The 66,352-nt window shown below is 42.4% G+C and overlaps 1 long non-coding RNA gene across 1 annotated transcript; it reads right to left on the bottom strand.

Annotated features, from left to right (window-relative positions):
• Positions 1–21,296: 21,296 nt before the first annotated feature.
• Positions 21,297–64,294, bottom strand: LOC147378129 (uncharacterized). Its single transcript, XR_015151358.1, has 4 exons — positions 64,127–64,294; positions 63,329–63,526; positions 38,666–38,801; positions 21,297–23,961 (listed from the first exon to the last, which is right to left on the bottom strand). It is a non-coding gene; the product is annotated as an uncharacterized LOC147378129 (long non-coding RNA).
• Between the last annotated feature and the right edge of the window lie 2,058 nt (positions 64,295–66,352).

Below are 66,352 nucleotides of genomic sequence, written 5' to 3'. Positions count from 1 at the left end.
CAAGATAAAGTACCCTGTGGGCCCCTTCTATGGCTAAGAGGCAAACACACTTCCATCCTGGGAAGGGTCATTTAGTCCACAGCCGTTGTTCATCAGATATTGTCTTCTAAGGGTGACAGGTGGAGATGTTAGGACAAAATGATGGTGAGCATCCAGGCCCCAGCGTCCAGGCAGTGAAACACCTTCAATAATTCACAGATGTCCACTGAGTTTATACTAGGTGGCAGGCACAATGCCAGAGACTTAGAGGTGATCAAATTCCTGCCCTTGCTCCAAAGGACACCCAGCACCACAGGAAATGTGTCAAATCGGCTCATGTTATGAAGTGCACACAGTGGAAGGCTGTCAAAAGGAAGAAACTCACAAACATAGAAAACAAATTTATGGTTACCAAAGGGGAAAGGGGGGTGGGATAAATTAACATAAACTAGTATTACTATATATAAAATAGATAAGCAATAAGAACCTATTGTGTAGCACAGGGAACTATGTTCAATATATGATAATAAGCTATGAAGGAAAAGAATCTGAAAAATTGGTATGTATGTAACTGAATCACTGCTGTATACCTGAAACTAACAAAACATTGTAAGCCAACTATACTTTAGTTATTAAAAAGAGGTGTGTGGGAGGTCAGGGGAGGATTCTTGAAGGAGGACTCCTGAACCTTGTTCAGAAGGAGTCAGCCAGATACAGGCACGAGAAAAGCAGAGAAATAGAGGTTCCAGATACTTCAAGTGTACTGTCCCATTTGGGGGAGCATGAGATGTGTGGAAGTGACCAAGGATAAGGCTGGACTGCCAGGTAATGAGGGGCCTGGCTTGTCATACCCTGGAGCCTGGATGTTGTCCCAAAGGTGGTGGCAAGCCCTTGGAGGGGCTTATGGGAGGAAATAGGGTGCAGATATGGTCAGGTTTACTTTGGTGGCCAATGTTGAAGATGAATTAGAGGTGTATTATGGGGAGAAAGATGACCTAGAAACTGTTGGGGCTTGAATAAGGAGAAGCACCTTATAACAAGTCCCTTGGGTTGAAAGCAAAATCCTGTTCAGACACAACTAGACTCCATCTGGCTCTGCATTGCTTGAGGGATTTCACATGCCCAGAACACTATGGCAGCGGGAGCAAAAGTTCAAAATAGATGTGTTGGGTTTGTGCATGAAGATTCTTCCCCCACCTTTGTCACTAAAATCTGCACAGAATGAACCAAGGTCTTCAGATTCCTAGAGACATATTTGCAGCTCCTCTGGGACAAAAGATATCGGGCTAGAACCCCAGAAGGAAAATAAAAACAAAGGGTTTGGAAGAGATACCTCTTAAAGCCTGTGTATATGACATTGGTGATACCCATGGAAAGCATTCTACCTAGACTTTCAACCCCAAGGAAGTCAGGAATGCCATAATTCAAGTTTTGTTCTTTAGGAAGATATATTGCAAATCTCTCTGCCTTCCAGGTGTGGGGGAAAGTAGTGAGGCTGTATATATGCCTCTTCTCTGTCCAGAGGACTCAGGGTGCCAGAGCCTGGAGGCAGGAGCCAGGATTGGAGTGCTAAGGCATATTTGTGTGGTAGAGGGCAGGGTGGAGACAGGAGGGCAGAGGAGGGAGATGTTTCTCATTTCATTAATTTGCAAAGGCTCAGCTCTGACACCCATCTCAGGTCAGAACACCATCTTGCTCACATAGGACTAGGATACAAAAAAGAGACTGTGCTGGATGTTGAATAAAATGACCGGACATGGTCCAGATAAGGTCACAGAAACCAATAGGGATACTTCTGTCTAATCTTCTAATTTCTCAGGCCATCTTTAAATGGCAATGTCTGCCAGGGACGAGTATGGGGTAGGACTTTGCCAAATGCCCAGTAATGCTCCAATATTGGCATTTATAACCTAGGTGGAGCCTGGCCCCTCTGGAGTTAGAGGGGCCAGGCTCAGAGGGGCCAGGCTCCACCTAGGTTATAAATGCCAATATTGGAGCATTACTGGGCATTTGGCAAAGTCCTACCCCATACTCGTCCCTGGCAGACATTGCCATTTAAAGATGGCACTCTCTTACAAAAGCCTGGCTGGATTTCCCCACACCGAGAGACATGGTCTGACAATGGAAGGGACCCATTGGGTCTTTGAGCTTATTGTCACTAAGTGAAAAAGACAAGTTGGTTCCTGGGAGATGACACGGAGCAGTCATGAGGCTCCCCTCTTGAAGTCTGTATCTCCTCATGAGTAGAAAAGGGATGAAGCATCTTACTGGTCCTTTTTCACAGAACTGTTGAAATGAATTAGAGCATCTCTGGGACACAGAGATGCTCAGGATGAAGAGAAGACCTCTGCCATGGTCTTATCACCCCTTTCAACACCCTGTTGAAATGTACCATCACAAAGATTTCTTTGGTTGCTTTTATGGAGGAATTTTCCCCCACAGACATGTTTAATTAAAAAAACAAAAAAACAAAAAACAGCCAAGCTGAGCTGGAATTCTTGGCAGCTAATGGTATCTACCCCCAAGGGAAGGAGAAGTAAGCTCTCTGACTTGTTTATTCCACCAACCATTAATCCACTTGCCATTAAAAAAATGATTCTAGGAGGAAAAAAATGTGCAATTGCTTTGCTAATCAAAGATATAACACACACACATACACTTACATACATATGTGTATATACATATATATATATATATCACATTTTATCTTATTAATTAAAGCAGAGATTATTGAAAAGAAACTTGTCCAAAGTCATTAAGCTTCCAACGGGCACATGCTGGTGAATGCAGACCTGCCCATCACTTTTCTGGCAGTGCATTTGGCAGTATACCAAGAATCTTGTAAACGTTCACATTCTTTGTCCCAGAAACTCTACCTCTAAAGGCCTGTTCTGAGAAAATATCCTGAAATACAGGTCAAGATTTCAGTTTAAAAAGACCTGTAATAGCTCTATTTACAGTAAGGAAAATAGAGAACAGTTTAAGAGTTTCTCATTAGGGGAATGTTAAGAGAATTACGATGCAGACTTGCAATTAAATATTCTGCAGCAATAAAATGATGTTGCAGAAAATTTTTAAGGTTAGAGAAATGCTCATGATGCAATGTTATATGGAGAAACATTAAAATAAACAATATATACCCAGGACAAATGCAGGCACACTAGAAAGCCAGAGAAAATATGGGGAAGCTCATCTGCACACTATTAATAACAGTAACTGCTCAGAGTTAAGATCACTGAAAGAAATTTCCAAAGGACTCAAGGAAGCTCTTCTGAGATGCCTCCTGCTTTGCAGGGCGGATCTTCAGTGTGTCTTCTTCCCCGTTTGCCCTCAGGGTGGGCCCCTAACCCTGCTGTCTATCTCCTGTCAGAGTCCACATGCAGCATGGCAAGGCCCACACAGTCCCTGGGAGTCTGCATACCAGGCATCTCACTTCATCCCTATGCTCCAAGGACCTCAGCTCCTGAAGCAGAGCTTCTTCACAGACAGAATAGGTAGGAGCCTCTGTTTTCTGATATTTCCCTCCTATCATGTACTTTTCCAAATTGTCTACCCAAAATACATAATCAGGGTTGAAAAGTAGTATAAATTAACTAAACTTTAGCCAAGAAGTCACATTGTCATAAAAACAGAGTATTCCACAGCCCACCCTGCCCACTGAGCCCTGCCTGTGTAAATTCCCCTAGTGAAGACCATCTGCCCAGGACCAATCTTTAGAGCCAAACAAAGAAACACTACATGAGTATCACTCAAACTATAATCAAGGTGACTCAAAAGTGATTTAGACTATGCCCAGCAGCACTGCTTGAAAACCATACCACCCATTGTTGCACGCTACCTGGATGTGTGCTGATAAGATGGAGACAATCAGGGGCCCCATCTGCTAGAAGGCATGAGAGGTCGCACAGCTCAGCTTCTCACTGAACAGGTGGGGGATACAAAGATAGACAGGTCAATAGCTTGTCTGATACAATATAATGCACTGAATATGGGCAATGGCTATTTCTAAGTTTATGATTACTTACTACTTACCAGGTATCTACCACCTATTCACTCACTGAATGCTCACAATGATCCTTTGACTTAGGTGTTACTATTTTCTCTCCATTTTACAGATGAGGAAACTGAGACAGAGACACAAGAGGAAGATCACCCAGATTGCATAGTGTAATGTGGTGGAGTCAATATTGGAACTCAAGCCTCAGACCATGCACTTAGTCATTACACAGTTTTTTAGAAACTGATGACTCTGATGTGGAAGAGCTCCAGTGGGTTTCTGGAAACCTAGGGTGTGTGGGCTTGCAGGAGGATTGCTCTAAGAGTACCCAAAGACACCTCCTATCTGGCATGAGATGAGTGAGCTAATCTGCAACCCAGACCATCCACATAAGTATCCCTATCTGCTGAACTGGTATTTATTCCAACTGATGTTAAGTGCCTTTCCAAGCAAGTGCATTCTCAGAGATACCCTCTAAGGTATCTTTTCCTCTAGAATTTCCCTGCTTCACCAGGGGTATTTGCATGGGAGGAAGCAAATGGAGGTGAGAAAGGTACTGCCTTTCAGAAACATCCTACCTAAATTCAGACACTCAGTTCTCAGAAAAGCGGGAAATCCTGAGAGATGGTGTTGCCCATGAGACAATTCAGAAAGCTTTGTTCATTGGTTTTGGCAAAGCAGAACCTGTGGGGCTCTGAGAAGGCAGAGTGCCACCCGCACAGCATGGTATGAGCATGTGCCTTCCTTCCAAGTCACAGAGCATGTGCAGAGAATCTCCTATGTGCCTGGCCCTGTGTCTATGCTGCAACTACGGAAATGAAGGTCTGCTCTTAAGCTGGTCACAGAGACAGGGACAGTGATAGAAAGGAATCCAAAAGCAACACACTTGCTAAATATAGAGATAGAAGGGACCATGGGAATTCTCCATACATGTCCAGTGGGATGGGGAAGAGAAAAAGAGAAAGAAAAGCAAAGAAAGGGAGAGTAAAAGGAAAAGAGGGGTTGGTCAAGCAGAGCTTCTTGGAGGAGGAGCTCTGCTTGTCAATCTGAAGAGGTAAGTAAGAATTACTAAGTTACCAGTTAATTGAATTAACAAAGCAATTTCCAGGAGAGACGAATGAGCAGACATAAATGGGTCTGATATTCCCAGAGTCCTGGAAAATGTGAGAAGAAAACTCACTAATAGCCTTGAAGGCCACATTAAGAAGGATGGTTTCCACTCTACCACCAATGGGACTCCCTTAAGAATTCTGAGCAGGAAGTGGCTTAATCCAATTTGGGGAAATGGACTAGATGAAAGAATCCCCCTCCCCAGGCCAAAGTGATAGAAATTCCCACCAGTTAATAAATTCTCTAATTGAGAAGAATATACTATCTCTGGAAAAGGAGTTAACACTGTGCAAATACCTTCCCTGGGTATATCACTTTATCTCCTTGAGTAATTTGTTAACTGCTGCTGCTGCTGCTAAGTTGCTTCAGTCGTGTCCGACTCTGTGCGACCCCATAGACGGCAGCCCACCAGGCTCCTCCGTCCCTGGGATTCTCCAGGCAAGAGCACTGGAGTGGGTTGCCATTTCCTTCTCCAATGTATGAAAGTGAAAAGTGAAAGTGAAGTCACTCAGTCGTGTCCAACTCCTAGCAATCCCATGGACTGCAGCCTACCAGGCTCCTCCATCCATGGGATTCTCAACAACTAATATTTGAACACGCACCAACACAAAACACTTACATACATGAGCTTGCATCCCTATGTACACAGTACAGGAAAGGGTCATTTATTTTATTTTAATACCATTTTCATATAGTTTTAGATAATTTCAGAAGTAATGACTCCAGTTGAGATGGTACAATTTCCCTTTTCAGATGCCTAACTTATTCTAAACATGTGGAAATAGAGATAAAGCACAAAAGGAAGAAAGCAGCCTCAAAAGCAAGAACAACATTTCTGTGGCATCAGAAAAGAATTAGAGATCCAGAGAGACACTAGCCTATTTGCTAGGAAATAGTTTTGGCTGGGTAAGAGAAAGTAAAAGTATTCACCTGGGCAGGCAGACCCAGAGTTCAGAAAACAAGACTTTTGGAGAACACTGGCCTTTTCAGAACCAAGAAGGATGAGCAAAATTAAGTTCACACTTTGACACATCCTAACAAAACCACAGAAAAGTCAGAGAAAAGAGAGATTGCTTCCAAAGGAATGACAACTGGGCTAGTGGTTGACTTCTTAACAGCAGTAAAGGAAGTTAGAAGGCAATGGATTCTCTACAACATGCTGAGCAAAAATCATTCAGGAAGTGACAGAAACAAAAAGATGGAAAGAAAAGTTAAGAGACAGATGATAAGTGGAGGATTGAGTAAGGAGATCCAACATATATGTAATCGGGTTTCTAAAAGGGTAGAAGAGAAATGGAAAGAGGCAATAGGTAGTAGAGAATTTTCCAGAATTCATAAAAGACACTAATCTTCAGAGCATGGGAATATTACAGATCCCCAAGGAGGATAAATACAAAGAACCCACACCTAGACACATCATAGTCAGATTGCCAACAGTGAAGACAAATAGAATATATTAGAAGTAGTGAGAGAAAAAGCATGAATTATATTTAAAAGTATGAACAATTATTTTGGCAGATAACTTATCAACATAAAAAAAAAGAAGGAAACCATTTGAAAAATGAAATAATATTTTCAATGAGAAAGAGAAAACTGTCAACCTGAAATTGTATAATTATCAAAACTATCTATCGTTCAAGAACATAAGGAAAAAAAGACATTTTCAGACAAAAAGGAAACGCTTACTAAATGAAATTCTAAAATTCTAAATACTTCAAGTGGAGGAAGGAATCCCACATGGAAAGTGTAAGATGCAACATGAAATGAGTAAGCAAAAAAGGCGGGAAATATGTAAGTAAATCTAAACGAAAGCTAAATTGATAAAACAATAATAATAATGTCTTGTGAGCTTAGAAACATAGTACAACTGAAATAATGGACATCAACACCACATTTATAAAAGAGAGCTAAAATTAAAATATTCTTGGGTTTTGTATTGTTTAGGAAAATGACAATAATATTAATTAAATTTTGACTTTGATAAGATAAACACACATATAAAATAAAAAAGGTATAAATTATACACTAGAGGCAAAAATGAAATGAGAAAAGTATTCAATCAATTCAAAAGAAAGCAAGAAAAATAAACAGGTAAAATTAGAAAGTACAAAATAGGTTATTAGAAATTGATTCAGTTATGTCAGAAATACAATAAATGTAAATTTATTATATTCTCCATTTAAAAGAAAAGACTGTCAAAATAGAAAAGTAAAATGTTTTTTATAAGATGTTGTATACAAGAAACAAGTCTAAAACATTGACACAGAAAGGATAAAAGTAAAATAGAAAAAAAAGTACGCAGATATTGATTCCCCCAAAAACTACATTAGCACTTATAGATGTGAATGCATCTAAAAATATAGTCTCAAAATATGTAAATCAAAAATAGAGATTTTTGGAGAAAATAGGCCACTACAGGAAAAATAGACACATCCAGGGTTATTTTAGGAAATACTGACACAATTGTTTTGGGATTAGCAAGATCAAATAACTGTAATAATAAACTAGACACAAAAAGATTTGAAAAGCACACTGACCTTGATATAACAGAGATTAGATAGAAGATAAATAGATACTTAAAAAGATAGATAGATAGATGTAATTAGGTAGGTAAGTAGAGGGAGATGATAGATGACAAGATGAACAGATAGTTAAAATAACATTCAACAGTTGAGAAATACATATTTTCTTTAAGTGCACATGGTATATTTACAAAAATCATCCACATATTAAGACAAAAAAAGAGAGAGAGGTCTCAACTACTTTTAAATGATTAGTACCCTGGTATCTTACAAACTATATTCTCTGACCAAAATGTAGTTAAGTTGGAAATCAAGAACAAGCATGTAAATTCAACAACATACTTCTGAATAACACCTGTCAAAGAAGAAATCATAATAGATATTCAGTTCAGTTCAGTTAAGTCGCTTGGCCGTGTCCAACTCTTTGCAACCCCATGAATTACACATAATAGATATTAGAGAACATTAAACCTGAAAGATAATGAAAACCTGCATATCAAAATGTAATGCAATGCTAATTTGATATATAGCTAAAATACTAAATATTAATATTAGGAACAACAAAGTATAATTTAATGAACCAAGCTAAGCACTTACAAGAACAGTAAAATATACTCAAAGAAAGTGGAAAGGAGAGTATACTAAAGACAAAAACAAAAATTAATGAAAAATAAGCACATACAATAGAGAGTATAATAATGTCAAAGACTTCTTTTTTTTTAAAAAGGTCAATTTTAAAGCTTTAGGTAAAAATAATCAAAAACATGAGAAAAAACATGAATAAATAATTTAGGAGTAAAATAGAAAACATAACTTTAAATGTGGCAGATATTAAAAAAGCAATACAAGGATATTATGAGAAACATTATACCAATAAGGTTGAAAACTTACATGCAAAATCATAAAAATATAATTTACCAATATTGAGGAAAAAGGGAAAACAAAATTCTTAGTTGTCCTATAGCTATTAAAGAAATCAGAAACAGTTAAACCTTCCCACAGAGAGACTACCAGAGCTATACCAAGTATCCAAGGGATACACAATCCTAATTTTATTGACTCTTCCAAAGAAAATGAGCCTCTTCATAAAGTAGGTTCATTATATGAAGCTGGTATCACTGAATGCTAGAATCCAACCACAACAGTATAAGAAAATAAAATTACAGACAATCTGTTTTTCATGAATGTAGATGTAAGAAATTTCTAAAAACTTATTAGCAAACTGAATTCATCAAAGCATATGAAAATTATCTATCATGACCACATTGAGTTTATTTGAAGAGTGAGGTTCATATAACATTTTTTAAAAATCAATAAATGAAAGTCATCTGTTAACAGATCAAAGGGAAAATGTCACAGGCTTATCTATAAGATGCAGAAAAGCATTTGATGAAATTTAGCATGTATTTATTATTAAAAAAAAAAAAAAAACTCCTAGCAAGGTAGAAATAGAAGGAAAATTACACAACCTAATAATGAGACCTTCATATATAACAGTGTTTCCTTAAGATTAGGAATAGAGAAAGCCCTACTAGCATCACCTACATTGAACAGCATACTGAAGGCCCCAGCGGACATATAAAAGCCAGGTGGAAAATGCTATGAAGATTGAATAAGAAGAACCAAAACATTGTCTGTCATTTCTTACAGACAGTATGTCCAATAATACAGAAAATGCACAGAATTTACAAGTGAATTATTGCATTAATAAAAGAGTTTAGCAAGATTACTGAATTCAAGGTCAGGGTCTAAAATTGCATTTCTTCATACTAACAACAAATGTTTTAGAAGGTTGCTTTTACAAGTATTATTGAAAATTGTCTTGAGAATGTGAAGTCCATAAGAATAAATCTAAGAGAGGATATAGATGACTTCTATGGATAAAATTAGAACTTAATCAAAAGACATTAAAGAACCTAGGTGATTTATGTCTTTGACACATTTCAATCAAAACACAGAAGCATTTGAGATGTGCATTTGTTTTGTTGTGTTCTGTTGTGGTTGTGTAACTTGATCTGTTTCTAATATTTGCACATACATAAAACGAGCAAGAATAACCAAGATAGTCCTGAAGGAGTAAAATTAGGTGAGAAGACTTAGCTGAGCATTTGATACTAGGAATTAGTTTACATCTCCAGTAATCAGACCATGACATATTGGTGCAAGAGGTGGGAGAAATGACAAATGAAAGGAGAGAGAACCAAGTAACAGACCCATATACACAAGAAACCTAATTTGTGACAGAACTAACACTGCCCTTAATTGAGAAAGGTTGGACTTTTGAGGAAATTTTAAAAATGCATAGTTTTCATGCATCTTGATTTTTATTGGGACTTCTCAATCTTGGTCAGTGGTCCTGGGGTTTCTGAGCCCACAGGAGGGCCCCTGCCATCCGGGAGCGAAGGCAGGCACCGCTCTCTGTGGTAATGGAGAATCTGAGGGAACGACAAGGGTGGTTTTGAAAGCAGTGGAAACTGCAAACTGGCTGTGGCCACTGCCACAGGAGGGACTGTCACCACTCTGGCAAAGAAGCATAGCTGGAAGGTGACCCCAGGAACCAAGGCCCCACAGGAGACAAGGAGGCAGCCCCTTCTCCCCCTCCAGCCTCACAGTCACCCTGGAGTACCCATAATGGACAGATCTTAACAAGGAGCAGCTGGCAAAGCAGAGTCTCAGCCTCAGCATCACAAGATTACCGCCCAGGTGACCTCATCCAGTGTGGAATTCTTCCCCTAGATACTGGGGAACTTGGCTCCCAGCACTCACCACCTCTTTCAGGCTTTGTTTTCTCCAGGCAGGTGGAGGGCCCTGGGGCACCAACCTGCTGGGGGCACATTACCAGGACCCAGAGGTCTGGGTGAAGGGTGCAGTCCTGACATGTGACCAAGAAACAGTGTCTAGTCCCATTTGATGTTGAGATTAGCCCAGTAAACTGAATGAAAGCCTGGACTTTGCTCCATCAAAGGTGGACCAGAAACCGAGCAATCAAAAATACTCATCATTGTCATATACAGTTCCTTCAAGTCCTGTATAATTTGAAGCCCCTGCTGTCATCTTCCCAGAGTGCCACGGGAAAATTAACACAAGGACCCATAACACCACGATTGCTCCTAAGTAGCACTAAGTTAGCAAAGCAAGTAAAAGATATCAATTACAATGGTCAGTGCTGCCAGTTAAAGAACCCAGACCCCAGTTCTCTGGCATTGATCCTCCAGATTCAGGGATAGAAAAAAACATGTCTGTAGAAGCCATAGTAATAGTAATAACAAGAGGGGCAAGCACAAGCTATTATTTAATGTGCTAAGTGTAGCCCTAGCTCCTCAATGAGTACTATCTCTTTAATTCTTACAACAGTCTGAGAGATAAATATAATTAGCCTCACTGGAGAAGTTACAGCTTGGAGACTCAGGGAGTAAATAACAAAGTAAAGTGAATGTCTGTCAGCTGTGTCTTTGCAACCCCATGGACTATATACAGTCCATGGAATTCTCCAGGCCAGAATACTGGAGTGGGTAGCCTTTCCCTTCTCCAGAGGATCTTCCCAACCCAGGGATCGAACCCAGGTCTCCTGCACTGCATGTGGATTCTTTACCAGCTGAGCCACAAGGGAAGCTAACAAAGGAAAGTAAAGAAAAAGTCTTCTCAAGTGGCAAATCTAGTAAGTATAATTCCTGGCATTAGGAAAGGTTATTTTCAGCAATTAGTTCATGGTCAAGGAAATGGCAGGACTGATTCTCCTTAAGGAGTCTAGTTTGCCTGTAGCAGTATTGCAGCCAGCTTGACCGCTGTAACAACCTATCACAGACCAGGGACTCAGATGACATTTATTGCACACAGTTCTGAAGACTGGGAAGTCTGAAATCTGGGTGCCAGCCCAGCTAAGACCTGCTTCCAGGATGGCAGACACCAGCATCCTGCTGTGTCCTCCCAGATGGAGGAACAGCAGGAGAGCTGGAGAGGGTGAGGGCATCCTATAAGGGTGCCCATCCTGTCATGAAGGCCTCACCCTGACGGCCTTGAAGGAATGGTCAGAACGTGTCATCCCAAAGAATGCTCCCTTGGCAGATTGAATGTTTTGAGTTGAAGACATCTGAAAAGTAGCAAATGCAGCCATAGGCTTTCTCTGAATCCTTTTGATCTGTCCAAAAACCAAGCCTCCTCCAAAAGGAACACAATTGTCACAGATCCCCTCCCTGGAAGTTTCATCAACTAGGGAGAGTTGACTTCTTACAGAGGAGGGGGCCAAAGGTTACACTATACCAAGGCAGACTGTGACAAACCATCACACCTCCATCAGTGCTTCCGGGGCCTCGTTCTTCTCCCCTGAAAATCACTTGCTCTCCTCTCAGTGGCTTCCATCCTTTCTCCCCTTCCCCTATTAAAATAGTATATAAACTCTCAAACCACACTGCTCTTTTTTTTTCCTGTGATGCTTGAAGCACATAGTATTAAAAATTAATAAGCTTGCATACCTTTTATGCCTGTTGTAAGTTTATTTTGTAGACCCAGCTCTCAAACCCAGGAGGATAGAAACAAAATCCTTCTTCCCCTATAGCCTCAGTTCAATTCAGTTCAGTCACTCAGTCGTGTCCAACTCTTTGCGACCCCATGAATCGCAGCACCCCAGGCCTCCCTGTCCATCACCAACTCCCGGAGTTCACACAGACTCACGTCCATCAAGTCACTCCCAATGACCCTCTTTCCAAATGCCACTACATGGGGTGTTACGGCTTCAACATATAAATTTTAATGGGCTACAACATCCAAATGATGGCAGGCAGAGTCCCTCTCTTACTTACCTTCAGGGATTTGCCAGACCCCCCTACCCCGACACCTATACCACACTCATGGTCTGTTTTATAAGTGAAATGTATGGAGGACTAGAGTAAAATTCTGTAGAGGACATGTATAGGTGGCACAGGTTCCATCCTTGTGGATAACACAAGAAAAAGTGCTGAGAGGCACTTCACAAGCCTTCACCTCTGACCCCCCATAACAGAGTTCCACGATCCACTGTGGATCTTCCAGTGCAATCCTGCACAGTGTTTCTTAAAACTTTGAATGACTTGCCCATATTTAAAAATCAGGAGACATAACAGAAATATCTGGATTTCTAGATTTGCTTGAAAAATTAGGAAAGCCAGAAACTCTGAGCAATTGTCCCTCCTGACCTGCCAGAAGCAAGCGATGGCTGCCATCTTATGGGGTTCATTCCCCTATCTGACTCCAGCCTGCCCTCCCCCAATCACTTTCCTCACTGACACCCTGTGTCACCTGGTTTTTTTTTTTTTTTTATTGGAATATCATTGTTTGACAATGTTGCGCTAGTTTCTGCTGTACACGAAGTGAATCATCCATATCTATACACATATCCCCTCCCTTCTGGATTTCCCTCCCATCTAAGTCACCACAGCAGACTTCTGCAATATATAGCAGGTTCTCATTATTTATTTACTTTATACATAGTAGGGTATATATGTCAATCCCAATCTCCCACTTCATCCCACCTCCTCTCCTGCTTCGTGTCCATATATTTGTTCTCTATGCCTGTGTCTCTATTTCTGCTTTGCAAGTAAGTTCATCTCTACCATTTTTTCTAGATTCCAAATATATGCATTAATGGATGATATTTCTCTTTCTATTTTTGACTTGTTTCACTCTGTATGAGAGTCTTCAGGATCCATCTACATCTCTTAAAATGACCCAATTTTGTTCCTTTTTAATGGTTGAGTAATATTCTGTTGATTATATGTGTCACATTTTCTTTACCCATTCTTTCAATGGACATTTAGATTGCTTCCATGTCCTGACTATTATAAATAGTACTGCAATGAAATTTGGACTGAAGTGTCTTTTGAATTATGGGTTTCTCAGGATATATGCCCAGGAATGGAACTGCTGGGTTGTATGATAGATCTTCCGCTTCACGGATCACTCTTGTCGGGGCAAAAGGGCTTGCATAATTCAATGAAGCTCTGAGCTCTGCTGTGCAGGGCCACCCAAGATAGATAAGTCATTGTGGAGAGTTCTGACAAAACCTGGTCCACTGGAGGAAAGAATGGCAAATCACTTTAGTATCCTTGCTTTGAGAACTCTATGAACAGTATGAAAAGACTCCAGTATGCTACTGGGGAAGAATGGAGAATTATCTCCAGAAAGAATGAAGAGGCTGGGCTAAAGCAGAAACAAAGCTCAGTTGTGGATGTGTCTGGTGGTGAAAGTAGTCTGATGCTGTAAAGAAAAATATTGCATAAGAACCTGGAATGTTAGGTCCATGTGCATGCTGAGTTGTTTCAGTTGTGTCTGACTCTTTTCAACCCCATGGACTGTAGCCTGCCAGGATGCTCTGTCCTGGTAATCAAGGTAAATTGGAAGTGGTTAAGCAGGAGATGGCAAGAGTAAACATTAACATCTTAGGAATCAGCGAACTAAAATGTATGGAATGGGTGAATTTAATTCAGATGAACATACTTTCTACTACTGTGGGCAAGAATCCCTTAGAAGAAATGGAGTAGCCCTCAGAGTCAACAAAAGAGTCTGAAATGCAACACTTGGATGCAATCTCAAAAATGATAGAATGATCTCTGTTCATTTCCAAGGCAAACCATTCAATGTCATAGTAATCCAATTCTATACTCCAACCACTAATGCCGAAGAAGCTGAAGCTGACCAGTTCTATGAAGACCTACAAAACCTTCTAGAACTAACACAAAAAGATGTCCTTTTCATCATAGGGAATTGGAATGCAAAGTAGGAAGTCAAAAGATACCTAGAGTAACAGACAAGTTTGGCCTTGGAGTACAAAATGAAGCAGGGCAAAGGTAACAGAGTTTTGCCAAGAGAACACACTGGTCACAGCAAACATTTTCCAACTTCATGAGAGATGAAGCTACACAAGAACATCATCAGATGGTCAATATTGAAATCAGATTGATTATATTCTTTGCAGCTGAAGATGGAGAAGCTGTATACAGTCAGCAAAAACAAAACCAGGAGCTGACTGTGGCTCAGATCATCAGCTCCTTATTGCAAAATTCAGGTTTAAGTTGAAGAATGTAGGGAAAACCATGCGACCATTCAGGTATGACCTAAATCAAATCCATTATGATTATACAGTAGAAGTCATGAATAGATTCAAGGAATTAGATCTGGTAGACAGAGTAGCTAAAGAACTATAGATAGAGGATCATAACACTGTATAGGTGGCAATGACCAAAACCATCCCAAAGAAAAAGAAATGCAAGAAGGCAAAGTGGTTGTCTGAGGAGGCTTTATAAGTAACTGAGAAAAGAAGAGAAGTAAAAGGCAAAGGAGAAAGGGAAAGATACACCCATCTGAATGCAGAGTTCCAGAGAATAATGAGAAGAAATAGAAGAAAACAACAGATTAGGAAAAGACTAGTGATCTCTTCAGGAGAAGGCAATGGCACCCCACTCCAGTACTCTTGCCTGGAAAATCCCAGGGATGGACAGCCTGGTGGGCTGCCGTCTATGGGGTCGCACAGAGTTGGACACGACTGAAGCGACTTAGCAGCAGCAGCAGCAGTGATCTCTTCAAGAAAATTGGAGATACCAAGGGAAAGTTCATGCAAAAATGGGCACAACAAAGAACAGAAATGGTAAGGACTTAACAGAAATAGAAGAGATTAAGAAGAGACGACAAGAATACACAGAAGAATTTATACAAATAAGATCTTAATGACCCAGAAAATCACAATGATGTGGTCACTTAGACATCCTGGAGCATGAAGTCAAGTGAACCTTAGGAAGCATTACTATGAACAAAACTAGTGGAGATGATGAAATCCTACCTGAGCTATTTAAAATTCTAAAGATGATGCTGTTAAAATGCTGCACTCAATATGCCAGCAAATTTGGAAAACTCAACAGTGGTCACAGGACTGGAAAAATTCCAATCCCAAAGAAAGGTAATGCCAAACAATTTTCAAACTATTGCACAATTGCACTCATTTCACATGCCAGTAAGGTAATTCTCAAAATTCTTCAAGCTAAGTTTTAGCAGTATGTGAACTGAGAATTTCCGGATGTACAAGCTGGATTTAGAAAAGGCAGAGGAACCAGAGATCAAATTGCCAACATTCACTGGATCATAGACAAAGCAAGGGAATTCGAAAAAAAAAAATCTATTTTATTGACCATGCTAAAGTCTTTGACTGCATGGATCACAACAAACTGTAGAAAATTTTTCAAGAGATGGGAATACCAAACCAACTCACCTGTCTCCTGAGACACCTATATGCAGATCAAGAAGTAACAGTTAGAACTAGACATGAAATAATGGACTGGTACCCGATTGGGAAAGGATTATGTCAAGGCTGTATATTGTCACTCTGCTTATTTAACTTATATGCAGAGCACATCATGTGACATGCCAGGCTAGATGAATCATAAGCTGGAATCAAGAATGCCCAGGAGAAATAACAACCTCAGATATGCAGATCACACCACTCCAGTGGCAGAAAGTGAAGAGGAAATAAAGAACCTCTTGATGAAAGTGAAAGAGGAGAGTTAAAAAGCTGGGTTAAAACTCAACATTAAAAAAACAAAGATCATGGGATCTGGTCCCATCAATTCATGGCAAATAGATGGGGAAAAAATGGAAAGAGTGACAGATTTTATTTCCCTGGGCTCCAAAATCACTGAAAAATGAACAATGACTGAGGCCATAAAATTAAAAGATGCTTTCTCCTTGGAAGAAAAGCTATGACAAATCTAGACAACATATTAAAAAGCAGAGACATCACTTTGCCAGCAAGGTCCTTATAGTTAAAGCTATGGTTTTTCCAGTAGTTGTGTACAGATGTGAGAATTGGACCATAAAGAAGGCTCAATGTCAAAGAACTGATGCTTTTGAATTGTGGTGCTGAAAAAGACTCTTGAGAGTTCCTTGGACTGCAAGGAGATCAAACCAGTCAATTTTAAAGGAAATCAACTCTGAATATTCATTAAAAAGACTGATGATGAAGTTTAAGGTCGAATTCTTTGGCCACCTAATGTGAAGTGTATACTCACTGGAAAAGACCCAGATGCTGGGAAAGATTGAGGGTAGGATTAAAAGGGGGCAACAGAGGATGAGATGGTTGGATCACATCACCAACTCAATGGACATGAGTTTGAGCAAATTCTGGGAGATAGTGAAGGACAGAGAAGCCTGGCGTGCTGCAATCCATGAGCTCACAACTTCGCAACTAAACAACAACAACAGATGGTAGTTCTTGGGACTTCCCAGGCAGCACAGTGGTAAAGAATATACCTGCTAATGCAGGAGCTGCAAGAAATGTGGATTCAATCCTTTGGTCGAGAAGATACTCTGGAGAAAGAAATGACAACCCACTCCAGCATTCTTGCCTGGAAAATACCATGGACAGAGGAGCCTGGCAGGCTTCAGTCCCTGGGGTCTTAAAGAGTCAAACCCTACTGTGCATGTACACAAGCAGTCAGCACAAGCATGGTAGGTCTTATCTCTGCCTCTACACTGTTTCTTGTTTAAAATAGAGAGTTAGACCAGGAGGTCTGTGCATTTCAAGAAGTTTGGAAGAGATTATGTTACTTCACGGAAGGAAAGATTGCTCCTATGTGATTAACAAGCAAATAAAATCTGTGCCAAAAGTGTACAGGTGAAAATGCCTTTGTAATGTGAATAGTGTTTGGCTCTTGTATTCTACCCAGGTCACTCAGTTTGATGCTGACTTGGCTCTGAGGGGTGTTTGGTCCAGCATGAGCTGTTCTAGAATGTTCATTATCCTGGCCACCAATAATTCAAACTCAAGGTCAGCATTTAGTGCCCAAATCAGGGGATTCTGTACTTTTTTTCACAGAAGGTGAACCCTTGGATCTATGTTCTACATACGGAAAATTAAAACATGAAGATTTGTTACGCAAAGTAAAGATCCTGCTTTGTGTGGCTTGGAAGTATATGGCAAGGAATGTCTAATTCTCTGTTCTAGGAACTGAAACAAAAAGTTTCTCCAGGAGGTAGAAACACAAAATTTTGTAGAAAACAGTAAATATCCTAGAGGTACATTTTCACTAGTAGGATCTGGTAGGACTGAATACAAATTCATGCATCTTATTTATCAAGCAGTGTTGACCTTCCCACCTCAATGTGACCTCTCTCCATTTCTAAACAAATGAAGTGTATTCATTTTATTTTCACCTACTAACCTGTGCTTTCCCAACACCACTCAACTACTTCATAAAAATAAGTACATCCCCCCAAACCAGCCATGAACTGCCAGGAGGAGGTGGAGAAGGCAAGAGGTAAAAGTTTCTAAAAGGTCCAGAGTGTAGTAACAGGTAGGTCTGGTGTTTAGTACGCACAAAGTGTGTGCTAAGTAACATAGCATGCGCTGAGGACGTATTATGTAACTTAACCCTTGTAATGTCTTATTTCACTCTTTAGTAAAAGAGGAGACACCAGCCCAAATAGGCCATCAGTGCCTCCCTATTCCTCAAGGAAGTTCAGCTCTGCAACACCTCAGGGCCTTTGCACCTGCCACCTCTTCTCTTGGGAACACTGTTTGCTCAATCTTCAAACGACTGGTTCCTTCCCTACTCAAATGTCACCTCCTCTTAGTCTGTCTTGCCCATTGTGCCTGCCTCCCCGTGCCCATCTCCCTCAGATCACCATGTTACTCTTCACAGGTGTCCAATGAGTGTCCATTGGTTTGAATGACTCTTGACTCTCAATCTCCACTGGTTTGGGGGGTTTTCATGTAACTTTCTGCTCAGGAAGTTCTCTGAACTAAAATAATAATAATAACCTGAACATCAAGTTCATATTTACCAGTTCAAAATTCAAGGTTTTTGTTACTGTTCAATTGCTAAGTTGTGTCCAGCTCTTTGCAACCTTATGGACTGCAGCATGCCAGACCTCCCTGTCCTTCACTATCTCCCAGAGTTTGCTCAAACTCAAGGCCATTGAGTCTTCTCTGACACCACAGTTCAAAAGTATCAATTCTTCAGCAATCGGCCTTCATTATTATCCAACTCTGTACATGACTACTAGAAAATCCATAGCTTTACCTACATGGACCTTTGCCAGCAAAGTGATGCCTCTGCTTTTTAATATGCTGTCTAGGTTTGTCATAGCTTTTCTCCCAAGGAGTAAGCGTCTTTTAATTTTATGGCTGCAGTCACCATCCACACTGATTTTGGAGCCCAAGAAAATCAAATCTTTCACTGCTTCCACTCCCCACCCCCCCAAATATTTGCCATGAAGTGATGGGACTAGATGCCATGATGTTAGCTTTTTGAATATTGAGTTTTAAGCCAGCTTTTTCTCTCTCCTCTTTCACCTTTATCAAGAGACTCTTTAGTTCCTCTTTATATTCTGCCATTAGACTGTTATCATCTGCCTATCTGAGGTTGTTGATATTTCTCCTGGCAAGAATATCATTTCTCCTGATATTTCTCCTTGATTCCAGCTTGTGATTCATTCAGCTCAGCATTTTGCATGAAGTATTCTGCAAAGTTAAATAAGCAGGATGAATTCAAGGTACTCTGCTGTCTAGGGCGAGTAGGTTCTTCCAATGTTATTATCCACCTGAATCTAACTCATTAGTCCACCCACCCCAACTATACAAGTGAAAGTGAAAGTGAAGTCACTCAGTCGTATCCGACTCTTTGTGATCCTGTGGACTGTAGCCCACCAGGATCCCCCGTCCATAGGATTCTCCAGGCAAGAATACTGGAGTGGGTTGCCATTTCCTTCTTCAGGGGAATCTTCCTGACCCAGGGATCGAACCCAGGTCTCCTGCATTGCAGGCAGACACTTTAACCTCTGAGCCACCAGGGAAGCCCATACAAGTGAAATTGGCCTTAAATATGCCTTCCAGGGATGGAGGAGCCTGGTGGGCTGCCATCTATGGGGTCGCACAGAGTCGGACACAACTGAAGTGACTTAGCAGCAGCAGCATGCCTCTAGGACAACACAGAAAGAATAGTGAAGTCTAGGCAGGTATATGGTATGGGAAAGGGTCCCTCAGCTCTTCAGCCACAGGGATTTTGGTAAAGACAGCTGAGCTAACTATGGAAATGAGGATAGTGGTGATATAGTAGTCTTGGAGTTGGGGTGGGGGCAGGGGTGCTTATGGTTATGGTGGTAGCAATAGCCTTGGTGTTGGTATAGGTGTTGCTGCTGATGATGGCAAAGTGGTGACTTGCCCAGCTTGGGGCTGGAATGGGGTATTGATGATGGTGGTAGCAGTGGTGATGGTTGGAGTCTTGGAGTTGGTATGAGTTATAATAGAGGTGATAGTGGTGCATGAAGTCAGCAAAGGAGGCAGTGGGACAGGCATGGGGGGGGATAAGGGTGATGGGCTTCAAATTTGGACTGGTTGCACCAATCCTCATGTTTCTGAGCCACCTGGTTCTCCCACCCCCACAAGTTGCCACCTAGATCACTATCTAGTCAAGACAACCCAGGGGCACCCCCCCCCCAATTCAAAGGCCCTTAGTGATCACTTCGATGCCTTGGTATACTTGAAATGACTCAGGATGTATTGGTCAAGGAATACACATAATTTAGATGTGAAAAACCTATGACTTTCTAGAGGTGCTGGCCAACACACAGCATTACAGATACAGGTGCCAACCCCCAGGGCTCCACAAACCCCACCTCCTCTCAAGCTTACTTCCATCAGGCAGCGTATAGAGAAGTCAGCCAAGGCATGAAACTGCTTGCTGTGCACTATTCCATGGCAACTGAACAGCAAAGTATAAATAGCTCAGCTAGCACGGGTAACAGCTGACCGGAAAAAGCAGCAGAAGTGGTTGGTAATCTGGTGGTGGAATCTTAGGCCTGAGAATGTCACCCCAAGTGCCCTTAAGAGCAGGAGATGCCCAGATATATAACGAGGACATCTGCTAGGCAACAGAAGGAGGTGAACATGATAAAAAGTGGGGCTTTAAGGGACCTATCTGAGATTACTAGATTCAGTCAGGAAGTACTAAGCAGATCAAATCAAATCAAATTAAGTTACACCCACACCTATGGTCAATTAATCTTCAATAAAGAAAGCAAGAGTTACACAATGAAGAAAAGACAGTTTATTTGGCATGTAGTGTTGGAAAAGCAGACAGCCATATGTAAATCAATAAAGTTTGAACACACACTCACACCATACACAAAAATAAATGTCATGTCTTAAAGACTCAATTATAAGACATGACACCATAAAATTCCTAGAAAAGAATATAGGAAAAACATTCTCTAACATAAATCTTAGCAATATTTTCTTAGGTCAGTCCCCAAGGCTATAGAAATAAAAGCAAAAATAAACAAATGTGACCTAATCAAACTTGCAAGCTTTTGCACAGCAAGGAAACCATAAACAAAACAGAAATACAATCTACAGAATGGGAGAAAATACTTGCAAACAATGCAACAGACAAGGGATTAATTTCTGAAATACACAAACATCCCGTACAACAACAACAACAAAAACAACCCAATCAAAAAATGATCAGAAGACCTAAATAGACATTTCTTCAAAGAGACATATAGATGATCAATAAACACATGAAAAGATGCTTGACACTGCTAATTATCAAGGAAATGCAAATTAAAATTACAGTGAGGTGTTAACTTCACAAGGTCAGGATAACCATCATTTAAAAGTCTACAAATAACAAATGCTGGAATGGGTATGGTGGGAATGCACACTGGTGCAGCCACCATGGAAGCAATACGGAATTTCCTCAGAAAACTAAAAATAGAACTACCATGTGATCTTTCAATCCCAGACCTGGGCATACAACAAGGGAAAACTCTAATTCAAAAAAATACACACACCTCAATGTTCACAGCAGCACTATCTACAGTAGCCAAGACTTGGAAACAATCTATATGTCTATCAGCAAATGAATGAATAAAGAAGATATGTATGTATATACAATGGAATATTACTCCACCATAAAAAATAATGAAATACTGTCATTCAGAGCAACATGAATGGAGGCCTAGAGATTATCATACTAAGTGAATAAGTTAGACACAGAAAGACAAATGTGATATCACTTATATGTGGAACCTAAAAAATGATACAAGTGAGTTTATTTACAAAACATAGACAGATTCACATAGAAAACAAACCCATGGTTACCAAGGGGAAGGTGGGTGGAATGATAAATTAGGAGTTTTGGACTAACAGATGCACACTACCATATACAAAATGGATAAACATCAAGGACCTACTGTATAGCACAGGGAACTATAGTCAGTATCTTGCAATAACTTATAATGGAAAAGAATATGAAAAAGAGTATGTGTATATATAACTGAATCACTTTGCCATATATTAGAATTTAAGACAATATCATAAATCAAATTTCCATAATAAAATAAAATTTTAAAAAATTAAATCACTGCCAACCTCAACCACTTAATGAAGAGGGAAGAAGTGTAGGAAAGAATATGAGTGATCAAGTTTTAGACATTTTTTGGCAGGGGTGTGCAGAGTCTGCAATCATTTATTCATTCCTTAATTGATTTATTTGTTCTTTCCACCTACATTTCATTCTCACAGACATTTTCTTATTTCAATTGCTCAATAAATTTAGCCCTTGGCTACCTGTTCTAGGAAATGGAAACAGGACCTAGTAAGAGGCAAGAGCATCTGACTTTAAACTGTGAAGCAGATGTAGAGAATGTCCACCCAGGGGTGCAGTTTGTGAACACGGTAGGAAGTGAGAGGCTTGGGAAAAAGCTACTAGGTAGGTTTCCTAAAGCTGAAAAGCATCAGACGTTCCAGATGAATGTTGAAAACACAAAGAGGCGAACACGGATGTGAGCAGGGAGTTCAAGGTAAATGGCAGGGGCTCAGGTAGGACCTTGAGAGCAGCTGGCACTCTGGGCAGAGGCGAGGAGATAAAGGCTAGAGATTCACGTCCCGAGCCCGGGGTCTGAGCTCCGCCCATTCGGCCCTGCCAATCACCCCCTCTGTCCTTCCCTTTCCGGATCCCGGGCCCCTCGCTGATGGGTAGTGCGGTGGAGGCAGGGTCTGGGAATCCTGGGCTCACGTACCCGAATCACCCAGGGAAATTTTCAAAATTGTCACCCCAGACTCTAGTATCAGAATCCCTGAAGTGGACTTTGGCAGGTCAATTTTGGGCAACGACCTTAGGGCAGAATGGTTCTTAAGACTCGGGTGATTAAGAAGTACTGCGCTAAAGAAACATGGAAACACCTAAAAAGACAGATGGAGGTCGTCTCAGGACGCAGTCCCGGTGCTCATCACCCTTGACTCTCAGAACGTCACCTAGACCCATGTCTGACTGTGTGGGTTTCAGCCTCGGCAAGGACCACCGGTGTGCCTTCCGAACTCGTTGGCTGGGCCTGGTTTCTTACAGAGAAGCAGCCTCCATCTGAGAGGCCATGGGATCGGCCATTGGCTACAGCTCCCCACCTCTAAGAGCTTCTACTTTTGCCCGCTCCGAGCTGGTACCCACCACAGACACACCACAGCTTCCATGTAGGTAAGGTCTTTGGGGCTGCATGCAGTATCTTGCAGTTGGCACACCTCTGCCCAGGTCAGACTTGGATCTTGTCCTTTGCGACCTCAGGAATATTCTGCCCTGGAGCCCACTCTGGACTCAGTTACATGTCCTAGGAGACCCTGGAGGTGGAACCAGAGGGCAGGAAGTGTCAGAGCCCAGAGCCTTGCTCATGATGGAGCCACCAGGACTTTCTGGGAGGAGTAAAATTCAAGTTCCACCCCATCTCCCCTGTAACCCTCAAGGTCTTCAGTAAAATGGGCTGGTTTCACATTGAGATCTCCAGTGTCCCCCAACTCCAGAATCCCTGGTGAAATGCAAAAAAAACTGCAGTCGTCGGGGCTGTCAGCACTTTGTCAGTTGGCTTTTGGCCACTGAGTGAAAGTGTTAGTCACTCAGTCCTGTCTGACTTTTAGTGATCCCATGGACTATAGGCTTTGCAGGCAGATTCTTTACTGTCTGAACCTCTCCAAACAGAGGCAGGCTCTTCAGTGGTATTTTTAGCTATGCTGTAAAGCCTAAATCCTCTTTTAAAAAAAGAGAGAGACAGAGATGAGCCAACCAGAGGTTTACTGCATAGTTGTGTAGAGACCATCTGCCCCAGGGTCAAGGACATCATAGGGGACACCCAGGACATGTATGAGAGGAGCCAGGATTGGACATCAGGACAGAGGGGCTCAGCTTTTCTTCCTGACATTGCACTGGGGCCCTGGAGACTCAGGGAGGGGCCTCAGAGCCGCAAGGACAATCTGTAGCAGCGAACAGTGCACATCGGAGAAGACCCCAGGGAAGGGCTTCTGGAACATAGAAACCACTGTCTGTTGGTTCCTTGATTGAGCTGGAAAAAAGAATATATGCACATGGTTAAAAATTTTAAGCTATTAATTATGCCTAATGGCTCAATACAGCAGGAGACACGGGTTTGATTCCTGAGTCAGGAAGATCCCCTGGAGAAGGAAATGGCAATCCACTCCAGTATTCTTGCCTGGGAAATCCCACAGACAGAGGAACCTGGCATGCTGCAGTGCATGGAGTCGAAAAGAGTTGGACATGACTTAGCGACTGAACAACAAAATGACTCAGCACTGCCACCTGAGAACACGGCCTGATAGCTGATTAGGCCCCTGATTCACCCATGATCCCAGGGAAGCACCTGGGGGACCCTTTCTTCCATCCATGGAACCAGCGGCCTTCTCTGTCTCAGTGGACCAGACAGTCAGTGTTGCAGCAGTCCCCAGATTCCCATGGAGTCTGGCTGTGATGGAGAATGCTGAATTCTCAGTACCCCTATTCCCATAAAAGGATGCTCCCCGTTGTTGTGAGAACTCCATTCTGAATCCCAATACAGGGGACACAGAAATGAACCTTGCAGGGCGGCAGGTATGTGGAATGTGACTGGGGGCCTGTTGTCCACCCGTCCTCCCCACCTTGGTCTCCGCGAGCACAGTCCTCTTGGCTCCAGTGGCAGAGAGTGGCACACCCCACCTTCCCATGCTGTCCACAGAGTCCTGGGTGCTGGAACCAGACTTGACCAATGACATGTGTTGGGACTTCTGCTGGGGCCTCCTGGGGAAGGAGGTTTTCTCTACTAATGAGGAGGGGCTGAAAAGGAGCCCTCTCTGCTGCTGCCTGGAAAGGCTGTCATCTTCCCTCAACCACTGGGGAAGCATCATTGGCAGGGAGAGGATGGCTGAGGTGGAAGGTGAAAAAGGTCTCCAAGCATATCTGGAGCCAGTGCACAAACTCTTGGGCCACTCTTGGCTGTGTTCCTGTCAAGGCATAAGGTACAAATCCTTCTTCTTAAAGCCGCTTGTAGTCGGGCTTCTTTGCTTTCAGCCCAGATCATCCTGAGAAAGGTTTTGGGTTTTTTTTTGTTTTTTTTTAATTTGTACCTTCAGATCCATCCTCCTGGCCTTTGTTCCCATCCCCATGGCCAGGTCCAATCTCTCACAAAGGCTCAGGACACAAAGTGTTAGATCAGGGCAAGAAGTAAGAGTTAGCCAGTTCCCTAAGCCTCCAGTGTAATATTCCCCCAAAGAAAAATCACTGTAACACAAAATCTGACCATGTCCCTGTTATCCTGAAAACTTGGTTGGCCTCTTGGTGGTGGTCAAGCCAAAAGACAAAGCCAAGACAAAGATTAGAAGAAGGGAGGACTTATTACTTGCAGCAAGTAAGAACACCTAGGAAATTTCCTAAAGCAGTGTCTCCCCAAAAGGCAAAATTGGGAAAGTATTAAGTTAAGAGAACATGCATATTCATGATGGGGGCTTGAAGCAGAGGAAAATTAAGCATAAAATTGAGGCCAAGGTCAACAGAGTCCAAGCTCTAGTTGAAGTCACAAAGGTCAATATTAATATTCCATTGTCCACCCAGGTGGGGACCTTAGATCCTGCAGACCTCAATGACTGTATCAGATTGTGATGTATAGCCCTTGAGGAGGAACTAGAACCCTGTTTTATCACAGAAGTATTGTTTCTTGATTGCTTTCCGTTAGTTCCTGCATTCCCTCACTTCCATTAAGATCATCAGTTACTGAGATCCGTTCAACAGCAAGCACTGTGGCCAGACTTAGATCCCAAAACAGCTTAGGCCAAAACTGTTTACCTTAGGTGGGTAAAGAGTCTGCCTGCAATGCAGGAGACATGGGTTCGATCCCTGGGTCTGGAAGATCCCCTGGAGTAGGACATGGCAACTCACTCTAGTACTCCTGCCTAGAGAATCCCATGGACAGAGGAGCCTGGTGGGTTATAGTCCATTGGATCACAAAGAGTCAGACACAACTGAAGTGACTGAGTATGCACACACATGTCTAGATCTCTTTCTCTTTGGACCCCCTACCCTATCTGCTTACACCCCTTTCCCACGTAATCTACAGCAACTCCCTACTTTCCACAAGAAAAAGCCCAAACGCAAGTTCCTTATTTGAGATCACTGTGATCTGATCCTGCAAGTAACCCTACAACATGTGGAACTGCATTCTATGCAAGCTGAGAACTCAGAGTCCAGTAGGATGTGGTCACCTGCCCCAGGAACAACACTCTTATTCCATTTAGTGCACTATGTGGATTATGGTACCCTGGGACCTAGAGGAAAATCACAGGAACCTTCAGACAAGGGCAGCCTGGGGATGAGTCATGAAGGGTGAAGGTTTCCAAGCCAGCCATAAGAATGCCTGAACCTGGGGCTATACCCCATCATCCTGCCTTCACATCATCTTGGATCTTCTACCAGGAATCATGGTTCTCCAGGCCCACATGCCCAACACTTGCTCTTCCTAAGACACCCACAGGAGGCCCTTCCCACCTTGAAGTCTTCTCTGGCCCACTCAAGCCACAACCCTCATGCCCTCCTTTGTTCTGCCGGAGGTCTGAAGGTTACTCTCCTGCTCTAGGTATTACGCATTATTATTCAGAAGACTATCATTCAGATAACTGTCTGTGACCCACAACTTAAGGGACATGTTTTTGTTTACTTTTAACCCCCCAGAGTTATTAACATAGGGGTTGCTGGAGACTTAACATGCCGTATAGGTTTGAGGAGAAAGAGAGGGAGGGAGGGAAGGAGAGGGTAGGCCCCAAATCTGGTTCCAATTGATGGATTTCCTAGTCCTTTTGAAACAGGAGGAAGGGAAGCAGGGCAGAAGCTTTAAGGGAATGAATGACATAGCCCTTGAGGATATGGCATAAACTGGTTAGAAAAAAGTAGGTCCAAGATGGTGAAAGATTCAGCTTCCAGTAGACCTTGAGCCTCATTATACGCTTATTGTAATTAGCATCTAAGTGACACACCCACAAGTGCCATGACAGTTCCAAGGTCAACCATCAAAGGCCAAAAGTGGGCAGTGGTGCAGTTTTTGAAAATCCCCACCCTTTCCCTGAAATAGTTGAAATAATCCTCCCTGTCATTAGCTTATGAAATTACCCAGCCCCTAAAAACCAACCACCCCATATTTCAGGGCCTCTTGCCTTCTGAGGTGGTCCATACTCTGTCTGTGGAATGTGTTTCTCCCTTGGCTGCTCTGTTTCCCAGATGACCCCATGTCCTGGGGCTGCTCTTGCCTTTTGAGCCAGACTGCATACTGTCTATGGAATATGTATCTCTCTGAACCAAAAACACTTTTTACCGTTCACTTTGTCACTCACTGAATTTTTTCTGCAAAAGACATAAAAGAGCCTGAGTTTCACCAAGTCCTAAGACCAGGTATATGATCTCAATTAAAAGACAGTGGGTTCAAGTCCCAAACTGGGTTGTGGGGTTTCACTATTAGGAACCTGAGACCTTTTTGACCAGGTATTAACATGTCAAGACCTTCACACATTGGTGAAACTGAGTGTTGCACTTTCTCTTTTTTGATGAAAAGAGGCAGCAACTGCAGTTAAGCTCAAGCTCCTAGCTGCCAGCAGGCAGCCTGGGTGAGGAGGCAGCACAGCTTACATAAACCCTGGGGGTTCGCCATGGAACCCCCCTTCATGTTCTGGTTTGGGGCTACAGCAGCACTAGGTCAGATTAACTGTTTCATACACCGAAGGCAAAAAGGATGCCACTGAACTGGAGGGGCCACAACTGAGTGGGGCTCTGGTAGGGAAAGATGCAGCCAAGGCAGGCACTCATTCAACTGAAAGTCTTGATGGAAGAGGCTGTAACAAACTCCTGAATGCCCATCCTCACCCACGACACTTCCCCAAAAGCCTCCAGGAGCCTCTGTGCATGGATGAGGATGCCCATGCCAGGCCGGCACCACGATCAAGAGGGAATGGCCAGAGATGGGGTCCATGGTCAGCACGAACCAGAAACTTGCCCTCTGGCTTTCGAAAGAGCTGTTCAGAGAAATAAGGTAATGCAAGCAGGCATGATGATAACAGTGTTAACAGAGATGGGGGGTTGTGGATGAGAAAATGTCACCTGCCATATCAGTAAATAAAGGATGCTGCAGCCATCAAGCCATCACACTACAGACACCGTACAGTAAGCATAGAGGGAACTCAGGATAGAAACAGGATGCTCGCCTTCAAGCAGTCAGTCATTGCAGCAACCTCTTCTCCCAGTGGTGCACCCCAAGGAGACTCAGGATAAGAAAGCACAGGATACTGGCCTGGCACAGCAGAGGTACACATCAAATCAATGATTCCAGTAAGCTCAGACTCTTGCATCTTCCCATACACATAACAGCACTAAATTCTTTAACTTCAGATATCTTATTTTCTTTGATTAACAATGATCTTTTGATCTTCCAAGAACCTAGTCTTTGTTGCCAAAACTCCTAGATTCTGGCTCCTCCCTTGCCTCCTTGGAGCAATCTCTCAGAACATCTGAGATATGGTGTTCCAGGCTTGAAGTCCTCAGAATGTCTGCCAAAAAACCCCCTAGACCTCTCAACTTTTAGGTTGTGCTTTTTTTTTTTTTTTTTGGTCAACATGATATCAACACTAACCATGAAGAGGGCTCACTGCCTGCCAGCCCCAGACTAAGTCTCTAATGACACTTATAACAGTCCCACCAAGGTGCACTATCCCCATTTTACAGATGAAAACTAAACAAGCTGGAAATTAAGCAGCTCAGCCAGATCCAGGCAGCCCCAGGACTTGGATCTCACCAAGGGAGCCACAGCTGATTCTGTACTCTACCATGGCCTAGCCACAGCAGCTGGGGACAGCAGACTCTGGTCCCCACTGGGAATTCTGACCCCAAAGAGAATGGGGAAGAATGACACCTGGAGGACTCCGGGTGTTCCCCACTGTTGATTTGCCATGGGGAGTTTCCCATAAGCTAGTGTTCAGAAACAGTGTGCAAAAGATGTGAAATGGGTGGTTTGTCTGAATTGCCAAGGTATGTAAAAACAAGCAGTCAAATGATGGCAAGACTAACCACCATGCTGCAGCTGGTCCCAGGAAATATCTGAAAACCAGTTACATGAGTCATGCACTTCTTACTCATATTTTTTAAACTGTTGAAAGTTTGGAGGGGATTTAATGATGGAGAGAGCACAGTGAGCCTAGGGAGGCAGGAAGGAGACTGAGTTTTTATTTAGAAGAGTGAATCAGACATTTTAAATTATTGATTATAGGACTTCCCTGGTGGCTCAGATGATAAAGAATCTGCCTGCAATGAGAGAGACCCAGGTTCAATCCCTGGGTTGGGAAGCTCCCCTGGAGAAGGAGAAGGCTATCTACTCCAGTGTTCTCGCCTGGAGAATTCCATGGACAGAGGAGCCCGAGAGGCTACCATCCATCATGCTGCAGAGTCAGACACGACTAAGTGACTAACACTTTCACTTAAGTGGCCAGAGGGTTTTCTTTTGCTTGCAAGTGATCAGAAAGGGAATCAGTGAGCTCAGAAGGGAAAGACTGATTTTATCTGAGTAGGATTAAAGGGCAGCAGGAGAGCCAGCTAAAGGGACTTTTTAATTCTCTCCAGGTTGATAGGTAGCTAGGCAGACATGAGCAGATCCTGCCCCATCCTGAATGGTTGGTCTTTCCTTCTGGGGGGTCAGAGCAAACCCAGATATCCTCCCTCTGTGGTCAAGGACCACCCCTAGGTCTCCAGTCATATCAGAACCAAGCAAGATAAAACCACCAGCACAGTTGGCACAGGTGCATCAAGACCTAAAAGGTGATTCAAGGTAACCCAGGGTTTATCATGCTGTATTTGTAACAAATTAGCTTTATGGTTTTGGCCTCCACCCCTCCGCCTTGGGTTTCAATTGTCGGTCAAATGGCACAGGACACAGGGAGGGACCACCACTCTAAAAAGTCCAGCCCCACCCTATTGCAGGGCTGCTCTTGGTTTCCAGACAGCCCTCTCTCATTTGTTCTCAGGAGTGTTCTTTCACTCTACTTAATACAACCTTTGCTACATAAAACTGTTCTATGCCTCTCAACTGAATTCTTTCCCACGAGAAGGGCAAGAGTCAAGGAAAGTTCCATTCTGCCAATGAGATTGGTGTAAATATCATGCCTATGAGCCTTGGAGTGTGCCTTGGTTCTAGATCTGGCCTGGCTCTCTAAAATATGATCTCATCCAACTCTGACAACACTCGGGACTGGAAGTGAGGAAACTATGCCTCAGAGAGGTTTAGCAGCTCTCTCCAGGTGGCCCAGCCAGGGAAGAGCAGAGTCCTTCTGACCCCAGGGCCATATGTTCAAGGCATGGCACACTAGCTGTCTCTGGGTGGACGTCTGCTTTCATATTTTAGACAACCAGGCTCTGAGGGGTCCTCCACTGTCACCAGTTCCTCCCATCCTGATGCAGTCTCATTCTTGGCTACCCTGCCTGCTTCATCCTCTCTTCTGCAAAGCAGGGTTTACTCTCCTGTCCAGTGCACCACCGGTCTGAGAAGACACACACGAGCCAGACCCTAAGTGCAAATGGCTGGCGTGGATGGGTTCTAGAAGCCAAGCATGCACTGCCATCTGGAGGGGGGACTTCTGAAAATGCAGACATTAGAAACAGGCCATGATTCTAAACAGGTCCTATGAAGCACATGTCTAATAAGAAACGCTTGCCCTGGATGCTGGTTTTGCTTCCCCCTTTCATTAGGGCTGGAAAAGCTTTGTTCTACAAAGGCTATGAAGTGAATTTCTTGAATAAAGAGTTTTCCTTCTGTGACAGCCACAGGATCCCAAAGGATGAAGAGGAGTCAAAGAGGGGAGATGCAGTAGTGGATACAAGCTCCATGAATAAGTACAGAGACTGTTAATGTGGCAACCCTTCATGGAAATGGCAATGTTCAAAATCACGCCTGTGTCTTCAACTGCCACTCCAAAAACCCTACCCCCTTCACCCTAATCCCAAGGAGGCAGAAACACTTGCAAATGGAGCCACTTTGTAGAGAAACTGGGGACCTGGACACAGCACCTTCACTACAAGAGCCAGCAAGATGATGAGGGAGCCAGGAAGGAAGAGCTGCACAACCCATTCAGGCAAGAACTTGCCTTCTAAGCCCTCCCTCAGGAAAAATGGAAGACTGACAAGGCATTTTGTGAGCAGTAGCTGAGCATGAGTCAGGACAGATACTGGTTAAGACTATGGTCTCTCAAGCCAGACCCAGCTCTGCCTCTTACTAGCTGTGTGACCATGGATAAGTTATCCAACATCTCTGTACCTGGGTTTCTTCACTTGTAAAATAACAGATTTAGATGTATGAATATAAGCACAGCATCTAGTAGCCATTATTGCTCTTGCAGAGTCAAGGGGCAGAAGAGGTTATAAACTAGAAGCTCCTGTGAAATATCTCATTCTCTTTCTATGAGCCCTCCACTAAAGATTCCAGAAGAAACTAGGTCCAAAGAAGGGTCCCAGGCTGACCCTTTCCGGGAAAAGGTGAAATGAAGCTGGGGATACCACCAAGCTAGCATCCCAAGAGACTCAGTTTGGACAAACAGAATTTAAAATTGACCTCCCTGGGGGAAAATGCCTAGTTTAGACACATGTGAAACAAGCAGAGTGTCTGAGGTCGCGGGGAAGAGAGTGGGCAGGGCTGGAGGAGAGGGCTCTTCTGTGTTCTGAATTCCTTCCAGAGGACCATCTCAGGAGGAAGGGGAGGAAAGACAGTGGTCATGAACAGGGCCTGGAGCCTGCATGGAGGTAGTGCAGGTCGTGGTCGCAGCCAGGCCCCAAAAGAGGCTATCTGGCTGCCAATCCTGGCTTCACTACCTGCCCCTGGGCTCAGCACAGCGCTCTGGAAAGCTGGAGGAGATAAACAGGCAAAGATCATAGGGTAGTGAGGATTAATGACAAAACATAAATTTACAGCAGTGGCTCCTGCTAAGTGAGATTGATCAGTAGCTGCTGTTATTTGCATGCCTAGCCTGTCGGAGGAGGGTTGGTGATAGACTTTCTTATCATTTGAAAGTCAGGCAGTGGTTGGAAGAACTTCCTTATCTTCACTTCTCCTTTCCTTCTCTTTTCCTGAAGACATTGTGGCCCTGTGAGGAGGAACCGGGGCATCTGTGGTACACCTTGGGGATGTGGGTACTGCAGGGATATGAGGACGTGGACACAGAGGGCACACTTGCCTGGGGACCAAAAGTGAATCTCCATCACTGCTGCCTTCTCTGTCCCTTTGGAAACAATGGCGTGAGACAGGTGTGGGCATCCCCACTTTAGAAATGTGGTGAGTGAGCCCACGGAGCTCCTGGCTCTTACCCAAGACCACACAGTTAGAGAGTAGCAGGGCCAAGACCCCACTCCAGCAGGCCTTGGCTCTCCCTCTGCCCTGGTGGTTCTCACGGTATCCCCTTCCCCACCCCCACATCACCAGCAGCAGCAAAGGCAAAGTACACCTGCCTGTGCCCCAGACCTCCTGAATGTGCACCTCTGGATAATTTTGAGGCAACTCCAACTCAAAACCCACTAGAGATGGGCTAGCACACTGATGATGACAAGTGCTAGCTAATGACAAGAACAAGGAAATCCAACAGCACAGGAATCTAAAGATTCATGCTCTGGATTTCCCTGGTAGTCCAGTGACTGGGACTCCACACTCCCAATGCAGGGGTCTGGATTCAGTCACAGGTTGGCAGACTGGATCCTGCAGGTCACAATTAAAGATCCCACATGCTTCAACTTGACAAAAGGATCTCATATGCCTTAGAAAGGATTGAAGATCCTGTGTGCCACAAATAAGACCTATCAGTTCAGTTCAGTTCAGTTGCTCAGTTGTGTCTGACTCTTTGCGACTCCATGAACTGCAGCAGGCCAAGCCTCCCTGTCCATCACCAACACCCAGAGTCCACCCAAACCCATGTCCATCAAGTCAGTGATGTTATCCAACCATCTCATCCTCTGTCGTCCCCGTCTCCTCCTACTCTCAATCTTTCCCAGCATCAGGGTCTTTTCAAATGAGTCAGCTCTTCACATCAGGTGGCCAAAGTATTGGAGTTTCAGCTTCAACATCAGTCCTTCCAATGAACACCCAGGACTGATCTTCTTTAGAATGGACTGGTTGGATTTCCTTGCAGTCCAAGGGACTCTCAAGAGTCTTCTCCAACACCACAGCTCAAAAGCATCAGTTCTTCGGCACTCAGCTTTCTTTATAGTCCAACTCTCACATCCATACATGACCACTGGAAAAACCATAGCCTTGACTAGACAGACCTTTTTTGGCAAAATAATGTCCCTGCTTTTTAATATGCTGTCTAGGTTGTCATAACTTTCCTTCCAAGGAGTAAGTGTCTTTTAATTTCATAGGTGCAGTCACCATCTGCAGTGATTTTGGAGCCCAGAAAAATAAAGTCAGCCATTGTTTCCACTGTTTCCCCATCTATTTGCCATGAAGTGATGGGACCAGATGCCATGATCTTCGTTTTCTGAATGTTGAGCTTTAAGCCAACTTTTTCACTCTCCACTTTCACTTTCATCAAGAGGCTCTTTAGTTCTTCACTTTCTGCCATAAGGGTGGTATCATCTGCATATCTGAGGTTATTGATATTTCTCCCGGCAATCTTAATTCCAGCTTGTGCTTCCTCCAGCCCAGTGTTTCTCATGATGTACTCTGCATATAAGTTAAGTAAGCAGGGTGACAATATACAGCCTTGACATACTCCTTTTCCTATTTGGAACCAGTCTGGTGTTCCATGTCCAGATCTAACTGTTGCTTCTTGACCTGCATATAGGTTTCTCAAGAGGCAGGTCAGGTGGTCTGGTATTCCCATCTCTTGAAGAATTTTCCACAGTTTATTGTTATCCACACAGTCGAAGGCTTTGGCATAGTCAATAAAGCAGAAATAGATGTTTTTCTGGAATTCTCTTGCTTTTTCGATGATCCAGCGGATGTTGGCAATTTGATCTCTGGTTCCTCTGCCTTTCTAAAACCAGCTTGAACATCTGGAAGTTCATAGTTGATGTATTGCTGAAGCCTGGCTTGGAGAATTTTGAGCATTACTTTACTAGCATGTGAGATGAGTGCAATTGTGTGGTAGTTTGAGCATTCTTTGGCATTGCCTTTCTTTGGGATCGGAATGAAAACTGACCTTTTCCAGTCCTGTGGCCACTGCTGAGTTTTCCAAACTTGCTGGCATATTGAGTGCAGCACTTTCACAGCATCATCTTTCAGGATTTGAAATAGCTCAACTGGAATTCCATCACCTCCATTAGCTTTGTTCATAGTGATGCTTCCTAAGGCCCAGTTGACTTCACATTCCAGGATGCCTGGCTCTAGGTGAGTGATCACACCATCGTGATTATCCAGGTCATGAAGATCTTTTTTGTACAGCTCTTCTGTGTATTCTTGCCGCCTCTTCTTATATGATCTATCATCAACAAATAAATAAATAATTTTTTTTTTTTTTTCAAAAAAAGACCCAGGCTCAAGGATAGATTCCTTGGGAGTTTTCCTAGGTGCATGGGGGCCAAATACGCAGGCTCAGAGTTGAGGGGGTAGGAGGGCAGGAAAAAATGGCAGGGTTGAGTGATGCTAGGACAGGTGGCACCCCCATTCAGCCTCAGTGGGTTTTCCCAGTGGCTGGACTAGAACACGAGGGCTGAGTGGACATCAGCTGAACTGTGATCTGGCTTGGATGGGTGGTCTCTGGGATTCAGCTCTGACTCTCCCTCATTGCCTGTGGGTAGATCACTTCTCTACAAGAGGGCAGGTAGCAGAGAGGGTTACCAGGGGTATTATCATAAAGCATATAGGACCTACTTAGATATCAGAGTCCACTGCACCTGGAAAAGGACACTACAGTAAGTTCCCTACATATGAACCTTTAAGTTGAGAACTTTCAAAGATGTGAAAGTGCATTTCATCAACATCAGGCATGAATGAAATTGAGCTTGCCCTCCATCTCCTATTACTGATGATCCTTCAGCTCTACCATCTCCCAGCTCTTCTCCCTCCTCCAGTCAGTAATTCTTCTTGCTTGTTCATTCAATGTGAGCTATTACACTATACTTTTTAAAGTACTGTATTGTAAGATTAAAAATACTGTCTTTATTATTTTATGTTTTTGTTTCTTATGTATTAATTCTGTGAAAAGTATTATGGTCCTATTACAGTATAATATTGCTTATTGTGTTATTGGTTACCAAGGTTAACTTTGTTGGACTTATGAACAAATTGGACTTAGGAACACACTCTCGGAACACAACTTGTTTGCTCATAGGGGACTTACTGTATCGAGTTTTCAAATGGGCATCACAGTGGCAGTGGCCTGCTGGGCTGAGGGCTTAAAATATGAGCACTCCAGAGAAATCAAGGTGGTCAAGGATGAGAGATGAGTTCTCCTGTCCTCACAAACATATTAAAAATAAAACTACATGTAAAACAACTCTTTCTGAAATCAACCTGAGAACTAGCAAGACATCTCTTCCACAACCAAGCCTAAATATAAAGGTCCGGGTGGAATCTGGTAGGAAGATAGGAGAAGCACACCCCTGGTGAGAAACCCAGAAGAGGAGGGGATACCACTGGTGCTGAAATGCTCCCTTGGGAGTGAGGGGTTTGCACCCCATATTAGGCACCCTAACCCAGAGTTTAACACTAGGAAGATTAGCCCTTTAGCTGGTTTGAAAAGAACCTGTAAGAAACCCAGACACAGCTCTTGAAGAGCACACACATAGACTTGCTCACTCCTGGTCACAGCATGGAGGCAGCAGATAGAAAACTGCCCAAGCCTCTGACAGACTTGCCATAATCACCCCGGTGCATCCTCCAGCCCATACCTGGCTCCTCCTTCAGCCCCTCTTGATCCAGAGCTGCTCTCCACCAGGGCGAGGCTACCATTGTCAATGAGAGGAAACAGAGTCAGCTTGGATCTCAGCCTTGCCTCTGACCAGGGCAGAAGTAGCCCTCACCAAGGCACATAGCCCTGCCCACACGTAGAAGGAGTGAAACTAGCTCTGGGGTGGAGCCTGACATCACTGGCAGCAGTGAAACCAATGCATCCAGGCCTGACCCAGCCTCTAAAGTAAAAAAGTGAAGGTATACACACCAAGTAAAAGTGAAACCAACATAGAAGTGCAGCCCCAAGCCCTCAGGCCCTGGCCATAACCAAAACCAAGGCAGAGACTGCTGTCACAGCCAGGAGGAAAGCAGCTCCCTCAAGGCTCCTGCTCCAGCACCTTGGACCCTGAGTTCACCCCTGACAGGCAATCATGGCCACTGATCGTAGGAGAAGCCCAGCTCATACCTAGATCTGATCATAGTGCACCTCCCGTCAAGGTAATAACTACCAGCAAACCCCAAGGAAAGATGCAGCCTGTGCTCACTCCAGATCCAGTTCTCCCACCAAAGCCACCAGGCACATGCAGACTGCACAGTGATGCTCCTGCTCAAGGACACAGGGTAGATCACTGTTCCACCTAATTTCATAGAGACAAGAAAAGTCAAAATGAGAAGACAGAAGAATATGTTTCAATTACAAGGAAAGAAACTTTTAAAAACCTAATAAAACAGAGATAAAAAAATTAACCTGATAAAGAGTTCAAAGTAATAATAAGAAGAATGCCAACAGAACTAGGGAAAAGAAGAGATGAACACAGTAAGAATTTTAATAAAGCACAGGAGCATAATAAAAAACAGAAATGACAAATACAATAACTAAAATAGCAAATACATTAGAAAGAGTTAAGAGCAGATTAGGTGATACAGAAGAACATATAAGTAATGCTTTTATAGAATAAGAATAGAATAATGGAAATTGCCCATTCAGAACAACAACAACAATAATAATAAAATTTAAAATAAGATCGTTTAGGAATTTTCTTGTGGTTCATTGGTTAGGATGTTGTGCTTCCACTGCATGGGTCATGGGTTCAGTCCCTGATCGGGAACCAAGATCGTGCATGCCATGTAATGCAGCTAAAAATAATAATGATGATGATAGCTTAAGGAACCACTGGGACAACATCAAATGTACTAACATTTACATTAGAAGGGTCTCAGAAGGTGAAGAGTGAGAAAAGGGATAAAAAAATGTATTTGATGAAATTATGACTGAAAAATTCTTAAGCCTGAAGAAAAAACCAAAAGATTTCCAGGTACAGAAAACAAAGGATCCCCAAACAAGATGAACTCAAGAGATCCAAACCAAGACATCATAATTCAAATGGCAAAAGTTAAAGAGAGAATTCTAAAGGCAGCAAGAGAAAAACAGCCCTATATAAGCCCATAAAGCTATCATCTGATTTTCTGAAGAAACTTTGCAAACCAGAAGGGAGAGGTATAATAGATTCAAGTCCTAAAAAGGAAACATCTACAACCAAGAATACTCTGTCCAGCAAAGTTATTATTCACAAGGAAAGATAAAGAACTTCTCAGACAAGCAAAAATTTTAAAAGTTCATCAACACTAAATTTTTCTTACAAGAAATGTTTAAGGGTCTTCTTTATATGAAAATTAAAAATCTCCAGCAAGAAATAAAAAGTTATAAGAAAGGAAAAATGTCACAGGTAAAGGCAAATACATTTTTAAAAAACCTGTGACTCAACCACTTAAGTAAGCTAATATGAAGGCTAAAAGACAAAATATTGTAAAAATCAACTAAAACTACAATAAACTGTTAAGGGACAGATATGAAGTTGTAAAATATGACATAAAAACACAAAATGTGGGGGGGGGGGTAAAAAATCTAGATCTTTAGAATGTGCTTAAACTTAAATGACTATCAGTTTATTTATTTATTTATTTTGACTATCAGTTTAAATCAAGTAGATATAGATCAACATATAGGAACTCCATGGTAACCATAAATAAAAAAACTTTAATGGATACACAAAAACTAGAGAGAAAGGAATATAATCATAGCACTAAAGAAAATCACCAAACCACAGGGAAGAGACAAAAAGAAGAATAAAAGGAGAGAGAACTACAAAAACAACCAGAAAACAATTAACAATAAGCAACAAAATGGCAACAACCAGATACTTATCAATAATTGCTTTAAATGTCAATGGACTAAAAGACATAGAATGGCTCATTGGATTAAAAATAAAACCACCAATCTATATGCTGCCTACAAGAGATTCACTTCAGAGATAAAGACAAACACAGACTGAAAAGGGAGAAAATGGAAAATGATATTTCATGCAAATGGAAGTTACGGGAAAGCTGGGTTAGCAATACTTCTATCAGATGAAATAGACTTTAAAAAAAGAATAGTTATGTAATGATAAATGGATCAATACAAGAAGAGTTCATAACATTCATAAACATATATGTACATAATATAGAAGCACACAAGTTTACAACATAAATATTAAAAGATATAAAGGGAGAATTTGACAGTAATTCAATAATAGTAGGGACCATTAATACCCCACTTACATCAATGGACAGATTATCCAGACAGAAAAGCAATTAACACTGTCTTTAAATGACATATTAGTCGAGCTAGACTTAATAGTTATCTATAGGACACTCCCAGAGAAGGCAATGGCACCCTACTCCAGTACTCTTGCCTGGAAAATCCCATGGACGGAGGAGCCTGGTAGGCTGCAGTCCATGGGGTCGCTAAGAGTCAGACATGACTGAGCGACTTCACTTTCACTTTTCACTTGCATGCATTGGAAAAGAAAATGGCAACCCACTCCAGTGTTCTTACCTGGAGAATCCCAGGGATGGGGGAGCCTGGTGGGCTGCCGTCTATGGGGTCGCACAGAGTCGGACATGACTGAAGCAACTTAGCAGCAGCAGCAGCAGTAGCACAGGACACTCCATCCAAGTTTACATGGAATATACTTCAGGATAAATTACAAGATAGACAAAAGAAAAAACAAAAACCTTAAAAAATGTAAGAGGATAGAAAACATATCAAACATTTTTTCTGACCATAACAGTATGAAACTAGAAATAGACTATAGGAAGAAAAACAGGAAGAACACAAACACTTGGGGACCAAACAACATTTTAGTAAAAAACAAACAAGCAAACAAAAAAACAATGGGGGTCAATAAGGCAATCAAAAATAAAATCAGAAAATTCTTTGAGATAAATAAAAATGAAAACATAACAATCTAAAATCTGTGGGATGCAGCAAAAGCAGGTCTAAGTGGAAAGTTGATACTGATACAGGCCTACCTAAAGAAGCAAGAAAAATATTAAACAAATAACCTAACCTGTTATTTAAAGGAATTAGAGAAAGAAGAACAAAGGGCAAGGTAAACGGAAGGAATGAAATAATAAAGATCAGAATGGAAACAAATTAGAGACAACAGAAACAACAGAAAAGATCAATAAAATCAAAACCTGTTTTTTGTTTTTTGGGGATTTTTTTAAGATAAAATTGACAAGATTTTAGCCAGGTTCATTAAGAAAAAAGAGAGGACCCAAATAGGAAAGAATAAGACATAAAATGTGAAAAATTGCAACCAATGTCATAAAAATACAGTTATAAAGGAATATTACAAACAGTTATGTGCCAACAAATTGAACAACCTAGAAGAAATGGCTAAATTCCTGAAATATACAATCTTCTAATACTGAATCAAGACAAAATGGGCTATTTGAACAGACCAATTACTAGTATTGAAATTGAATCAGTAATAAAAAAATAAAAAACTTACAGCAAATAAAAGTCAAGGCCTAGTCAGCTCCACAGGGGAATTCTAGCAAATATATCAGCAAACCATTATTTATTCTTCCCAAACTATTTCAAAAAACTGAAGAGGATAGAATACTCCTAAATTCATTCTACAAGGCCACCACTACTTTGACACCAAAACCAAAGACACTACAAGAATACCATAAAAGAAAATTGCAGGCCAATATCTCTGGCAAATGTAGATTCAAAATTCCTCAATGAATATTAGCAAACCAAATTCATCAGTATGCAAAAGGATCATACACTGTGATCAAGTGGGATTTATTCTAGAGATGTAAGCATGGTTCAGTATTCATAAATCAATCAATGTGACACACCACATTAACAAAACAAATAATAAAAATCAAATGATAATCTCAATAGATGCAGAAAAACCATTTGAAAAAGCTTATCTTCAATTCATAATTAAAAAAAAAAACTTTCAACAACATTGATATAGGGGGAGTATATCTCAACATAAAAAAAGGCCATTAATGACAAACCTACAGCTAACATCATATTCAATGGTGAAAAGTTTTCAACTTTTCCTTTAAAGTTAGAAACAAGACAAAAATCCGCACTCTTGCTGTTTCTATTTAATATAATAGCAGTAGTTCAAGATACAATAATCAGGTAAGATAAAGAAATGAAAGTCATTCAAATTGAAAGGGAAGAAGTAAAATTGTTACTATTTGCTGATGTTATGATAATATATATAAGACCCTAACATCTCTGATCACATGGACCATAGCCTTGTCTAACTCAATGGAACTAAGAGATGAGCCATGGCATGTAGGGCCACCCAAGATGGATGGGTGGGTCATGGTAGAGAGTTCTGACAAAACGTGGTCCACTGGAGAAGGAATGGCAAACCACTTCAGTGTTCTTGCCTTGAGAACCACATGACATATGAAAAGGCAAAAAAAAATAGGACACTGAAAAATGAACTCCCCAGGTCGATAGGTGCCCAATATGCTACTGGAGATCAGTGGAGAAATAACTCCAGAAAAAAATGAAGAGACGGAGCCAAAGCAAAAACAATACCCAGCTGCGGATGTGACTGGTGACGGAAGTAAAGTCCAATGTTGTAAAGAGCAATATTGCATAAGAACCTGGAATGTTAGGTCCATGAATCAAGGCAAATTGGAAGTGGTCCAACAGGAGATGGCAAGAGTAACATCAACATTTTAGGAATCAGCGAATTAAGATGGACTGGAATGGGTGAATTTAACTCAGATGACCATTGTACCTACTACTGTGGGCAAGAATCCCTTAGAAGACATGCAGTAGCCCTAATAGGCAACAAAAAAGTCTGAAATGCAGTGCTTGGATGCAATCTCAAAAATGACAGAATGATCTCTGTTTGTTTCCAATGCAAACCATTCAATATCACAGTAATGCTGAAAAAGCTGAAACTGAACGGTTCTATGAAGACCTACAAGACATTCTAGAACTAACACCCAAAAAAGATGTCTTTTCTTTATAGGGGACTGGAATGCAAAAGTAGGAAGTCAAGAAAAAAACACCTGGGGTAACAGACAAATTTGGGCTTGGAATACAGAATGAAGCAGGGCAAAGACTAATAGAGTTTTGCCAAGAGAACACACTGGTCATAGCAAACACCCTCTTCCAACAACACAAGAGAAGACTCTACACATGGATATCACCAGATGGTCAATACCAAAATCAGATTGATAATATTCTTTGCAGCCAAAGATGGAGAAGCTCTATATAGTCAGCAAAACGAAGAGCGGGAGATGACTGTGGCTCAGATCATGAACTCCTCAGTGCCAAATACAGACTTAAATTGAAGAAAATGGGGAAAACCACTAGATCACTCAGGTATGACCGAAATCAAATCCCTTATGATTATACAGTGGAAATGAAATAGATGCAAGGGATTAGACATGATAGAGTGCCTGAAGAACTATGGATGGAAGTTCATGACACTGTACAGGAGGCAGGGATCAAGACCATCCCCAAGAAAAAGAAATGCAAAAAGGCAAAATGGTTGTCTGAGGAGGGCTTACAAAAAGCTGTGAAAAGAAGAGAAGTGAAAAGCAAAGAAGAAAAGGAAAGATACACCTATTTGAATGCAGAGTTCCAAAGAATAGTAAGGAGAGATAAGAAAGCCTCAGTGATCAATGTAAAGAAATAGAGGAAAACAATAGAATGGGAAAGACTAGAGATGTCTTCAAGAAAATTACAGATACCAAGGGAACATTTCATGCAAAGATGTGCTCAATAAACGGCAGAAATGGTATGGAGATAACAGAAGCAGAAGATATTAAGAAGAAGTGGCAAGAATACACAGAAGAACTGTACAAAAAAGATCTTCATGACCCAGATAATCACAATGGTGTGATCACTCACCTAGAGCCAGACATCCTGGTATGCGAAGTTAAGTGGGCCTTAGGAAGCATCACTACGAACAAAGCTAGCAGAGGTGATGGAATTCCAGTTCAGCTATTTCAAATCCTAAAAGATGATGCTGTGAAAGTGCTGCACTCAATATGCCAGCAAATTTGGAAAACTCAGCAGTGGCCACAGGCCTTGAAAAGGTCAGTTTACTCCAATCGCAAAGAAAGGCAATGCCAAAGAATGCTCAAACTATTACACAATAGCACTCATCTCCATGCTAGCAAAATAATGCTCAAAATTCTGCAAGCCAGGCTTTAACAGTACACGAACTTTCAACTTCCAGATGTTCAAGCTGGATTTAGAAAAGGCAGAGGAGCCAGAGATCAAATTACCAACATCCACTGGATCATCAAAAAAGCAAGAGAGTTCCAGAAAAACATCTACTTCTGTTTTATTGCCTATGCCAAAGCCTTTGACTGTGTGAATCACAACAAACTGTGGAAAATTCTTAAAGAGATGGGAATACCAGACCACCTGACCTGCTTCCTGAGAAATCTGTATGCAGGTCAGGAAGCAACTGGAAGTTAAAACTGGACACGAAACATCATACTGGTTCCAAACTGGGAAAGGAGTATATCAAGGCTGTATATTGTCACCCCGCTTATTTAACGTATATGCAGAGCACATAATGAGAAAAGCTGGACTGGATGAAGCACAAGCTGGAATCAAGATTACCGGGAGAAATATCAATAACCTCAGATATGCAGATGACACCACCCTTATGGCAGAAAGTGAAGAGGAACTAAAGAGCCTCTTGATGAAAGTTAAAGAGGAGAGTGAAAAAGTTGGCTTAAAGCTCAACATTCAGAAAATGAAGATCATGGCATCTGGTCCCATCACTTCATGGCAAATAGATGGAGAAACAGTGGAAACAGTGATAAACTTTTTTTTTTTTTTGGCTCCAAATCACTGCAAATATTGACTGCAGGCCATGAAATTACACTTACTCCTTGGAAGGACATATATGAGCAACCTAGACAGCATATTAAAAAACAGAGACATTACTTTGCCAACAAAAGTCTGTCTAGTCCAGGCTATGGTTTTTCCAGTAGTCATGTATGGATGTGAGATTTGGACTATAAAGAAAGCTGAGCACCGAAGCATTGATGCCTTGAACTGTGGTGTTGGAGAAGACTCTTGAGAGTCCCTTGGACTGCAAGGAGATCCAACCAGTCCATCCTAAAGGAAATCAGCCCTGAATATTTATTGGAAGGACAGATGTTGAAGCTGAAACTCCAATATTTTGGCCACCTGATGTGAAGAACTGACTCATTTGAAAAGATCCTGATGCTGGGAAAGATTGAAGGTGGGAGGAGAAGGGGATGACAGAGGATGAAATGGTTGGATGGCATCACCGACTCAATGAACATGAGTATGAATAAACTCTGAGAGTTAGTGATGGACAGAGAGGTCTGCTGTGCTGCAGTCCATGGAGTCACCAAGAGTTGGACACGACTGAGTGACTGAACTGAACTGAACATCTCCCCCGAAAAGCTATTAGAACTACTAAATGAAATTAAATTGAAGGATACCAGATTAAATACAAAAAAAACTGTTGTCTTTCTATATACCAGTAATGAACATCAGGAAGAGAAGGGGAGAAAACAACTCCATTTACAACTGCATTGGAAAGATTAAAATACCTAGGAATAAGCTTTACAAAGAAGGTGAATGACCTATACTCCGAAAACTATAAGACATCAAGGAAGGAAACTGAAGATGATACAAAGAAATAGAAAGATATTCCATGATCTTGGATCAGAATAATTAATATTGTTAAAACTGACTTACTATCCAAAGCAATCTACAGATTTAATGTTATCAAAATATCCATGACAGTTTTTACAATAACTAGAAAAAAACAATAATCCTAAAATTTGTTTGAAACCACAAAAGAGCTAGTATAACCAAATCAATTTTGAGAAAGAGGAACAGAGGTGGAGAAATCACCTTCCCTGACTTCAGACTGTACTAAAAGCTAGATTAATCACAGCAGTATAGTAACTGGAACAAAAACAGACACATAGTTCAATGAGAAAGAGTAGAGATCCCAGAAATAAACCCACAGCATATATGGTCAATTAGCCTATGACAAAGGAGGCACAATACGCAATGAGGAAAAGACAATTTCTACATTAAGTGGTGCTGGGGAAACTGGGCAAGTATGTATAACAGAACGAAATTCGAACGTTATCTCATACCACATACAAAAATAATCTCCAAATGAATTAGAGACCTAAATGTAAGACCAGAATCCATAAACTTCTAGAAGAAAACATAAGCAATATCCTCTTTAACATAAATCTTAGCAATATTTTTTTGGATCTATATCCTCAGATAAAGAAAACAAAAGAAAAAATAAACAAATGGGACTTAGGTAAAATTAAAAGCTTTTGCACAATGAAGAAAACCACTGACAAAATGAAAATATCTACTGAACGGGAGAGTATATTTGCAAATGATGTCTGATAAAGGATTAGTATCCAAAATATATAAAGGGTTTACACAATTCAATATCAAAAACAAAACAACCTAATCAACACATGGGCAGAAGAATTAATAGACATTTTTCCAAAGAAGATACACAGATAGCAAACAAGCACATGAATACAGGGCACGAGCTCAACGTCACTAATCGTGAGGAAATGCAGATCGAACCCAAATGAAATGTCACCTCACACCTGTCAGGATGACTCTTAGCAGGAAGACAACAAATGACAAACGTGGTGCGGATGTGAAGAAAAGGGAACCCTAGTACACTGCTGGTGGAAATATAAATTGGTACAGCCACTATGGAAAACAGTATGGAGTTTCCTCAAAAAACTGAAAATAGAACCACTCTATGATTCCACAATTCTGTCTCTGAGTATATAGCTGAAGAAAACAAAAACACTAATTTGAAAAGATACATATACCCCAGTGTTTATAGCAGTGTTATTTAAATAGCCATGATATTCACGCAATCCAAGGTGCATCACCGACTCAATGGACCTGAGTTTGGGTGAACTCTGGGAGTTGGTGATGGACAGGGAGGCCTGGCGTGCTACAGTCCATGGGGTGGCAAAGAGTCGGACACGACTGAGCAACTAAACTGAACTGAAGGTGCATCAATCCATTTATGAATGGATAAAGAAGATGTAGTATATGTATACAAGGGAATGTCAACCTAAATATGGCTATTGAGTGGGGGTCTACTACATGGAAGGCCCAATGCCGGCGGGGCCCAGGAAACAGCCTGTCACAGACTTGCAGACAAGCAATGCAATTGCATGTGATATGCTCTACAGCTATTCCACACACACACACACACACACAAATGAAATAATGCCATCTGCAGCAACATGGACGGACCTGGAGTGTACCATGCTTAGTGAAGGAAGTCTTACAGGGAAGAACAAATACTGAATGTTTTCACTTGTATATGCAAATAAAAACTAAAACAAAAGAACAAATGTAACAAGACAGAAACAGAACAACCTAATGGTTACCAGTGGGGAGAGGCATAGGGGGAAAAGCAGGATAGGGGAAGGGGATTAAGAGGTACAAACTACTACATATAAAGTATATAAGATACAAGGAGATAAAGCACAGCACAGGGAACATAGCCAATATTTTATAATAACTTCAAATGAGTATAATCTTGAAACATTCAATCACTGTTGTATACCTGAAACTAATATTGTAGATCAGCTACACTTCCATTAAAAAAGAAAAAAACATGAGAGTTATCCTTCACCATAGTATGTGTTGGGGACTGAACCCCACTTCTGCCACGTGCTTTGCCAGAAAAGCTGCAACTGTCTGCTCTCTGATGCCCAGTGAGTCTCTGGCTCCTCCAGCCTTCATGTGCACAGTTCACACCTGCGGGTTGACTCCTCCATAGCTGGCGGGATTCAATTTTCTTTCCCCACAAGAGCTATGGAGATATTAAGAGAATAGCGTGTTGGATACCAGCCATGTGCCAGACTGGGAAAATTGGGGTGAATACGACTCAATCCCTGCCTCCAAAAGCAGCCAGTCAGGAAATGGAGATACAAAAGCCAATCAGTCCTCTCAAGATGGTCTTTTTCAATCTGAATACATATGACTACTGAGTGGGGGTCTAACTACATGGCAGGCCCAGTGCTGGGGGGCCAGAACACAGGCTGTCACAGATTTGCAAACAAGCAATGGGATTGGATGTGATACAATCTACAGCTGCTGTACACAAAAGCTACAGTGACAAGTTCAGGTTCCCAGGGACAGAGGCATTGGACCCCAGCCCCCTTCTGGGCCCTATTTTCCCATTCATGGAAATAGAGTGGACTCAGACTGTTAGTTCTGAGGGCCTGGTACCCGTTCTCCAAAGCTCCCCAGGCCTTTTCTGCAGATGGCATTAATATATCCCAAAGCCTGCAGCAAGCTCTCCACCTGAAGCAGATGTTCTCAACAGTAAGCCACTAATGCCCAGTAAAAGCTTAATTGCACACTTTTTTTTTTTTTTCCTACCACTGAATAAATAATCAAATCAAGTTAACTCAACCTCACTGGCTGGTCTCTATTTTTCCCCTGTTCAAGGCTGTCTCTCCTCTAATTAGCTGTCTTTCATAATGTCATCTTAAGAGTTCAATAAAAGTGCATAGTGGGGGCACTGGGGATGGGCAGGGAAGCGGTGGTCCTCCGTGCAGTCAGCTGCCTACCACTGGCCAGCTGCTGCTGGGCTGCCAGGTTTGAGCTGAATGGCCACCAGGGGAGCCATCGCCAACGTGCACTCAGCCAGCAATGTGGAACTGCATCTCACGTGAAGAAGCTGCCTTGGCAGGCAGGAGGCACAGAGCTGGTTGGAAGGACCCAGGGAACAGGATGGGAGGTTTACAGGGTGAAACAAGGTCACCTTGGGGAAGGGTTGCAAGAGGTATGAGTCATGAGAGGCCCCTGCAAAGGCCAAACTCACTTCATTCCAAGGGAGGAATCAGAAGGATGGGCAGGGACTGCAGTGAGCAGAGGAGCGGGCTTGGTAAGGGCTGGCTTCAGGAGGACCTAGTCCAGCATTCTTCCACCAGCAGCCTTCCACCAACACCACCCCTGAGGGAAAGACAAGACACCTGCTCTTCACACTGCCACCTTCCCATCCCAACCTTGCACCACTTTGGGAGAGGAGCACGGCTCTGTCCCATGCTCAGTGTGAGTGGGGGGGGGGGGCGGGGGGGGGCGGGTGTGGAATGAGTGGGGAGAGGAGCAAAAGCACATGAACCAAGGTTCATTTCCACACCAGTGAGGGAGGATGGACGGGACACATAAAGGATTGTCCTTCATTTTGAAATATTTTCTTTCTCTCAGTGCCAAAATGCCCTTGGGGAAATATTAGCTACAGTTAGTAATAGTCAATATTTCTGAAGTTTTATTTTATATTGGAGTATGTAACAATTGCCTGAAATGCAGAGACCTGAGTTTGATCCCTGGGTTTGGAAGATCCCCTGAAGAAGGGAATGGCTACCCGTTCCTGTATTCTTGCCTAGAGACTTCTATGGACAGAAGAACCTGGTGGGCTACAGTCCATGGGGTTGCAGAGTCAGATGTGACTGAGTGACTAACACTTTCACTTTCATGGTTGATTTACAATGTTGTGTTAGTTTCAAGTGCACACCACGGTTATCCATTTATGCATATGCTGCTGCTGCTGCTGCTAAGTCGCTTCAGTCGTGTCCGACTCCGTGTGACCCCACAGATGGCAGCCCACCAGGCTCCTCTGTCCCTGGGATTCTCCAGGCAAGACTACTGGAGTAGGTTGCCATTTCCTTCTCCAATGCATGAAAGTGAAAAGTCAAAGTGAAGTTGCTCAGTCGTGTGTGACTCTTCACGACTCCATAGACTGCAGCCTACCAGGCTACTCTGTCCATGGGAATTTCCAGACAAGAGTACTGGAGTAGGTTGTCATTTCCTTCTCCATTTATGCATATAAATATATCTAATTTTTTCAAATAAGGACCTGCTGTATAGCACAGGGAACTCTACTTAGTACTCTGTAATAAACTAAATCAGAAAAGAATGTGAAATAGTCAACTTTTTTTTAAGCCCTACTTTGGCAAAATTAAAACTTGGAAATCCTTTTGATCCACCCATTTTTCACTGGCCCTCTCAATAAATACAAAGTCTGGGACCTCAATACCAGATGGAACTCCCCTTCGTATGAGGGTTCTGTCTCTGGGTGGTGGGTATGTCAACAGCAGAGTCATTCTGGGCTCAGGTATGAATGCAAATACCTGTCACAGTGGAGAAGCAGAGTATCTGTACCCAAGGAGGATGGGGCAGTAAAGGCCTGGAGGCTTCCTACGAGTGAGAGCTGGGCCCCTGGGAAGGCTCACCCACCTTTGTAATTCTTCCCGTTTCATCCACAGTGCTGTTTACCCTAGCACCGTGGCCTGTGTGCTGCAACAGAGCAAAATTCCATTCCCCTGATGAACTTATTCACTTCTCTGAAAATGCACTTTACCTCTGGTCAGCAGGTGTTGAATTTGGCTAATGATGGAGCCTTGGACTTCTGTATATTACAGCTTGTCTCCTCCCAGATTGTGCCCTGGAGTTTCTGCTCATAAAAGGAATTCTTGTCAACCCATCCCTGTCCTGTGTTCACCTGTGACCTGTTTTATCTCCTGAGATATCCAAATCTTGCTCCTTTGGTTTCCTAGGACCCTGCAGCACCAGCTTCTCACACACACACACACGTGTGCACACACACTCAGAGTCTGATCCGGGTCAGAGGATGGCTCTGCTCAGTGGTGTGGTTCCCTGGACTAAAGGACAGCTCTGGGATCCAGCCATGAGGACCAAGCTCTACAGTCTCATTAAGAAGCCCACGGTTCTAATATTGCAAATGAAGCTCATAATAGCTTCTGTAAAGTCAAATATGGCCTAGTAGAAGCTAAATAATAAAAAATGATTTCTTGATGATTCAAAATTTCTTCTCTTTTTTACTTGTGCGAATGGAAATATACCCATATCACCCTGCCTTCTGGCATCCTATACACAACTGCACACATCACCGTGACTGGGGATCATTTTTCCAGTGCTATGCTCTTCCTAGATGTTCTAGGGGGTGGTGAAGGGCACTCTTGACCCTCTCCAGGGATGACTGACAGGCTGTCTCATGGCTAGCCTTACCTGGGGAACCAGAGAAACCTGGAGGTGGAGTTACACAAGGAGATTCTTGCTTATGGTGAGTAGAACTAAACAGCAAACCCCAAAGTGTTGTGCAAAAAGAATATGAATTAAGAGCCTGGTAAACACAAGCTTGTGTGGCAACGCAGGTAGGATTTGAGATGGACTCTGATGAGGAAAAACACTAAAACTACTGAAGCAGGTAAACAGCCAACCCAGGGATGCTCTGAGGCCAAGGGGCTGCAGCAGCTTTTTGAGATTTCCCACTCCAGGCAATGTGGATGTACTGAGTGCATTCAAAGGAGCAGAGTCATGGCCATGGCCTCGGGCACAGGGGCTTTCTTTTCTTTTTTTTCTTTTTTGCTCTTTTTCTTTTTCCAACCCTCAGCTAAACTTGCCCACTGCTGTCTGAATATCTGTGGATGGCAGACTCCTTCACATAATGACCACCACCATCATCATCATGCCTTCTCTAATTGATTGTGAATTGGGGATGAAAGAAAGAGGAACTTCTTAGGACTTGGAGTAAAATAGGAAGGACTGGGCTATGAAGGTGAACTTCAGAGGCTTTACAAGCTTAAGTGCCTGGGTTTTGGACATAGCCTTTATGAGAGCAGTTTTTACGACTTGCACACCTGCAATTTTAACTTCAAGCCCTTCTCACTTCCTAAGTCACCACCTGCAAAAAGCATTTAAAATATAACTAACAGCAGCCATTTACTGCCCACTCACCATATATTAGGTGCTCCTCCAGGCCCACTATACGCACAACTTCATTTAACTCCTTTCAACAGCTGAATGATATCAGTTCAGTTCAGTTCAGCCACTCAGTCGTGTCTGACTCCTTAGGACCCCACGGACTGCAGCACAGCAGGCCTCCCTGTCCATTACAAACTCCTGGAGTTTACCCAAACTCATGTCCATTGAGTTAGTGATGCCATCCAACCATCTCATCCTCTGTTATCCCCTTCTCCTCCTGCCCTCAATCTTTCCCAGCATCAGGGTCTTTTCAAATCAGTCAGCTTTTCACATCAGGTGGTCAAAGTATTGGAGTTTCAGCTTCAACATCAGTCCTTCCAATGAACACCCAGGATTGATCTCCTTTAGGATGGACTGGTTGGATCTCCTTGCAGTCCAAGGGACTCTCAAGAGTCTTCTCCAACACCACAGCTCAAAAGCATCAGTTCTTTGGCACTCAGCTTTCTTTACAGTCCAACTCTCACATCCATACATGACTGAAAAAACCATAGCCTTGACTAGACGGACCTTTGTTGGCAAAGTAATGTCTCTGCTTTTTAATATACTGTCTAGGTTAGTCATAACTTTCCTTCCAAGGAGTAAGTGTCTTTTAATTTCATGGCTTCAGACACCATCTGTGGTGATTTTGGAACCCCCCCAAAATAAAGTCAGCCACTATTTCCATTGTTTCCCCATCTATTTCCCATGAAGTGATGGGACCAGATGCCATGATCTTAGTTTTTGAATGTTGAGCTTTAAGCCAACTTTTTCACTCTCCTCTTTCACTTTCATCAAGAGGCTCTTTAGTTCTTCTTCACTTTCTGCCATAAGGGTGGTGTCATCTGCATATTTGAGGTTATTGATGTTTCTCCCGGCAATCTTTATTTCAGCTTGTGCTCCATCCAGTCCAGCATATAAATTAAATAAGCATGGTGACAATATATAGCCTTGATGTACTCCTTTTTCTATTTGTAACTAGTCTGCTCTTCCATGTCCAGATCTAACTGTTGCTTCCTGACCTACATACAGATTTCTCAAGAGGCAGGCAAGGTGGTGTGGTATGTCCATCTCTTTCAGAATTTTCCAGTTTATTGTGATCCACACAGCCAAAGGTTTTGGCATAGTCAATAAAGCAGAAATAGATGTTTTTCTGGAACTCTCTTGCTTTTTTGATGATCCAGTAGATGTTGGCAATTTGATCTCTGGTTCCTCTGCCTTTTCTAAAACCAGCTTGAACATCTGGAAGTTCATGGTTCACATATTGCTGAAGCCTGGCTTGGAGAATTTTGAGCATTACTTTACTAGCGTGTGAGATGAGTGTAATTGTGTAGTAGTTTGATCTTTCTTTGGCATTGCCTTTTTTTTGGGATTGGAATGAAAACTGACTTTTTCCAGCCCTGTGGTCACTGCTGAGTTTTCCAAATTTACTGGCATATTGAGTGCAGCACTTTCACAGCATCATCTTTCAGGATTTGAAGTAGCTGAACTGGAATTCCATAACCTCCACTAGCTTTGTTCATAGTTATGCTTCTTAAGCCCCACTTGACTTTACATTCCAGGATGTCTGGCTCTAGGTGAGTGATCACATCTCATGATTATCTGGGTCATGAAGATCTTGTTTGTACAGTTCTTCTGTGTATTCTTGCCACCTCTTCTTAATATCTTCTGCTTCTGTTAGCTCCATACAATTTCTGTCCTTTATTGAGCCCATCTTTGCATGAAATGTTCCCTTGGAATCTCTAATTTTCTTGAAGAGATCTCTAGTCTTTCACAGTCTATTATTTTCCTCTATTTCTTTGCACTGATCACTGAGGAAAGCTTTCTTATCTCTCCTTGATATTCTTTGGAACTTTTCACAGCTATTTGTAAGGCTTCCTCAGACAGCCATTTGGCTTTTTGCATTTTTCTTGGGGATGGTCTTGCTCCCTGTCACCTGTACAATGTCACAAACCTCCATCCATAGTTCATCAGGCACTCTGTCTATCAGATCTAGGCCCTTAAATCTATTTCTCACTTCCACTGTATAATCATAAGGGATTGATTTTGGTCATACCTGAATGGTCTAGTGGTTTTCCCCACTTTCTTCAATTTAAGTCTGAATTTGGCAATAAGGAGTTCATGATCTGAGCCACAATCAGCTCCCAGTCTTGGTTTTGCTGACTGTATAGAGCTTCTCCATCTTTGGCTGCAAAGAATATAATCAACCTGGTTTTGGTATTGACCATCTGGTGATGTTCATGTGTAGAGTCTTCTCTTGTGTTGTTGGAAGAGGGTGTTTGCTATGACCAGTGTGTTCTCTTGGCAAAACTCTATTAGCCTTTGCCCTGCTTCATTCTGTACTCCAAGGCCAAATTTGCCTGTTACTCCAGGTGTTTCTTGACTTCCTACTTTTGCATTCCAGCCTGCTTAATGAAAAGGGCATCTTTTTTGGGTGTTAGTTCTAAAAGGTCTTGTAGTTCTTCATAGAATCATTCAACTTCAGCTTCTTCAGCATTAGTGGTCGGGGCATAGACTTGGATTACCGTGATATGAAATGGTTTCCCTTGGAAATGAACAAAGATCATTCTGTCGTTTTTGAGATTGCATCCAAGTACTGCATTTCGGACTCTTTTGTTGACCATGATGGCTACTCCATTTCTTCTAAGGGATTCCTGCCCACAGTAGTAGATATAATGGTCATCTGAGTTAAATTCACCCATTCCAGTCCATTTTAGTTCACTGATTTCTAGAATGTCGATGTTAACTCTTGCCATCTCCTGTTTGATCACTTCCAATTTGCCTTGATTCATGGATCTAACATTCCAGGTTCCTATGCAATATTGCTCTTAACAGCATCAGACCTTGCTTCAATCACCAGTCACATCCACCACTGGGTGTTGTTTTTGCTTTGGCTCTGTCCCTTCATTCTTTCTGGAGTGATTTTTCCACTGATCTCCAGTAGCATATTGGGCACCTACCGACCTGGGTAATCCATCTTTTAGTGTCCTATCTTTTTGTCTTTTCATACTGTTCATGGGATTCTCAAGGCAAGAATACTAAAGTGGTTTGCCATTCCCTTCTCCAGGGAATGTTATCGGGCCTCACTAAACTCGACCTCATTATGAGAGAACAAATTCAGGACTGTTGTGTCACTTGCCCAGGGCCCCACAGCTAGTCAGTGACAGAGGCAGGATTCAACAACAGACATTTCTGACCCCAAGGCCCTTTCATGAGCTTTCCAATATTTTGTGTGGCCATCAGATGCCCACTATGCTGATTTGGGGGCTGGTAAACAGCTTCATCAAGATCACTTGAGAACTGAGGACTTTGCCACAGTTCTGGTTAAAGCACTGAGGAAACTGGATCAATTCACCAATACTTATGCTCTGCTAAGTCACTTCAGTCATGTCCTGCTCTTTTGTGACCCTATGGACTGCAGCCCTCCAGGCTCCTCTGTCCATGGGATTCTCCATTCAAGAATAATGGAATGGGTTTGCAATGCCCTTCTCCAGGGAATCTGATTTTGGTGTTGACCATCTGGTGATGTCCATGTGTAGAGTCTTCTCTTGTGTTGTTGGAAGAGGGTGTTTGCTATGACCCAGGGATCTAACCCCACAGCTCCTGTGCCTCCTGCATTGCAGGCAGATTCTTTACCACTGAGCCACCAGGGAAGCCCCTTCACCAATATATAAATATATACATACCCTGCTTTGAAAGACTGGTAGTATCTACTCAGGCTAAACACATAAAGTCCGGTTATCGGCATATTCCTAAGAGAAATGTGTATATACACTCACAAAGGATGTATTCAAATGTGGTCATTCCAGTATTGTCTGTAGTGTCTCCAAACTAGAACAACTAAATGTTTGTCACAGGAGCCTGGATATATAGATTGTGCTTGGTCCTACAATGGCATATTGCCAGCTGTGAGGGTCAACAGACCACAGCTCCACACAAGAGCATGCACTGGGACCATGGGGCCTTGTGCTGAGATCAGGATCCTAATCTCCCCATGTTTTTCCAGATTTGTGCCATGTCTTCCCCATCAGCCTGGGATCTCCTTGTGAGTGGAGAACTGTCCCTTTCTTTCCTGTTTCATTCTGAACTCACCCAGGTAAACATCACCTTTGGGAACATTGTTGACTATCTACTCTGGAGATCAATGAAATAGAGGATAGAAAAACAAAAGAATCCATGAAACCAAAAGTGAGTTCTTTGAAAAGATTATCAAAATTGACAAATCATGTAAGTAGACTGGAAAAGGAAAAAAGAGAGAAAGACACAGATAACTAAAATCAGAAATGCAAGTGGGGAATTTATTTCCAACCTTATGGAAAGTAAAAGGTATGTAAGAGAATACCGTGAATAATTATACAACAGCAAATTAGATAACTTAATGAGTAGACAAATTCCTAGAAATACACAGACTATCAAAGTGACTCAAGAAGAAATAGAAAATCCAAATAGACCCAGGTTGTGTACTGAATTGTGTTTCAAAATTCACATGTTGAAGGCCCAGTGGACTAATTCACCTGTAACAAGTAAATAAGATGAAAAACAGTCTCCCAAAGTGTTGCCACGTGGTGCTAGTGGTAAAGAATCCACCTACCAATGCAGCAAACAAGAGACCACGGGTCTATCCCTGGGTTGGGAAAATCCCATGGAGAAGGAAATGGCAACCCACTTCAGTATTCTTGCCTGGAAAATCCCATGGCAAGAGCCTGGTGGGCTACAGTCCACGGAGTTGCAAAGAGTTGGATATGACTGAGCACTTAGCAGCAAAATATTGCTAAAAATGTGGGAAAATTGGGACCTTCATGTATTGCTGGTGGGAATGTAAACTGGTTCAGGTATGGTGAAAAATGATTTGGCTTTTCCTAAAACTTTTAAACATTAAATTAATATATCATCCACAATTTCATTCCCACATATATACCACCACCCCCAGCCCCAAGAGAATTGTAAACAGATACTGTTGCATATTCATGCATGTTCATAGCACCACTATCCACATAACCAAAAAAATGGAAACTGCACAAATGTCCATCATCAGATGACTGGGTAAATGAATCATGGTCTATAGATACAATGGAATATTATTCAGTCATAAAAATGAATGGAATATTGATAAATGCTACAATGTTAATAAATGTTGAAAACATATGGTAAGGGAAAGGAGAGAGACACAAAATGTCACATATTGTGTGATTCCATTTATATAAATATCTAGAATAAATAAATCCATAGTGACAGAAGACAAATTGATTCTTGTCAGGGTCTAAGAAAAAAGTATAAGGAGAAACTGATTAATGGGCAAGAAATTTTACTTTGGAGTGATGAAATTGTTTTTATAGAGGTGGTAGTTACAAAACATTGTAAATGCATTAAATGCTACTGAATTATTCACTTTAAAATGGTTAATTTACTTTTTCTCATTTTTAATTGAAGTATAGTTGATATATAATGTTATGTTAATTTCTGCTATGCAGCAAAGTGATTCAGTCATACATATGTATACATTCTTTTTCATATGTTTTCCATTATGGTTTATCCCAGGATATTGAATATAGCTCCCTGTGCTATGTAGTAGGACCTAGCTGTTTATCCATTCTATATATACTGCTTTGCATCTACTGACCCCAAACTCCCAATCGATTCATTTTATATGAATTCCACCTCAATAAACTATTTTTGAAAAGGGTAACCCAGGAGTTCCTGGGGCTAATGGAATTTGTTCTACACCTAAACTGTGGTGATGGCTATATGAACCTACACATGAGATAACATTGTTATCTAAATGTGTGTGTACACACACTCACATTCATATACACTCATGTACTCACATGGGTACAAGTAGAACTGGGGAAATCTACTTAAGACCTTTAGATTGTATCAATGCCAATGCCTTGCTTAGAATACTGTACTGTAGTTTTCCAAGGGGGCTACCTTACAGCAAACTGGGTAAAATATCCATGGATATCTCTATATTATTTCTAAAGCTACATGTAAATCTACAATTATATTAAAATTAAAAGTTTAATTTTCAAAAAAGCTCCCTCTTCCAAGCTTTCATGACCCACATCCTTGGGGGCTGGTGAGAAACTCTCAGGTGGCCTGACCATCTCTCTCACTGAAAATGAAAGTTGCTCATTTGCACCTGACTCCTTGCAATCTCGTGGACTATACAGTCCATGGAATTCTCCAGGCCAGCATACTGGAGTGGGTAGCCTTTCCATTCTCCAGGGGATATTCCCAACCCAGGGATCGAGCACAGGTCTCCCATATTGCAGGCGGGTTCTTTACCAGCTGAGTCACAAGGGAAGCCCTCTCTCTCACTATGAAAGGCAAGTGACTTGAAAAGATGCATGATTTACCACCCCACATGTTAGTGCCAGTTAACTAGATGCTGCCATAGTTTTTCTCAAGTTGACTGATTTTACATTTTTCTCTAGGCCTGGGTTTTTTTCCCCAGACTCAAGACATAATTTCCTCTTTCAAAATCAAGTATTTTAGTACAGCTCAATATTGTAGTTTAATGCTGCCCATCTCAGGCGAGTGACAACTCATCTACCATATTCATGCCTTTAGTTTGGAGAGGGAAAGGAGAAATATCATTTTATTGTATGGTCTCAATTCCTCACCCAGCAAAAATAAAGTAATGAGAAGCAGCCATTTTTAGGAATAAATCTTTTTTGAAAAGACAAGAACAGAAAGGCTAGTTACTCAGTAACTGGTTCAGTTTCTGCTCTGATAGGTCAGCAATTTAACTCACAGTGAGCTCCTGAGAAGCTGCTTCCTCTCTCCTGATCTCAGTTTTTTCTACTGAGAAGAAAAAACTGTTTTTTTTTCTATTGTTACTCTGTGAAGTTAAATTAGTACCTTTAAAAAGTCCCTTCTGGTTCTAAAATCCTCTGATTCCTCTTATCTGCTGTTATAAACCATAGGTCTGTCACTCACTATTTTAGCAATTTAACCCCTATGAACTCCAAACAGTGGTGTATCTCTACAAAATAAAACTAATGTATGAATGAGTTTTGATATGTATGTCATGAATTCATAGGTCTATTTGAAGAGAACTGACATATTATTCAATCTTCTGACTGATGCTCAACATTTATGTCTCCATTTATTTAGATCTTTAATTTCTCTTAGCAATGTTTCTTACTTTATTTTCAAGGCATGCGTCTTGCATTCTTTGGTTAAATTTATCCCAAAGTATTTAATTTTTTGTTGTTCAAAGATATTTTATTCTAATTTCTACTTGTTCATTGTTAATATATAGAAATGCAGTTGATTTTGTACATTGATTTTATGGACTGCAAACTTGCTAAACTCACTTATTCTAGTGTTCATTTGAAGATTCTTTAGGATTTTTTGGATAGATGATATGTTCCCTCAAATAAGGTAGTTTTACTTTTTCCTTTCCAATAGTGATGCCATTTTTATGATTCTCCTGCCTTACTGCACTTGAACTAACTAGATGGAAGAAGCTTTCCCCTGTGTCTAAATCAGGCAGGGATTCCCTTCCCAACTGGAGACTTGGGGATATCTTCCCTTAAAGAAGAGTTAAAGAGAGACCTTAAAGTCTATGAGAATTTTATTTAGGGCTTCCTGGGGAAACAGTGGAAACAGTGGAAACAGTGTCAGACTTTATTTTTTGGGGCTCCAAAATCACTACAGCTGGTGATTACAGCCATGAAATTAAAAGATGCTTACTCCTTGGAAGGAAAGTTATGACCAACCTAGATAGCATATTGAAAAGCAGAGACATTACTTTGCCAACAAAGGTTCGTCTAGTCAAGGCTATGGTTTTTCCTGTGGTCATGTATGGATGTGAGAGTTGGACTGTGAAGAAGGCTGAGCACCAAAGAATTGATGCTTTTGAACTGTGGTGTTGGAGAAGACTCTTGAGAGTCCCGTGGACTGCAAGGAGATCCAACCAGTCCATTCTGAAGGAGATCAGCCCTGGGATTTCTTTGGAAGGAATGATGCTAAAGCTGAAACTCCAGCACTTTGGCCACCTCATGTGAAGAGTTGACTCATTGGAAAAGACTCTGATGCTGGGAGGGATTGGGGGCAGGAGGAGAAGGGGATGACAGAGGATGAGATGGCTGGATGGCATCACTGACTCGATGGACGTGAGTCTGAGTGAAATCCGGGAGTTGGTGATGGACAGGGAGGCCTGGCATGCTGCAATTCATGGGGTTGCAAAGAGTCGGACACAACTGAGTGATTGATCTGATCTGATCTGTATGAGTAAACTGGTGACTCATGATGACAAGAAAGATAACATTTAAGGCACAGGCATCCAGACCAATTCAAGTTTTGTGAAAACACTTACTGGGGTCCTGGAGTTTAATTCAAGGAGCCAGGTTAGGGTCCAAGCAACCCAGGTTATTAGTTTGTAACAATACCTGAATGTGTTCTTTAATTCAGAATTTTATGAAGATAACAATGAGAGTTGACTGCAAATAATAAACCCACATTTTAAAAGGTAAGTATATGGAATTTACTTTATGCAGTTAATGTTGCTTTTCCAAGCTGGGTTCAACTACATGGCTTTACATGGAATAAATAGGCTCTACATGCCCAGATAATGAGGTGGCCCAAACTTATGTGGCAGTCTCTTTCACCTTGAGATCTCTTTTTTTCATATTGAAACCAAGCAGGACCCTGAGGGGCTCCTGAGCACAGAAATTTTCTGTGTTCCCTGTTTCTTATTTGTTAAGGAACAGACTCCAGCCTCCATGAACTTCCTTGAGTCCGAAAGGGCAGGTTCAAACAGCTGCTAATCAGGGAAGGGAGGAGATGTAAAGATAAGGAAGGAGTAGCCAAGAAACAATAGTACAACCTTAGGGCTTCCCTGGTGGCTCAGTGGTAAAGAATAAGTCTGCCAATGCAGGAGACATAGGTTCCATCCCTGATCTGAGATGATCCCACATGTCCTGGAGCAACACATTCCAGGGGCCACAACTATTGAGCCTGTGCTCTTGAGCCCAGAAGCCACAACTATGGTGTCTATGAATCCTAACATGAAGCCAGTGTGTGGTAGGGCCTGTGCTCCACAACAAGAGAAGCCTCCACAATGAGAATCCCACACACCACAACTGGAGAGTAGCCCCTGCTCTCCACAATTAGAGAAAGCCTATGCAGCAGTAAAGACACAGCACAGTCAAAAATATATAATTAATAAAATTATATTTTAAAAAAATAGTGCAGTCTTGGGGCAGGGTTCCAGTCCCCCCCTCAAAGTATACACATAACAACATCTTTTTTTACAGAACCAAAACCCCCAACAAATGGAGTTATCATTCCTCATTCTAGAGAAGACCACTTGAAGCCATATTAAAGGAACCAGAGAAGCTCATCAAGAGATTACCTGAGGCCAGATTAAAGGAGTGTAGGCCCTGCACACAGCCTGATCTTATCAGCAATGCCAACCTTGAACTATTGCTATAAAACTCTTCATCAAATCCTCCCAGACTGGGACACACAGTTTTCAAGGGCAGGAGTCTACCCTGTCCCCCTTTGCCTGGCAAAGAAATTAAGCTACTCTTTTCTACTTCACCCAAAACTCTGTCTCTGACATTTGATTCCCCACCGGTGCACAGAGGCCAAGTTTTCAGTATCAATATCCCAGAAACCAGGGCTGATCCCTCACATATAAAAGTCAAAGCCTGGCCATTATAACCTATCCCTGAAGCAGAATGTAGAGGCACATCCTGAGACCTAAGACTTCCCCAAGCCTCCTCAAACGCTCACCAACTCAGAGCTTTGCTGCTGCCAGTATACATTCTGGGGTGCACACCCACTCAGATCCCAGTAGAGTTCCTCAGGCTGTGAAGGGACCTTCATTCATTCAGGGGGTTATTCAACTTTGCCTTCCAAACCCAAGTAGGCTTGAGATTCCTATGTGATATGTTTAGGGCAAATAGCATTTTTAAAGGGCACACACTTTCTCTTGTCATAGCTTGGACTTCCCCAATCCTTGTGCTCCAGCCCTGCTAACAAAAGCATTGTGCATTTGGGGAAATAGAAGCAAATAGCGGGGTAAGGGGGCTGTCCAGCTAATAATTAAATGTTTGATTTTCCATTTAGCTTTGATTCTTCTGTGTATAGAAGAATCTTTACAGAGAAGATGGAGATTGAGATGAGATGAGAAGGCTGGAACCAGAAGAGAATTGGTAGAAACATACAACCCCGCAACAAAGCATTTAGTCCCTTTTCAGCAAAGAGAATCCCCTACCCTATCTTTGAATTCCATTTCAGTGCAGTAAAGGAAGGGTTTTGTTCGTGCATGTTAAGGCGCCTCAGTCATGTCCAGCTCTTTGTGACCCTGATGAACTTGAGCCTGACAGGCTCCTCTGTCCATGGGATTCTCCAGGCAAGAATTCTGGAATGTGTTGCTGCCGGGAGCTAGCGTGAGGAACTCCGCCCGTGGCAAAGGTCATGAGGAAGGAGGCTCGGCTTACACAAAGGTGGGATAGAGCCTCAGGAGTCCCCCTGGAAATTCTCGAGCATCTACCCCCAAAACCAGAGTCTGCCTACTTTCTGCTTTGTGCTCTCACCTACACCTCTGACTTTACAGGGGGCTGTCCCCCACTACCTCTCTCTGAAAAAAGAGTTAACTTACAGCTCCAATTGATAAAGTTCCTGGGTGTGATGGTGTTTCAACCTACAAACTCCTTTGGAAGTCCTCTAGCCTGCCTGAATAGGTTTTTCCGGCCACATGTGATTGTTCAGAGCCTCCCAACTGTGAGAGGCATGAGATGTTCTAAACTGTCTAAATACAGATTCCTTTGAGCAGTTAAAAGATTGATTAGAAATTGTGTTGGTGAAGGGTTTTTCACTTGTTGGGCCAATGTTCTCTGCTAAGTCTCCATATCACTTACCTACTGTGTCCCTGGCAGTGTATTGATTGATATAATTGGTGTATAGAAATGTAAGTAGTAGCTTTAATGTTTGTAACCTTGGACCCTTGAGTTAATTCTTTTTCTTGTTATAGCCCACCACACCTTTGCCCTATAGGAATGCAACTTTATCTAATGCTTTTGGAGGGTGGCGCCTGACTAATCACCTTTAGAGAAAAATAAGTTTTCTGAAGAAAGGGTCTTAAAATGTTAACAGGCCTCGGGGCCAGAAGATGATGCAAATCATCTAAACTTTTGCATATGATAAGTTTGCAGGAAGAAAGCCTGGCTTACTGCATGACTCTACCCCTTCTCCCATTATGCATTAAGTTATGCATAACTTAAGGTATAAAAACTACTTTGGAAAATAAAGTGCAGGCCTTGTTCACTGAAACTTGGTCTCCCCATGTCATTCTTTCTCTTTGGAATTTTATTAGCTTTCCACATAAACCAAGTTATTCAGCCTCTTTTCCCCACTGAATTTTCTCACCGAGCTATCCTTATTTAACCACTCTTTATATCTTTAATTCTATCATATCCTGATCGCCGAAGCTGTCTCCCCTTCAAAATCCCTGACTCCACCGGGGCTGGACCCCGGCATGTTGCCATGCCCTCCTCCAGGGGATCTCCCCAGTCCAGAGATCAAACCCATGTCTCTTATGTCTCCCAGGTCTTTTACGTCTTTTGCATTGGCTGGAGGGTTCTTTACCACTAGTGCCACCTGAGAGGCCCAAAGGAAGGGTTACAAAATATTTTCTATGAAGAGGGGATTGGGTCTGACAGTGGTGAGAAGTACTGCTGTATATTACTTAACCTGCCAAAGCATTCTGCTCTGTAAGAAAGCCCCTTTAACAAAGGAAAGTTGGAATTAGATTGTGATGCAGGATAAACCAACTGGAGGTGGAAGAGATAAAATGAACTGCGGCTACTGCTGCTGCTAAGTCGCTTCAGTCGTGTCCGACTCTTTGCGACTCCATTGACGGCAGCCCACCAGGCTCCCCTGTCCCTGGGATTGTCCAAGCAAGAACACTGGAGTGGGTTGCCATTTCCTTCTCCAATGCATGAAGGTGAAAAGTGAAAGTGAAGTCACTCAGTCCTGTCCGACTCTTCGTGACCCCATGGACTGCAGCCTACCGGGCTCCTCGGTCCACGGGATTTTCCAGGCAAGAGTACTGGAGTGGGGTGCCATCACCTTCTCCGAAAATGAACTGGACACACATTAAATATTTAGCTGAATTAGAAAAGCTGAGTTAGCAGAAGCCCAGGTCTTAGCACAGGTAACTGACGAGATCACATTTCCATCAACTGGATGTGGGGGTTGTCAATTCTCAAGCAAAAGGGAGAAAAGAATACTCATCCAAATTAGCATTACTGTTACCTAAAGTGGAATTTGGCTGCTTGCCACTCTAAAGCCAATAAAGAGGCAAGGTTGGTGGAAAGGAAAGTTTGCTTTATTTTGTAGGCTGGCTATTGAGGGGTGGGTGGGGAGGGGAGGACGGACTCGTGTCCAAAGGCTGACTCTCCCTCCTCCCAACAATCAGGGGGCAAGAGCTTTTATAGACAGAGGAAGGAGGCTATATACAGAAACTGCACAGTCAGCTCTGATAGTCATCTTGAAACTGGTCATGTGTCTATCAGTATCATCTTGATTGTTCTAAGTACAGTTAATCTTCAGTTCCAGATTTCTTTCCCATTTCTTTGAGGCCAGTTCTCAGAATTGTGGCAGCTTATGTCATGCCTACAGTCTTGTTCCCATTTCTTTGAGGTCATTTCTCAGAACTGTGGCAGGTTAAGTCATGGCTACAGTCTGGTCATCACATAATTAATTTCTTCCACCTGGTGGGGGTTTCAGTATCTATAAAAGAGCTCAAAGGATATAGCTTAGAATGTATTCTACAGCCCTTGAGGAACTAAAGGTCCTTGACTTTGCTTAATGACTAAATTATTATTATTTCATCCTGTTTACTTGTTTTCCTTTGCTTCTGCATTTTCTCACTTCTCTGATTAAATGTGTTTTTGACTAAAGTTTTTCTACAGAAAAAAAAGGCAGGCAGAGGACAGGGAATGGGGGTGGTGGGGGGAAGAACCAAAAGGTCTGGTTCTTTCTATTACTTGTAAAGCAGTTGTCTTGATGAATATAATTCATCCCTCTTGGCCATATAATTGATATTCAAGAAGGAATGAAACTATAAATAGCCAAAGAAATGAATAAATGCATGATAACACAAGTACTGAAGACTACTAGGATAAGAATGAATGGTTGCTCAGGTGGTTAAGGGTCAGGGGAACCCTTAATCACCTGAGCTGAGCAGAATCTGGAGTGTGCCTGCATGGATCCTAGGTCTGAGCCCACCCCCCTCACTTGTAACTGCACCCTCAACAGGTCACAGGTGAGTTGCTCCCAAGGGAGCAGTACTCAGGTGAAGGACTTTCCCATGCCAGGGCCCTTCTGCTATCACTGGCAGCCAGAAGCCAACCCCAATGCCCCCTGAAAGCCTACCTGTCAGCAGGGGCAGGTTAGCCATTCATCTCTCAAAATCCTCTCTCCTGGGCCTCATTGCCTCGAGGCTTTGCCAGTTAATGAATGCAGCAGGTACACCTGGTGCAGCTATTCTTTTGCCAGGTGTTGGAGACAGGTGGTGAGCAAAGCAGACTGGTGCCTGGTCTCACAGAGCTCACAGCTGACAGAGACCAGTCACTGGAGGAAAAAACAAGCATGTAAATAGTGTGTGATTATAATAAGACATAAGTGCTATTAAGGATGGAATGAGGAGGAGTGCTTCAAAAAAGTTCCATGGAAAGCAATGCCTGAGCTAAGAGTTGAAGGTTGGGAAGGCAATCCCTGGGAGAAGTGGAAGGGAAGCAGGTGGTGGAGAGTTATCAGGAGCAGGACTAGCACATGCAAAGGCCCTGGGGTGAGACTGCACCAGAAATACCTGGTCCACAGGCCAGCATAGAGGAATGAGGAACATGAGAGGAGGGGCAATGTGAGGCTTTTAAGAGTGATAAAGAGCCATGCAAAGATGGGGGGAGATGACGGAGGGGCACTGACAGTTTCACATTTTGAAGCAATCATCCTGGCTGCAGACTGGAGAAAGATGGCTAAAGGGCCAAATAGAAAGCTGGAAGACCAATTAGAAAGCCTTGGCCACAGTAGTCTGGCACTTGGAGCATGTGATTGTGGAGGTGAAGAAGAGTGGACAGACTCGAGACATTTCAGAGGGAAAACTGGCAGGACCGCCAATCTGAGAAGCAAATTCTCACTAAAATACAAAGAACTGAGTGTCTGGCCTCCTACCTTTCAGATTCAGGGGCTCTGAAAGTCCAGCCTTCAGTTAATGCTACTCGTTGTGCACCCCTCACACTGACCAGCCAGACGCTGGCCAGCAATCTTGTTGGAGGGGGAAGTCACTGCTTAAGGAAAGTTCCAACTGTAGGAAGCATCTTTCTTAATGCAAGCTTAATGCCTCCCATCTCTTGGGTTTCCTGCGGTCTCCAGATATTGAGGAAACCTGGAAAGTATCATTCTCCCCACACACCTTCCAAACCCAGCCAGTCTCTGGGATCTCCGTACTAATGAATGGCCTTAGGCAGACCACATCAGGTGTCTGAACCCCAGTCTCCTGTATGAAGACTTGGAGGAGCAGCTGGCCCCCAGCAGGATGGGGGATCACCATAGCTGGCATTATTTATAAATATTTGGTACACACAACAACTCTTGGGAAGCAAAAATGCAGGCTGATCCCCTGAATATCACTTGGCTACCTCAGTTGCTAGACCCTGGGTATAAATCTCCTCACCCTTAAGGAATATCCTCAAAGTCTTCAAGTAAAGGAACAAACTCCTTGGAGATTCTGGAATGCTCCTCCCCTGGCCCTGCCCCTGCCCCAGCCTAAGCCAGCTCTGAGAAACAATAGCAGGGACACTAATCCCAAAGAAGCCAGGAACATTGAGGGTAGTGTGAGGAGGGGCAGCCTTGGTCAATTTAATTAACTTCTCTAAACCTTAATGGTCTTAGTCTAAAATTGAGATAATGATAGTACCTACCTCAAAGATTTGTTTTGAGGATTAGATGATAATTCACCCCAAATGCGTGGCACATTCAGGGTGTTCAGCATTTTCCATAAATGTGTGCATGCATGCTAAGTCACTTCAGTCATGTCTGATTCTTTGCGACACTATTGACTGTAGCCCACCTGGCTCGTCTGTCCATGGGATTCTCCAGGCAAGAATACTGGAGTGGGTTGCCATGCCCTCCTCCAGGGGATCTTTCCAACCCAGAGATGGACTCCATGTCTCTTACATCTCCTGCATTAGCAGGCGGGTTCTTTACCATTAGCACCACCTGGGAAGCCCTTTCCCTAAATATTGCCTGATAATTATTTGCTACAGTGAAAACCTAGAGAAGGGGATTATAACCCCTCTTGTCTGTGGTGAAATTGAAGCTCAGAGGAGTCAGTTAACAAGTCAAAAGTCACCAGCTAGACAGTGGCAGACTCAAAGGCAGTCAGGGCCCTTGTCTGTGCTGCCAAGGCATGAGTAGCATAGGATGATGACAGAGCCTGGGTCGAGGGACATTAAGTGCCTCTCCCCCCAGAGCACTGCATCCTCATTCTGAGAGTCTCAGGAGAAATCCCTGCCTCACCTTCCTAGTTGCCATGATTTTCTCTCTTAGATACAAACAACGGCAACCACCATTAGTCCACAGTTTGCCAGGTGCCAGCCATTCAAGTACTTTACATATATTAGCTCATCACAACCCTGAAGAAGGCAGTATTATTATTCTCATGTTAGAGAGGGAGAAGGCAAGGTCCAGAGAGGTTAAGTAACTTGCCCACAGACACACAGCTAGTCAGTAGCAAGCAGTGCTTGGATTCAGACCAGGCAATCTGACACCAAAGGCTGGAATTTTTTAGTAATTTCAAATTCACATAAAAAAATGAAAGAATATTTAAAAGAACCTATATATACCAACTGCTGCTGCTGCTGCTAAGTCGCTTCAGTCGTGTCCGACTCTGTGCTACCCCATAGATGGCAGCCCACCAGGCTCCCCCGTCTCTGGGATTCTCCAGGCAAGAACTGGAGTGGGTTGCCATTTCCTTCTCCAATGCATGAAAGTGAAAAGTGAAAGTGAAGTCGCTCACTCATGTCCGACTCTGTGCGACCCCATAGATGGCAGCCCACCAGGCTCCTCCGTCCATGGGATTCTCCAGGCAAGAATACTGGAGTGGGGTGCCATTGCCTTCTCCGATATACCAACTACTAACACCTTAATCTGTTTTTGCTTCATCATTCTCTCTCTCTTAGCTATTTGAATATTTGGGAGTATATTGCTGACACATCCATTTATCCCTTTTCAGCACACATGAAAATCCTAAGAATAATAACATTTACTTACACACCCAAAATATGATTATCTAAATCAGGAAGTTTAACATCAATACAAAATGGTATCCTCTATTCTACAGACCTTATTAAAATCTCACAAATTTCCTAACAATATTCTTCTTGGCTCCTTTTTTTT

This window comes from Bos grunniens, chromosome 2 (genome assembly GCF_055505025.1).
Source record: "Bos grunniens cultivar Pamir isolate PY7600 chromosome 2, Bosgru_T2T1.0, whole genome shotgun sequence".
NCBI classification, from domain to species: Eukaryota; Metazoa; Chordata; class Mammalia; order Artiodactyla; family Bovidae; genus Bos; species Bos grunniens.
The sequence above is the reverse complement of the archived record's forward strand: the minus strand, read 5'-3'. Positions and strand labels throughout refer to the sequence as shown.